At 41.9% G+C, this 71,782-nt stretch overlaps 3 protein-coding genes and 1 non-coding gene across 9 annotated transcripts; 2 read left to right on the top strand and 2 right to left on the bottom strand.

Moving 5' to 3' along the window:
• The first annotated feature begins 18,748 nt into the window (after positions 1–18,748).
• On the top strand, positions 18,749–29,897 carry LOC131222488 (uncharacterized). Of its 3 annotated transcripts, none has more exons than XM_058217569.1 (9): positions 18,749–19,301; positions 23,224–23,299; positions 23,370–24,506; positions 24,653–24,950; positions 26,275–26,484; positions 26,689–26,862; positions 27,810–28,007; positions 28,668–28,781; positions 29,529–29,897. In XM_058217569.1, the coding sequence occupies exons 3-9, from the start codon at positions 23,413–23,415 to the stop codon at positions 29,868–29,870; spliced, it is 2,430 nt and encodes an 809-aa protein (XP_058073552.1). In that variant the 5' UTR covers positions 18,749–19,301; positions 23,224–23,299; positions 23,370–23,412; the 3' UTR covers positions 29,871–29,897. The 3 variants fall into 3 exon arrangements, with proteins under 3 accessions (XP_058073552.1, XP_058073551.1, XP_058073550.1); XM_058217568.1 differs by having other exon boundaries at positions 23,387–24,506; XM_058217567.1 differs by having other exon boundaries at positions 23,392–24,506.
• Positions 29,898–32,743: 2,846 nt separating this feature from the next.
• LOC131222489 (large ribosomal subunit protein eL31) lies at positions 32,744–38,261 on the bottom strand. 2 transcript variants are annotated; one of them, XM_058217570.1, is made up of 3 exons: positions 38,101–38,261; positions 32,993–33,251; positions 32,744–32,956 (listed from the first exon to the last, which is right to left on the bottom strand). In XM_058217570.1, exons 1-3 carry the CDS (start codon positions 38,184–38,186, stop codon positions 32,936–32,938), a joined length of 366 nt encoding a protein of 121 aa, XP_058073553.1. In that variant the 5' UTR covers positions 38,187–38,261; the 3' UTR covers positions 32,744–32,935. The 2 variants fall into 2 exon arrangements, with proteins under 2 accessions (XP_058073553.1, XP_058073554.1); XM_058217571.1 differs by lacking the exon at positions 32,744–32,956 and having other exon boundaries at positions 32,963–33,251.
• Positions 38,262–41,339: 3,078 nt separating this feature from the next.
• Positions 41,340–53,373, bottom strand: LOC131222487 (uncharacterized). 3 transcript variants are annotated; one of them, XM_058217565.1, is made up of 12 exons: positions 52,690–53,373; positions 50,595–50,797; positions 50,278–50,475; positions 49,246–49,317; positions 48,053–48,148; positions 47,199–47,278; positions 47,022–47,097; positions 46,560–46,770; positions 45,507–45,703; positions 45,266–45,371; positions 44,035–44,124; positions 41,340–42,550 (listed from the first exon to the last, which is right to left on the bottom strand). In XM_058217565.1, the coding sequence occupies exons 1-12, from the start codon at positions 53,195–53,197 to the stop codon at positions 41,796–41,798; spliced, it is 2,592 nt and encodes an 863-aa protein (XP_058073548.1). In that variant the 5' UTR covers positions 53,198–53,373; the 3' UTR covers positions 41,340–41,795. The 3 variants fall into 3 exon arrangements, with proteins under 3 accessions (XP_058073548.1, XP_058073547.1, XP_058073549.1); XM_058217564.1 differs by having other exon boundaries at positions 52,666–53,372; XM_058217566.1 differs by lacking the exons at positions 47,022–47,097; positions 47,199–47,278 and having other exon boundaries at positions 52,666–53,373.
• Positions 53,374–66,723: 13,350 nt separating this feature from the next.
• On the top strand, positions 66,724–66,830 carry LOC131224626 (small nucleolar RNA R71). The gene has a single exon (XR_009161096.1). It is a non-coding gene; the product is annotated as a small nucleolar RNA R71 (small nucleolar RNA).
• Positions 66,831–71,782: the final 4,952 nt, after the last annotated feature.

The raw sequence follows: 71,782 nt of genomic DNA on the forward strand, positions 1-71,782 counted from the left end.
CTAGCGAATAATTCCTCGGATTTGACACATCCTTTGGTGACCCGAGGCATTAAGTCTGAGTCTGCGGACTTGTATGTTTTGTCCCCAACAGTAAGCCCCCTTACTCCGAGTGTTTTCATATGACACTGAGGAGTAGCGAGTGCTGAGTCGGTTCATAACTTAGTCCGAGACGAGAAGTAGTCGTTAAGTGCATTCATTGAGACCTTTGATGGGGGACGGTTCAGCTTCTGACATCGTATGCGCCGTCAGCCATCAAATCGCAGGTCCCGCCAATGAGGATTGGACACGTAGTAAAGCTATTATTGTTGCTAGTCGGCGTGCGCCACGTGTCGAGTGGGGGAACCGATGCAGGCGTCGAATCATTTCCCCATTAATGTCTCCGCCGTAGGGCGACCTTATAAAACGTCAGGGGTCCCGCACTTTGAACTTTTACTGCTCTTGTCATTCTCGCTCCGCGTTTTCTCTGGGATTTGCGTAGCCTTTCATCTCCTTCCTTTCTTCTCTCTTTACCGTCGGTGCTTCTTTCCGCCATTGTTCCTTTCTCTCCGGTGAGTTTCTCCTTCCTCTTTATTAGATAATAATAATGGCGGATAGGAGTTCTCAAAGCCCCTGTGGGGAGTTTCGAGACGAAGGCGGCGCAACGCTTGGAACGCTATGGAATCGCCTTCTTTACTAACGGAGATAGCAGTGGATGCCAACGCGCTTGTATGCCTGAGAGAGTCACCGACGATCAAGCGGAGCGCCCGTCGTTCCTTCCCGTGGCGGGTCATCCTTATTAACCCGCCCGGAAGGCCTAACTTACCAAGGGACATGGAGGAAGATGAAGAGGAAGAAGATGAAATTTTAATCGCGGAGGAACCCCGACCCAGTTCCTGGCGATGAATCGGCAGCAGCCGAGTCCGAAGGGGAAGAATCGGGGAAGATTTAAGCGGTCCGGTTCCTTCGGTCTTGACTGAAGCGGACTTGGACAGAATCCGAGTCGGGTATCATATCCCCGAGTCGGTCATCACGTATCTTCCTCGCCCGAATGACCTGCCGGATCACCCTCCCGCTGGGGCAGTCGCAATTTACCAAGTATCGATGCAGTGCGGCTTGCGTCTGCCCCTTCAGGCCATCGTCCGGGGAGTTTTATCTCGCATACAGATTGCCCCGGGGCAAATAGTCCCGAATGGGTGGAGGAACTTACTCGGATGTGCGGTGTTGTGGGCTGAGATGGAACAGCCACCGCTCACAGTCGACGAGTTTCTCCACCTGTACCAAGTGCGGGTAAATCCGAACTACCCGGGCTTCTACGTCGCTGCTTGGCGAGGCGGAGGCGGTTCCCTGATAACCGACCCTCCCACTTCCAACAAACATTGGAAAGAGCGTTGGTTCTGGGCATGTGGTCGATGGGAGACGGACGAGTCCGGGTCTTGCGAGGCTCGTGTCCCTCGGACATTTCAGAGAGCAGGTGACTTGGGTCTTCTCTCCCTCGCCCTTTTTCATTTTTTTTTTTTTTTGTCTGACGGACTTGTGTTTGGCAGATATTCCGAAGAAGCGGCCGAAGCTTGGCTCCAGTGCCTCGGCTCGGATTAAGGAGTTGAGGGCATTGAATCCGAGAGATAGGTCTTGGAAGGTGCTTCTACAACCGGAGCGCCTTCATCTTGCAGGTCTGGACTCGGAAGTTACAGGTAATTGAGAATGAGTTTTCTGGATCTTCCGAATTTCCCCCGACCTGATTCGCCATAACTTATTCTCTTTTTTTTTTTTTTTAAACAGATCTGCCCGAAGCTCGTCCCAACCTCAGGATTATCCTCGAACCGGAGATGACTGGAGCTCGTCCTGCCCTCAGGCCAGTCACGAAGTTGAAGGCTCCTCCGCGGTCAGTTCTTCTTTCGGAGCCTCGGCCGCCGAAGAGGCAAAGGGTGCTGCGGAAGGAGAAAGAGCCAGCGAGCTCTTCTGCCCCTTCCGTCGTGGTGATTCCCGACCCGGACGAGAGGGCGGAGGAGACGGCGATTGCTGCTTCGGACCCTCAGACGGCACCTGACTCGGCACGCGTTGAGACGGATATTCCAAGTCGGGAGGAGGAGGCCGGGGCCGCGTCCTCCAGGGGGGAAGGAGAGGCCAGGACCGCGCCCTCCCGAGGGGAGGAGACGAACCAGGAGGGGCCGTCGGTCCTGCAGCAAGTGGTGTCGGGGATGGTTCCTTGGGCCCTAGCCCACGGGTGTGAGAGAGAGTTCGTGAAACTCTACAACGCCCCGTCGTCGCAGACCGTCAGCCACGCTGCCCGGATGCTTTTTGTGCTCCTTGCTTAATCAAGGCCAGCAAGGAGCTATCCTCAACTCATCGGCTGCAGGCTCTTCTATCTGAGGCCGAAGGTCGTCGCGAAGAGGCCGAGATCCGAGTCGGCATCCTGACAGGCGAGGCGGCCCTTGCCCGGAAGGCTGCTGAAGACGCGAGGGCAGAGGCGGCTTCCTCCAGAAGAGCCCTGGACGAGGCGAAGGCTGAGGTCGCTCAAGCACTGGCCTTACTCTCCAAAGCTGAAGAAGAGAATCAGCGAGTTCTGGCAGCCCATGCTTCGTGCGCGGATGACTTAGCTCGGGCTAAGCTTGAGGCGGCGGAACACATTCAGCGGGCCGACGAGGCAGAGAAGTCCAGGGACCAAGCTGTCCAAGCTTTCCTTGAGTCGGCCGAGTTTGAGGACGAGAGGGATCGCCTGTTCCAGAGCGGATATCTGGAATGCGTCAAGGATATAAAGAAGTCTTTTCCTGACCTTGATCTTTCAGAAATCGAAGGCGGGGCAGCCTCAGAGTCCGAGAATCCGGACGCCGCCGCTGAAGACACAACTGCCGGGGACGGGGTCGACGCATGAAGACTTTGGTTTTTTATATGTATATATTTTTTTGCTCCGATGTATTCGGTTGCTTTTGTACTTACACATATTCGAATGAAAAAGAAAAGCATGTCTTTATTCATTTGACTCGGCTTTACTCTTCCTCAGGGTCTTTAAACATCAAATAGCAAGCTAAGGATAGTAGACCTTGAGGTGTTCAGCGTTCCATGGATGAGGCAATGACTGTCCGTTTAGGTCTTCTAGCCGATATGTTCCTGGTCTAATGGTGCCCGAGACGATATAGGGTCCTTTCCAATTAGGTCCAAGTGTACCCGACCCAAACTCCTTAGTGTTGGAAAACACTTTCCGAAGAACCATATCTCCCCTTCGGAATCTTCTAATCTTAACTCCGGTATTGTAGAACCGAGTCACTTGTCGTTGTCGAGCCTCCGTGCGCAGCCTCGCCATTTCGCTTTGTTCGTCCAATAAGGTCGAGTCCGAGTGCAAGGAGTTCTTCATTCTCTTCGCATTGAATAAGGTGATTCGAGCCGAAGGTAATCCGATTTTAACGGGAGTGACGCTTCCGAGCCGTAAGCGAGTGAAAACGGAGTTTCTCCCGTCGCCGGTCGGGTTGTAGTTCGGTAAGCCCAAAGAATTTTCGGGAGCTCTTCGCCCATGCTCCTTTGGCCCGCCAAGCTTGGTCCGAAGATGTTGCTTGATAATCTTGATACCTGCCTCGACTTGTCCGTTGGTTTGAGGGTGATGCGGTGATGAATAAATATTCCTGATCCCGAGGTTCTTGCACATCTCACGAAAGCTCCTATTATCAAATTGCCTTCCATTGTCTGTGACAATGGTACGGGGTACTCCGAATCGGCAGATAATATTTTTCCATACGAACTCGGTGATCTTCTGCTCGGTTATTTTGGCTAATGGTTCTGCCTCGGCCCACTTCGTAAAATAGTCCACTGCTACCACAGCAAACTTGGTCTGCCCTTTTCCCATAGGGAGCGGTCCTATGAGGTCGATGCCCCATTGTGCGAAAGGCCAGGGACCAGTCATCGGCGTCAGTGCCTCGGGTGCTTGCCTCGGAATTGCCGCAAACCGTTGGCATCTGTCGCATTTTTGAACGAGCTCACGAGCGTCGTGTTGGATAGTGGGCCAGTAGTATCCCTGTCGTAAGACCTTGTAGGCGAGGGATCGCCCTCCAGGAGTGGTTTCCGCAGATTCCTTCATGAATTTCCCGTAACACATAGTTTGCCTCGCTGGGTTTGAGGCACCGCAACAAACGGGGCGTAGTATCCTTTCTTATACAGGGTCCCGTTGAGTATGGTGTAACGTGAAGCTCTGATCTTAATTCGTCGGGCCTCTGTGCTATCCTCTGTCAACTTTCATTCGTCAATGAATTGGCGGATTTGATAAATCCAGGATTGTTACTATTCGATTGTATTGACGGCCTCGCTAATTGGCTCGTCTTATACTTGGTTTATCGACGTATTCGACAGGGACGGACATGGGTATATCGTCTTCTTCGGCCGAGGCGAGCTTTGCTAGCAAATCGGCTTTGCTGTTTTCCGTACGAGGTATCCGAGTTACACGGCAGAATTGAAATCTGTTGATAAGTTCTTTCGCTTTCTCCATGTATGCCCTTAACTGGTCTTTCCGTGTCTGGTATACACCGGTAACTTGATTAACAACCAACTGAGAGTCGCTGAAAACGCTTAGGTGCGTGACCTCCATGCTAGCGGCGAGTCGGAGGCCGAGTAGCAACGCTTCATATTCCGCCGTATTGTTCGACGCTTGAAATCCAAGTCGTAAGGCATACTGTATATAGGTGTGATCGGGGGTTTCCAGCACCACCCCAGCCCCACTGGCCTTCGAGTTGGAAGAACCGTCGACATACAGATTCCATGGAATAGGGCAAGGGGAAGCGGTTGAGGTGGGCACTGCATCGACCTCCGGCGTATCGTTCACTGAGAGTTCGGTTGAAGGTGTTCCTTCGGCGATAAAATCAGCTACGGCTTGCCCTTTGATTGCTGCCTTTGGTCGGTATTGAATATCAAACTCACTCAGCTCGATAGCCCATTTGGTGAGTCTGCCGGAAGCTTCTGGTTTTTGCAGTACCTGGCGAAGCGGAAGGTCGGTCATTACAATGATGGTGTGGGCATGGAAATACGGCCTAAGCCGCCGAGAGGAAGTTATTAAAGCCAAGGCCACTTTTTCCAAGCTTGGGTATCTCCTTTCTGCTAGCAGTAATGCTTTGCTGACATAGTAAACCGGCAGTTGCTTTCCTTCAGATTCTCGTATCAAAGCCGAGCTAACCGCTGCCTCGGATACAGCAACGACTCCCCTGGTTCGGGTTTTGATAAGAGAGGTGCAGTACCGAGATATGATTTTAATTGCTGGCATGCTGCTTCACACTCTTCCGTCCAACCCATCGCTTGTCTTCCTTTCAATTGTTTGAAGAAAGGGAGACATTTATCCGTAGCTCTGGACGATTGAGTGCTGCGACTCGTCCGGTCAATCTTTGGACGTCCTTAATGGTTTTGGGGGATTCCATATCAATCAGAGCCTTTATCTTCTCAGGGTTTGCCTCTATTCCTCGCTGACTGACTAAGAAACCGAGGAATTTTCTGGAGCCTACTCCAAAAGCACATTTACTTGGATTTAGCTTCATCCGGAACTTCCGCAGGATTAGAAACATTTCTTCCAAATCATTCACATGATCCGCCGCGTGTATGCTCTTGACAAGCATGTCGTCAATGTATACTTCCATGGTTCGGCCTATAAGTCGAGTAAAGATTTTGTTAACTAACCTTTGATAAGTTGCACCGGCATTCTTCAGACCAAATGGCATCACTCGATAACAATAAAGGCCTTTGTCGGTGACAAAGGTAGTTTTTGATTTATCTGTTTGATGCATTACAATTTGATTATATCCCGAATAAGCATCCATGAAGCTAAGGAGCTCATGTCCGATACTATCTACTAGCCGGTCTATCCTCGGAAGCGGAAAGCTATCTTTGGGGCGGGCTTTATTCAAGTAGGTATAATCAATACGACTCGCCACTTCCCGTTGGACTTCTTTACAAGCACGACATTCGCGACCCACTCGGATAGTGTATTTCTTCTATGAAACTAGCCTCGGAGTAGTTTGTTGACTTCTTTCTCGATGATGGCGTATCGTTCGGGCCGAGCGGTCGCCGCTTCGTCGGATCGGTCGATATGACGGATCGACGTTAAGTCGGTGAGTCACCACGGAGGGGTCGATCCCTTGCATATCTTCATGATTCCAAGCGAATACGTCGGCGTACTTTCGGAGCAGGGCGATCAGCTTTTCTCTCAAAGGGGACTGCAGGGATGAGCCAATTCGCACTGTCTTGGATCCATCTGTTACGACTAAGGCGATTGAGACAAGATCTTCGACCGGCTTGTCCTCGTTCATAATTCTCGCCCGAGGGTCCAACGATTCGATTGTTAATATGTTGGTCGGATTCTTGTCGGCGGCTCCTTTTACGGCTATCATGTAACATCGCCTCGCGTCTTGTTGGTCTCCTTTAACAATTCCGACTCCTGACTCGGTCAGGAATTTTATTGTAAGATGGTATGTGGATACCACGGCCTGGAGGAGACTCAATGTATGTCGGCCGAGTATCGCGTTGTATACAGAGGGTTGATCGACGACCAGTTAGTCAACCATCATCGTCGTCTGATGTGGGGCAGTGACAGCAGTGAGTGGTAATGATACAGTCCCCTCGGGCAATTCTTGTCCTCCGAAAAACCGATCAACGGGGTCCGAACTGGGCGTAGCATGGATCGTTCGATCCCCATTTTGTCGAACGCCTGAGTAAATAACACGTCTGCAGATGACCCCGTATCGACGAGTATCCGAAACACTTTTCGGTTAGCGATCGCCAAGGAGACGATCAGCGCATCATCGTGGGGGTGATGGATACCTCGGGCGTCTTCTACAGTGAACGATATGCAATACCTTTCTCTTTTCTTAACCTTTGATGGCCGATCTATAATCATGAGCTCTGAATGAAGCTGAATGAGTTTTCGTGCGTGATTCCTTCGCGCGTTGTTTGAGTCGCCCCCACATTGTGGACCGCCGATAATCGTCCGGATTTCTTCCATAGGTTGACTCTCGGTCGGGCGCGCCTCGGATGCCCCAGCTTTGACCATATGTTCTCTGAGTCGGCCGTCTTTTATGAGTCGGTCGATTTCTACTTTTAAGTGACGGCAATCACTTGTGTTATGCCCGTGATCGCGGTGATAATGGCAATTTATCCTTATCCCGCCGATTAGGATTACTCCTGAGCTTCTGGGCCAACTAACAAAGCCTTCGTTTTTATTTCCATCGCACCTCTTCCCGAGTCTTATTCAGGGAGTGTATATGGAAAATTTTCGATCCGGCCGTTTCCTGACTTTCGCTCGTCACGTGCTTGATCCTCTTTGCGTTTCCTTCCCCCGGTCGGCTTTCTTTTTGGCCGACTCTTTGGCCGAGGTTTTAGTTTCACGCAGATTCGTGCTTCCTCGGCGTTGGCATATTTATCGGACCGCGCCATAAACTCTCGAGTATCGGGCGGAGTTTTGTTTAGAGATGCCAGAATGGCTTATCCCTAACTCCTTGCATGAGTGCATTGAGGGCCGTTTCTTCCGAATGTTTCCGAACTTGAAGGGATTCGAAATTAAAACGCTCGATGTAATCTTTCAATAGCTCTCCCTGCTTCTGAACTAGGTTATTCAGATGTGCAGGGGGCTTTAATTTCTTCTTTCCGCCGATGAAGTTGGTGAGGAAGGCGTCGCTCAGCTCAACGAATGAACCGATGGACTTTGGCTTCAGCTGTTTGAACCACAGTCGAGCTACATCAGTCAATGTAAGAGAAAAGGCCCGACACATTACCGCATCCGAGGCATCATGGAGTTCCATATAGGTTCTGAAGCACTCAATATGCTCGGTCGGGTCAGTCTTTCTGGTGAAAGGAGCGATTTGAGGTAATCGAAACCTCTCGGGCAATCGGGCTTTCAATACCGAGTCCACAAAGGGGGATGCTTTCGCTTCGGACCCGGTTGAATATACGTTCCGGCCATGCTTTATGTCCGCCATCTCTTTTGCCATCTCTTCCCGCACTTCTTTTTTGAAATTTTGAATGTCGGCTTTCCATGTTTCGCTGCTTTCTGCCGTGCCTTCCATGGAAGGGCGATTGCGCCTTCTTCGCTCTATTTCGTGCCGAAGATCGGTCGGGGGCAGGGAAGCGTTGGCTGACTGCGCCGGAGATGGTTCTGATCCGCCTTGGGGTTGGTCGGCCGGAAGGACTGCGGCGCGGAAGGTTGAGGATCAACCGCCGCAGTCGGTACGTGCGCTGTCTCCCCTTGAGGATGCGGGAGTGGCTGCATTTGCTGCTGATACATTCGTTCCAGCATCTGCTTCATCGTATGCAGATCGGAACGGATTTCTTGAACCTCCTTGTCCAACCGACCATCGTCGCGACCCCGATGATTGTTGCTTGTTCCGGCCGCCCCTCGTCGGCGGTTGTTAGGTTCTGGGCTGGGGGAACGGCGATTGGGCCCGGTGGCCCTGTAATCGCGTTCTCATTCAAATCTTCTTCTGGGACCGTCCTTCTAGTCATCACCATTGGACTCAGTATAGAGGTACGGGATGGCTTTTTGCACGCTTCCCACAGACGGCGCCAAACTGTTGATGCAATTGTCTGGTTCGTCCTCCTGGACCCTTGTATGCCTGCACCGAAAGAAAACAAAGGAGACCCTGGCTCGAGCAGGGGACCCTCCGATGCCAAAGTCAGGCCTGGACTCGGGGTCTCAAAATATTGAAAGATTTTTAGGAGGAATTTTTTTCGTACCTCTCAATGTGAGGGCCCCCCCTTCTTTTATAGCTGCTGGGGCATTTAATCGTACGAGGATTCTCTTCCCGGTATTGTGCGCGGGATCTTCTCCTGGGATCACGGAAACAGGATCGTGTCCGTCTCGTGCCTTCATCTGATCCCGTGAGCTTCGGGATCGGGAATCTTATCTCAAGACATCCGGAGTGCGGCTTCATCTTGTGACGGTCGATCCGATAAAGAGGTCCGCCCGAAGCATGCCCGAGACACTGACGACTCGTCAGGGCCGACTCAACCTTTGCCTCGGTCTAGCGAATAATTCCTCGGATTTGACACATCCTTTGGTGACCCGAGGCATTAAGTCCGAGTCTGCGGACTTGTATGTTTTGTCCCCAACGAAATTATCCTATCAAGAGCTCTTTACATATTTTATTTCCACCCTAAAAAGCAAGACTTTGTTCTATATAAATGATTTGGATCGTTGAAAAATAATTTAAATTCCAAGACTAGAGCCCCAATGTTTTATATGACAACATATTGGAGCAAACCTAACATTCGTAGTTAGCTTTCGTATATCATTTCTAGCTGTACTAAATGGCAACATAGCGGATTAGCTACTGAACCCGACAGCAACAAGAGTTGCATCAAGACTATGATCTGTCGGCCCTACCATGGTATATGCATTGTATCAAACTGTTCATCCATTTGGAGAGATCATTTTAGGGCATGACTCAAAGAATGAGGAAGATGGGAAGCTCAAGTGGACCCCACCAGAGAAAACAGTGGGGATTGAGAGCCTATCATTAAAAACATTTTACAGGCCACATAAATTTTTGATCAAGCTGTCATTTGTGTCTTCCCTTCTTCCATGTCTGTGTTAACTTATGAACAGGTTGGATCTCAAATAAACATCATGGAGGGCCCTAGGAAGGTTTCAACGAAGGGTGTCACTGTCCCTACTGTTTTCTGTGGTGGGGTCCAGTTAACCTTTGGATCTGCCTCATTCTTTAGGTCAAGCCCTAAAATTATCTCTACAAATGGATGGATACAACACACATATCATGTTGGTGCCCACCGAACTTGGTAAGTAGCGAGTCTCTTACTGTATATATAGTTCAATAGCTAATCCGCGTCCCAATGGCAAGGAGGAGTGGTCCCGTGGATTTAAGGGGTTTTAAATTGCCGTTTGATAGTAGAAAAATTTCAAGCCGGGTCTAGCTTGTAAGCTTATACCGACAGGGCATGTAATCCCGCATTTGTGGAGAGATATTCTGGGTAGAATCCCGAGAAAATTGGGACCACTCCTTCCGTTTAATAGTAGCTATCCGAGCGGTCCCTATCTCTGCAATTAGGTTTCTTAGGAGAGCTTGGCGACATTTGCCATCCATCTTTCCCTCCGCATGATGCAAGAAAGACCTGGTGGGACCCAAAAACCTCAGCAGGCCTCACAAAGATTCCAATTGTACGTGTCTCATTCTCACTTTTACTGAGTTTGACTTAACTGCAAATCTATCTAATTTTTGGGCTCTATGTATTTCACATTATATGTTAGAATGAAAGTCACGTGGACATCGTCGTGGTGGGCCTGTGGCCCTTTTGTTACATGCAGCTCAGTATGAAATTAGCGTCAACAACTCACATCCACCCATGTTAGTTTTGCCACATTTAAGAAACGGTGGTTGCTGATGCACAAATCTGGGCTGCCCTCTTCCGACATCTGAGCACTTTTACATGAAAGAAACAAAGGAGACCCTCTCTAAGAATCTAGGTTTAGCAGTGTACAAGGGGTTTTGGGCAGGAGATTTTGCGTACCTGTCCTTATCAGTGATTCTTATATTTATAGTGTTTGTAGGGCCGCATGGCCCATGATTTCAGGCACTATCTTAGCCGTTAGGCGAGATGTGCGCTAGTGGTAAATGTTGGCGGTTACCTTGGAATCGTGCGTCGGGTGGTTACTTTTGTCATGCGTTATTGGGAGGGGGTCTTACGCCAAGCTAATCTGGTTGAGCTCCCTTGGTCGACCGAAGGCGATCTAAGCCGAGCTCTGTCAAGCGGCCAAGGACAACTCGGATCGAGCTTATCAGAGTCGGGCTCTATTGTTTGGTCAAAGATGACCCGAGCTGATCCAATCATGAATAAAAGAACTATGGCTCGGGCCTCATCTCTCGTCGGATCTAGTTGTTCTCGGTGGCCCCTTAGCCTTGTCAGGTCATCCAGTTTCTGGTGAGTACAAGCGAACAGGAACTTGGGACCACATCCTTTTAAGGGCTATGTTCGTGGGAGTAGGCTATGTTTCAGGGACAAACGTTCGTTGGGCTAAGCTGTCCTTGATGGTGGTCGGACCGAGTTATCCTTGAAGGTGGTCGAACTATATTTTCCCATAACAGTGGTGACTCATTCTGATTACATGTGGCACCGGTGTACTACCATCTAGACTATCCAAATTTGAATGGATCGTATGTTTAAAATCAAATTGCTTAGAAGAAAATATTGAGTGGTAAAATTTTGGAAAAGAAAATAAGACCAAGTTAAGCTATAATGAAAAGCAAATAAACTTATGGTCTATACTATTGACTTAGTGGTAGACTCACAAGAGTTTCAACACTAAAGTTATGGGTTTGAATACCCATTGTGGTGTGTGTGGGTGTGAAGATGTATATGCGTTTTATCAAACAGCATGTGACCATAGGAGAATCTGCACCTAGCCAAATGAGACCCAGATAACCTTGGTTCGAACTTTTGCTACTACCAAACATGCCTAAAAAGTAATTTGGAGTCGCAGTCATGTGCATTGGTGAGCCAAGTCCAGCTGCACATGCCCTGAGAAAGCATCGGCTTTTATTAAGGATCCGTCCGGAAATGATGAAACGAGTAACTTTTTTTTCCAACTTATGTAAGTCAATAAAGAAGCATTTTCATTGCAAGTTGCTTAAGATAAGCTATTTATTCCACATGTAGCTTTTCTTAGTTTCTACTTATTAAGAAGATAAGTATGCCCCATTGGCAAACAACATACTTAGCAACTTCTCCTATCTTTGGTCTCTCCTGATGCCTCACTCTAGCAACTTATGAAAATTAGAAAAGCTAAAGAAATTAATTGAAGTGATTAAGTATGTTTAATTAAAAAAGTTATAACTAATCATAAACCAAACTTACATATCTAAAATAAGTCACTTATCTACTATTGTAAGTAGAAAAAGTAGCTTATTTAGTGGTATACAAATGGGCCCTAAGTTACTTTTCTTGATTAAGTTAGTTTAGTTATTAAACTTAAATAAATAGTTTTTAATTAAAAAAATAACTTATTTATTTGAATCATTTTTTAATTGCTTTTCAACTTAACAAAGTAAATTGTTTCCTTTCTTTTTTACTTTTTAGCTAGTTTGGTTATTAAACTTAAATAAATAAGAATGTTGTTTACTAAACATATTTATATCCTTAATCAGGAGAAACTAATATAAGTTACTTATGGCATGAGTAACTTATATAAAGTAACTTATTATTCAAATGGCCCGAAATGTCTCCGGCACTCCATTTGTAGACCGGCATTATCGCAAAATGGTTAACCCTTTCACATTTAAGCCATTTTGGAGTGGTTGAGATCATTTTTATATCAAAAAGTAACTTCAGTGGCCCACCAACAGTGGGGCGCCGTACTCTATATGAATGGGGTCCAACTGATATTTATGACCTTACCAACAAGTTGGATGAAAACTAATCATCATGGTCAGCCCTAGAAAGATTTCAACGGTAGACATCATTCTTCCCATTATTTCCCGTCATATGGTTCACTTGAGCCTTGTTTATGCTTTTTTTTTTTTTTCTTTAACTCGTCATTTCCCTCCAATTAGCTGGCAAAATAAATAAACAAATAAATGGTGCTGGCAAAATAAATAAATGGTCTGACTGAAACACCTACATTATAGGTAATGGGAGGGCTGGCAGAGCTTTGAAACCAGCTAGCTGGCTAGTGTTGAGTTATCAGCCAAACTGCGTCGCAAAAGTACTCAAAGGGATTGCCGGTGAGGCTGTGACCCGGGGGACAGGGTTACACCTTTTCCCGGGGCTGTGTGGGGGCACGGAGAGATGTCCGTCGCCAAACCACTTCATCCGGATTTTAAAATGAGTCAGATTAAAAAACTCATGTGGGCCATACCACACGAAATAGTCAGAATTGAATGCCTAGGAGAGACAGAAGTATGTATCATGGTGATACTTGTTGCTACAGTTTATCTGAATGGTAAAAACCTTAATGAATGGTTTGGATGGCATATAAACATCATAGTCAGCTGTAGGAAGGTTTCAACTGTGGACGTTTCTGTTCCCACTATTTCCTTGGTGTGGCCCACCGGAATTCTGGATCTGTCTCATTTTTAGAATCCCGTCCTACTCTGGTATTTCAAAATAGATGGACAGAGTGGATTTATCACAGACATTTCTGTGGGGCCCACACATCCCGGGGCACAGTAATCCCTACGTGCCCCCGTCACCGGCAATCCGCTTCCTTTGGAATGAGAAAATTATACTGTAAACGCCACCTTTTATCCAGCGTCTTATATGAACAGTGCAAAACTTACCTTCCCAACTTAGCCCACAGAGCATTTGAGGACGAAAATACCCTGTCCGTATGTGCAATGCCGTCAAAAGCAGGGGTATTTTCGTCCTAAAATGCTCTGTCCGTACGTGCAAGGTCTAAGTTGGGAAGATAAGTTTTCAACTTTTCATAAAAGACGCCGGATAAAAGATAGCATTCACAGTGGTAATTTTCTCCTGTCGAATCATCCTGACGTGGCTTCAGTGGTTAATATTTACCTTTAAACACCTGTTTTATCACCTCATTTAAAAACGAAATGGGCGGGGATGAAAACACTCACCATTGAAACCTTCCTAAGCTCAACTGTAGTGTTTACTTGCCATCCCACCGGTTCATAAAGTTAAACCAATCTGAATGAAGGAAAAAAAAAAAAAAATTCTCAGCTTAGATCTTACATTCTCACGGCCCAGAAGTTTTTAATGGTGGAAGTTTAATCACCCCTGCTTGTTATATTATGATGTAGATATGCTTTATTTTTAGGATCATGCCCGAGCTGAAAAATTAACTGCGTTGATGTAAAACCTATACATCAAAGTGGGCCCACAGTCCCCCAAAGTACTGGGTTCATGATAAACGAGGTACAAACGGTACCGGTGCGTGGTGCTGGGATTCTGTGGGTCCACTTCAATGGTAATCCCATCTACCCCGTCCATTTGGCTCTACCCTCATGCTCACCCTAGAAATTAAAGAAATCATGACTATCCAAAATTTAGCTGGGACACACGGTGGAATAAAATGTAAAATCATACCTAAGACCTCCAAATTCACGTGTCCTGGGCCACTTGGCTTTTCAGAATGGTCTGATTTTCGGTTTATCCCTCGACGCTATATCCCAGTAGGTCGCACCTGATTAATGAATTAGATAGAATATACACAGGACGGTGGACCCCACAAACAGTGGGAAATGTTTATCGGTCCGGCCTTCCCTCCCAACCGTTCCTTATCGGAAGAAGATTTCGGGTGGACCCCACAGCAGCGCGTACCGTCACAAATTGCGGTGGGAGCTGCAGGATTGAGGCCAGAGCAGGCATTGAAAAGGGCGTATGGTAGCGACTTGCCTCGAGCTCGCTTTCTCATCAAGGACCCGCTTGCCTGCGTGGAGGCTTGGATGACCAACACGTGTCACCATAGGGACGAATGCAACCGTCCATATTTCGGGCCCATCATTCGTATTAGGTTGCTGAATCGCTGCTGCAGTACGGGCGAATTGCGAGAACTGTGATGTATCTGTTTATCCACGCCATCCATCATTTCTCTCCGAACATTATTTTTTTAAGTATGTGCACAAAAATAAGTAGATCCAACGCTCAAGTGGACCACACCAAATAATAAACTTAGGTTGTATTAAATGCACGAGGTGGCTATCTTTGGTACGGTACACTTGAGCGTTGGATCTGGCTCATTTTTGTATACATTGCTTAAATGATCTTAGATAACAGATGAACGGCATGGATAAACGGATACATCACGGTGGGCCCGCTTGAAGAACTGCCTGCTCGTGGCCAGAGACGGGCGCGTCAATAAAACACCTACATTATGGTGGGTCCACGGAGCACACGTGTCCATTGCTGAGGATCCTCTGCTTTAATGCCTTTCATACGTGCATCCATTGATTGTTAATAATAGGAGATTGTTTAAATAATTCTCTTCATTGATTTTTTAATTGATTTTGTAATCAACATTTTTGTATACTTACTACATTATACAATCTATAACGGTATATATATATATATGAAAAGCTCTCACCACTTAAATGTGTGGTGGTTTTCAAACATTCTCATGGTATCAAAGTCATACCTGGATTAGCATCCCGATCCCCAATGACCTTTGATTCCTCTCCCACCCTTTTTTCCTTCAACACTATGATCCACGTGGTTACCATCAAGCTCTCCTCCTCCAACTATCTCCTATGGAAGAGCCAACTTCTTCCACTTCTCAAGAGCCAAGGTTTGTTGGGTCATGTGGATGACACCCTTGTGCCGCCACCTCCACTCGACCCTCCTACCTCTCAAACGCCAAATGACAAACACCTGGCGTGGAAAGCAACCAACTAGCGCCTCCTTAGTCTTCTCCTCTCCTCCCTCACAGAGGAAGCAATGGTTGAAGCCGTCGGCCTTACACATCTCGCGAGGTTTGGACCGCCCTGGAGAACACCTTTAGCCACCACTCTAAGGCCCATGAAATTCGCCTCAAAGATGACCTCCAATTGATGAAGCGCGGCACCCATTCAGTCACTGCATACGCCCATGCCTTCAAAGCCTTATGCGATCAGCTTCACGCAATCGGTCGCCCCGTTGATGGAATTGACAAAGTTCATTAGTTTCTTCGTGGCCTAGGGCCCGATTTCTCCAGTTTCTCTACTGCCCAAATGGCACAAACACCCCTCCCTTGCTTCCCGGATATTGTGTCCAAAGCTGAGAGTTTTGAACTTTTTCAAAAATCTCTAGAGACTCCGGCGCCCTCAGATGCAATATTCACTGTTACCCGGACCTCTTCTCATCGCGGGGGTGGCTCCTCTCGCCACAGCCGTGGCCGCGCAAATGGCTCCAACGGCAAGTCTTTCAGTCACGAATAGGGCCGTGCCAACACCACCTACGGTCGCCATCCACCACACTACCAGATTTGCCGCTTGGAAGGTCACTATGCAGATCGGTGCAGACACCGATATGATCGGCATGAACCCTCGGCGCAACTTGCAGAAGCTTTCACCTCTTCGTGCTCTCTGTCTAGAAATGAAGTCACGGACTGTTTCTTAGACACAGGGGCTTCGACCCACATGACTCCAACCCACTCAACTTTGGACTACTCCACCACCTACATGGGTCCATCTTTGCAGCACTCGAATCCTAGCCCAGCTTCTCTTGAGCCCACCACTAAGCTGCCTACCACTGCTCCTACTGCTGCTATTCCGTTGGGTTCTCATCCTATGCTCACACGAGCCAAAGATGGTATTTTCAAACCTCGCCACCCGGCAAATCTTGCTCTCTTGGGGTCCTCTGGTCTTCTCTCTGCTCTCCTTGCATCCATTGAGCCAAAAGGTTTCAAATCTATTGCTAAGAATCCTGCTTTGCTAGCCGCCATGGATGAGGAAGTTCAAGCCCTGCAAAATAATCGTACCCGGATTTTGGTCCCTCGACCTGCCAACACCAACATTTTGGGTTCCAAATGGGTGTTTCGGACCAAATACTTGCCCGATGGATCTATCGAGCATCTCAAAGCCCGCCTTGTTATCAAGGGCTATACACAGGTATCTGGTCTTGACTACAGTGACACTTTTAGCCCTGTCATCAAGGCTACCACTGTCCGTGTTGTACTCTCTCTTGCTGTAACCAACAAATGGCCTCTCCACCAACTTGATGTCAAGAATGCGTTTCTCATTGGTCATCTTACTGAACATGCCTATATAGAACCTCCTGGGTACATTGACTCTCGCTTACCGAATCATGTTTGTCAGTTGAAGAAAGCTCTTTATGGCCTAAAACAAGCCCCTCATGCCTAGTTTTAGCGATTTAGCTCTTTCTTCATTCACCTTAGTTTTTATTGCAGTCGTGCAGACACATCACTCTGTCTTTCACAGGCGGTCAAACATTATTTATTTGCTTCTTTATGTTGACGACACCATTATTACAGGCAATAATTCTTTTCTTCTTGACAACTTTACTTGTAAGCTCAATTCTGAGTTCGCTACTAAGGATTTGGGTTCTCTCAGTTACTTTCTTGGTCTGGAAGCTACATCCACCACTGATAGTCTTTTTATCAGTCAGCTGAATATATGCGCGGGACATTCTTACGCGAACTCAGTTACTTGACAGCAAGCCTGTTCACACCCCCATGGTTGTTTCCCAGCACCTGTCTTCTGATGGTCCTTTGTTTTCGGATCATACTCTTTACCGATCTCTTGTTGGTGCTCTCCAGTATTTGACTATCACACGTCCTGATATTGTTCACGTTGTAAACTCCTACACTCTTCGACTGAAGACCACTTTCTTGCTGTCAAGCGCATTCTTAGCTATGTTAAGGGCACATTGCATTTTGGCCTCACTTTTCATCCATCTGCAACTCCTGGTGCTTCATCCATCGTGATGCGTGTCGACCATCAACACCGTGCATTTGATGGGTCCTCTCTAAATTATGGGATATCCTAAAAATCAGCCATATACCGAACTCAGGTGGGCCATACCATCTAAAATAATGTGAAGACACCGTTAAAACATATAAAAGCACTTGGTGGGGCCCACCTGAGTTTTTAATGCTGCTGAAACTTGGTCTGAACCCTCATCCAAGTGGGACACACATAATGGATGGGCTGGATTTTCAAACCACATCTCGGTGGGCCCAAAAAACTGATTATAAATGTTTTAATGGTGCACAGCCCCTCCCCACTTCTGTATGTGGTGTGGCCCACACAAGTCACGGATTGACTTGATTTTTGAGACCTAGGCCCATGATGGAATGGTGCATTTGACTGATGGGCTAGATGTTCGAAACGCATCACGGTGGGGCCCACACAGCTCGACCTCATGGGACGGACCCGTGAGGTCGAGCGCATGGTACCTTTTCCCTATATACATATATGTGTGTGAAAAGCTCTCACCACTCAAACCTGCGGTGGTTTTCAAACATTCCCATCCATGCTTTGATATGGACTTCGATTGCCTACCAGACGTGCCATGTACAATAGGCAAGAGTCAGTAGTTACAGTACCCACGGGCCAGGCGAGCACACGGGTCCGTGTTTTGGTTTTGTCATTTTGCTCGTCATCACAGCTGCCCACGTGTCAGAGGCGAGACCCGGTATATGTGCTCCAGCACATACACGGCGGGAGCGGATCAGTTGCGGCCCGGTTTCACCCAAGGCGGTGCAACCCTTACCGTGGGACCCACTTTGATGTATGTATTCCATATCCACACCATCCATCCGTTTTCCTATGTAATTTCAGGGCTAAAAATAATTTGGATCCAAATCTCAGGTGACTATGCCATAGAAAATAGTGTTTTTTTTTTTAATCATAGGAAGCTTCTTATGGGCCATAAAGTTATGATCAATTTTATATTTTCCCCCTTCATCTAGTGTTGTGACCTTATCAACAGGTTGGATGGAAAATAAATATTACCAAAAACACTACCACGGGCTTTTTAACAAGTTTTTAATGGTTAACGTTCAATCACCACTGTTTTCTATGGTATGGTCCACCTGAGATATGCATCTTCTTCATTTTTCCTATAATATATTAAATAATCTGGGAAAATGGATGTACGGAATAGATATAGGATACATACGTTAAGGTGGGCCCCACGGTAAGGGTCGCACCTAATCCGCTCCCATACGCGCCCACGTGAAAAAGAGTCATTCGCACTCGCAGAAATGAAACCGGGACCTCCGGTAATTTCTGGCACCGACAGCTTCTCCCGGTAAAGAGGCTGGCCGTACCTACAGCTGGGTTTTTAAAAGAAGTTCCCCCCAACACTCGACAGGCATATGTCACCAGAACCTCCACGGCTATCGCCCGTCGGTGAGAAAGAGCTCCACATCGGATATATATTCTCTAATGCTGTTGTCGGATTCCAGCCCATGCAGTCAAATGCAGTTAACAAGAAACTGATAATCCCGAGCTTGAACCTGCATATATAAATGGCGGAGAACCAGGCTGGCAGTATTCGAAGTTTCGGAGAACGAAAAAGCTGAAGAGAGAGAGGTGATTTCCAGCTCCTTTTTCCAGAGAGAGAGAGAGAGAGAGAGAGAGAGAGAGAGAGAGAGATGATTTCCAGCTCCTTTTTCAAGCTTTTTGTCATCGACCTTTTGTGATCTTCTGATCTGAAGCGGACGAGATGTCCCTTTTTTCACTCTATGAGCTTCTGATCTGATCTGAAGCTTTTCAAATCTTGATCCCCTGCGCTTTTGAAGAATTTCGCATTAACTAGTGTTTGCTACTGCTATGTAGTTCTGTTTTCTCGATGTGTCTGACGGAAGTCAAAACTCGTCGTTTTGCAGTTGTTTCGACCTAGATCGTGCCGTTTTTGAAGAATATTTGGCTTCTGATGCCCTTTCTGCGGTGAGTCGACGGATTATCTCTAAATTCTCCTAATTTAGCTCCATTTTACGGGTTTTAGCTTGCATTTCTTGCCGTTTATACGCAATTTCAAGGATCGTTGATGAAGTTTGAGCAGATTTGTTAAGATTGTAGTTATTTTACCTGCATTAATCGTTTTTACTCTGGTTCTGCCTATTTCTAGGAATTTGAGGAATTCAAGTTGAAATCAGCGTTTTCTTCTGAGATTAGTGCTCTGCTTCTCCTGAAGATCCAAGACTGTGATCATCACACTGTTTTCTTTATGATCTGATTTTCACCCCTTGGTTTTGGGAACAATTCCTATGCTCTCCAACTATCTTATTTAGGTCATGTAGTTTTAGATGCTGACATTATGCAAATCAGGATTGTAACTTTAGGAATGCAGCAAAGGAATTATTATCATCTGTGGACGTTGAGGATTTGCTTTTGCAGCATACGTATTAGCCCCTGATTACTTCTGTTTGCAGTCCAATTACTAACAGTTTGGATCCTAATCCATGTAAACATCTTTCTGTGATCTGTTTTTATCATCATCTGTTTCCTTTGTTAGTGAGACTGTGTTTAATGTACACAATAATCTCATTGGTCAGAGTTAGGATTGTTGGGGGACCACGGAAGCACACAGAGATGAATCAAGCAAAGTATTCCAATCGCACAACTAAGCCCAATCACAAGACTCCAAATTTAACGTGGAAAAACCCTTGCAGTAAAAAACCACGGCACAAAGTGACAGATATCACTATGAAAGTAGAAATTACAAGAGATAAAGAGAATACCTGATTCAAACAAGCCTCGAATCTCCCATTACAAGCTCTTGAAAACTCTAGGAACGAATTAGAAAGCTCTTAGATACACCCTATATTTATAGCCTCTAGGAGAATCACAATTGAAATCGGAAACAAATCCCACGGATACGCAACTCTGCGTAACTCTGCGCGGTCGTTCGATGGCATCAAACAGCCTTTGATGTCATTGAACGGACTTCGATTACATCAAAACATTCCAGTGACTAAACATGAAAATTCTAGATATTTATGATGGCTTTGAGCAGGGCTTTAATGTCATTGAACAACCTTCAATGGCATCAAATAGGATGCCCAAAGTGTACAGCAACCAACATGGGAAATTCTGGATTTTTGCGATGGCATCGAACTGTCATTGATAGGGTTGTACATGAGTCGAGCTAGATCGAAAAGCTCACTTGACTCGGCTTGAGTTAGCTTGGATTGACTCGGCTTGAAAGGCCAACTCGGGGCGAGTCAAGCTTGTTTTCTAAAGCTCGAGTTGAGTTCGAGCCGAGTTCGACCATGGTGCATTTCAACTCGACTCGACTCGAAGCTCGAGCTTGACTTGGCTAGAGTAATATATTTTAATATATATATATATATATATATATATAATGTGTTTAACTTTTTTAAAAAAAGAGTTAAAACTTAAAAGTTTTTACTAAAAGGGTTGGGGTTTGGGTCGGGGTGGGGGTTGGGTTGGGTCAGGGTGGGCACCGGGTTGAGTCGGGTGCGGGTTTGGGTTGAGCTAGGCACTGGGTTGGCATATGAACAAGCTCGACTCGACTCGAGATTGACTCGAAAGCTTTGGCAAAAAAGCCAAGCTTCAATGTTGAGCTTGGGGTCGAACTCGAGTATAGCACAGACTAGTCAAGCCGAGCTTGGCCCAGCTCGACTCGACTCGGCTCGATGTACAGCCCTAGTCATCGATAGACATGTTGAATTACAGATTTGAGACATCAATCAACAGGGATAACTGTTTAGTGCTTAGTTTTTGGATTTTGAAAAGTAGAGTTCGTATTGGATTAGGAAAATTTTGAGCGGAAGTGCACTGTGAAATGCTGGAGTTTAAATTGCCCATTGTGAATGGCGGTGTTCATCATTCTCATTGAAGCCCCCAAATGACACTCACATGCCTGATTGTTCCATTTTATCATTACAGAGATTAATCAATTAGTTCTTTTCTTTTCTTTTCTTCTTCTTCTTCTTCTTTTGTATATACAAGCGATGAATTTCTTGCAGGTCCTGAGCTGAAATACCCCAATTATTGTCATTAGATCATATTAGTTCCTTACCTAAAGATAAACATACTTCAGCTTCAGGTCAAATGCAAATCCTGATGAACAATAAATGTCATGTAAGAACATTTGCAATCTAAAATACTCTAGGTATGGAAATCTTGATTTCAACAAAATTATCATGGCTCTGCCCAAGTTATTCACCTCGCTATGCAAACCACTATCAATTTCATCCTCCCCCATCCACCAGACACCTCTCACTTCATGGACACTTCATTTCTGGATCCACCTCTGTCACTTGCACTTGTGGACTCATACGAATCACTTTTCTAATTTACTTGCTTTGATATGCTGATTAAATGTTTATTTATTTACACCTATTTTTTCATGTTCTTCTAGATAAGTCTCATGTGGTTATGTTTAACTATGAGCTTATACAGTGTGTTCTTGTCCAGTTAGATACTAGTAATAGTTTGGGTACTGAATATAACAAGATGCTGCTGTTTTAGCAAAGTTGTAACTAGTCATCATCTTGCAAAAGTCATTCTATCAATCTAATATCTCACCCCAGTACTTATGCTGCCACATTTTCATTCTCCCCTGGAAAGGCATTGGGGCATCTTGAATTGGATGCTTTCGCACTCAATTTCAGAAAATGCTAAACTCTTGTTTATCTGTGTTCTGATTACTCTCTTTCTAGGCAACGACATGCCACTTTGAAACTAGCATTCTTGAAGAAGTAACTCTACAGAGTGGGGTGCTTCAAGATGTCCACTCCTTCAGATAATACTAAGTGTCTGATCATAATGGTTTTGTTATTATTATTGGCTTCTAAATAAGGGTTCTACCATTTCAATTTTGGTTGTCCCTCAAGTCCAACTTGTTTATAATTCCCAGTAACTGCGAATATATACGTTCTTATGAAAGCATGTTTCGACAAAATCATTGGCAGCATCTCTTCCCTTTGTTTGAAGAACACAAGACTACAGTCTCAGTGTCTCCTACATTTATCATTTTTTATATAATGCTGTAGGTTCTCAGTATAGTTGCACATTGATCATCAGAAATTTGTTACAGACTATAGGTTTTTTTTTTTTTTCCGAAAAAGGTGCGGGACACCTTCTTAATTTTATAAATTTATAAAGAAATTACAGTGGGGTTACATACTCTAACTTACATAAAAGGAGCCTCTCCGTTTGACAATTACAATCAGGCAATATATAGCGGCTGTAACTGTTGTACCTTTCAAAAAAAAGGGGGGTGTAGCTGTTGCAAGCTCTCTGACTGGGACCATTCTGGATTTGGGTCTTGTACAGGCAACCTCTCTGTGCTATTTTAATTATTTTTTTCATTCCATTCATGTCTCAATTTCTCATCTCTAAGTTGTTAATATAATGTGATTCTCCTGATGGATCTTAACTAGAAAACATGCAACTATTTTCTTTTAAGCAAGTTGAACTTGTTTCAAGGCATTCTCACTCTCACATTATGAAAAATCATCCAAGTAGTATGCATTATGGTTCTATAAAATAACGGTGCTATAATCAGGCACTGTTTGTATAACAGTGTAAAACCAGGTCAGGGAAGTGCTTCTAGTAGATTTGTTAGGTCTACTGTAACCTCCCATGATCATTGATTGGAAAGGAGGCAATAGGTTGCAAAATTAAGAACATCTTCACCGTTGAGAAGTTCTTACAAATTAGTTTTCATTTCATGAACTCTATTTTGTGTTTCGATCTATGTCCATTTAGCTGTTTTGAATCATTATTTGAGAGTAATGCATGTTCAACTGGATTTATCATGAGTTATTTAGTCTATTCCACACAGTTTACTGTGTCAAATCATCTGGTGAGGATCTAATTTGTTGTTGTCCTATTGCAGGGTGCTTTGGGACATCTCGAAGCACAGGAAGTATTACAAAAATTTCATTGTGTAGAATACTGGTCAAAATATCGAGGTGCGAATGCTTGTCTCCTCACAATTGGTTGTTCCAAATTTAGCCATTCATCTCACTAACTCATCAATAGCTTCTGATCTTGATTAGTACAGTGGAGAAAGGGAAGTGATAATATGAGGGAAAAGGACAGCAAGACTGTAGTGCCAAACAGTAACCAAAAGAATGGTTCTAGCAAAGACAAGAGAAGAGAAAGAAAACCACATCCAGAGAAGGACCACAAAATCTTGAGCACCAAGGGAGTTAAATGTGAAACCTTGGGTACACGGCCACGGCCAGACTCCAGTACCATAATAAGTGATTTGAAAGCAGGCACAGATGCCCCTGAAGTTTATGAAAGCCTGGTCATACATTATATGGATGACCGCAAGTCTGAGGTCGCAATAACAGATGGAAAATCCTTTGAAATGGCTGTGAAAGAGAATGGGGACGAAAGAGAAGATCCCTCTAGTGATCAGGAAAAGGAAGTCAAACAGGGGAAGGAAGAAGAATCTGACTGTGAAACCATTGTAGATTCTGTATCATCTCAAGGGGATACAGAGACCAACAAAGATGACATAGTAGAACAGGCTTCCAGGGTTCCTAAAAACTTGCCAAAAAAACAGTCAGAAGCACTCCCTCGTGCAGCAAGAATAAACGGCGGTCAAAAAGAAGGAAATAAATTTCAATTGAAGACACCACAGAGCACTCCAAAGAAATCTCTAAAAACCAATAAAGGGATGTCAGAAGCTGCTGCTAAAAGCCTAGATAATAAATCCAAGAATATGAAAGTTCCTTCCAAGCCTTCATCAGAATCGTCTGAAGGAGGTGATGAAAAGCCAATTGAAGAGGTGAAGGAGATGGATCTCTCAGATGAAGCACCAAATGGTGCTCAGAGCATTGGAACAGACGATGAAACTGCTGATGCAGATGAGACTGGCATAGATGAAGAGAAGGTGAATGCAGACCAAAGGATCCAGGAAATGGAACTGAAAATTGAGAAGCTAGAAGAGGAGCTGAGAGAAATTGCTGCTCTTGAGATTTCACTCTATTCTGTGGTGCCAGAGCATGGAAGCTCGGCACATAAGGTTCACACACCTGCTCGGCGCCTTTCTAGGTTATACATTCATGCTTGCAAGCATTGGACTCAGGATAGGAGAGCCAGCATTGCTAGAAATACCGTCTCAGGGCTTGTATTGATTGCCAAGTCATGCGGCAGTGATGTGCAAAGGTATAGAAACTACTGCAACTTTTAAGTTTATGCATCTTGCAGTGTTGGCTTTTCTTTCTTCTTCTTCTTTTCGTTTTTTTTTTTTAATTTTTTTTTTTTTTTAAAATCATAGAGAGTAATAGCTTTTATTTCTTTTCCTATTTAAGGTTGACTTTCTGGTGGTCGAATACAGTTGTGCTGAGAACTATTATTTCTCAAGCATTTGGTAATTCTCATCACTCAAGTATGATTGGAAGGCTTTTTGAGTCTAATGGTGGGGGAAAGAGAAGTGACCTGAAGTCCCCTCCCGTGAAATGGAAAGGTAGTCCTGGCAGCAAGCAGGTGCAGAAGCTTGGTTTTATGCAATTGGTAGACGACTGGCAAGAGATGAGCACATTTACTGCTGCATTGGAAAAGATAGAATCTTGGATCTTTTCTCGGATTATTGAGTCGGTGTGGTGGCAGGTAACAATCACATTATAGACTTGATGTTGCGGTAACAATCACATGATAGACTTGATGTTGCATTGCGATTTAATATTGATACCTTCGACAAGGTATTTGTCTTACTGAAGAAATCGTCAACTCCACATAAATTTATTGCAATTCTGATTTACCACCAGATGCCTCATATGTTTTGTATTTCATACCATAGCAAAAATCCGTACAGGAAAAATGCTACGAGAATGTCCACATTTGATTTGGTTCCAATCACTAAAAAGACGGTCAAAATTTAATTCAAGGAAGCAGAAATGCCTAAAATCAGGTATTGGAAGTCGGTTTAATACAGTTTCAAACTGAAAAACAGTGTGAAAAAAAAAAAAAAGTGTGTGAGAGAGATTCATTACAAAACTAAAACAACATGTGCTTTGTTTATAAAGATGATTAAAATACAAGTATTTAATTTAAATGGTTAGAATTTGTATATGCATGTGTAATGATGTATAGTGGGTGAATGTAATTATTTGCCCTTCTTAGATGCTTCCTTACGTGTTTTTATATCACCCACTCTCAAAAAAAATTATTCAGGGATAAAATGTGTGTGCTACTCTCTCTCTCTCTCTCTAACTAGTAAATCCTAAATACAGATGAGTATGGAATGACACAAGAAATACAGGCTTCTCATTTCTAACGAAAGGCAAAAGAAAAAGGGGGAGAAAAAGAAATACAAGAGCTCATCTGCATAACCCTGCTTTTATGAAGATATTTACTATGGTTCAGTATGCTGTAGTAGATATTATGATAGTATTTACTACAGCCCAGTACCATAGATGGCTGTCAATGGATCAGGTCCCATCCTAATATTACTATACCCATATTTGAACTCAACTACAGGAATTATATTTAGGTCCTGTCAGGCTCTGATCCAAGCACTGCATATGGGGTACCAGATTTGAATCCAATCAGCTCTGGTATCCCCATGAGGTCCTGCTGGGTTCAGTTTCAAGCATGTTTTAGGATTCGGAATTCAGTTTGGATCTAGATTCTGGTCTAGGATCAGGTCTGGGTTAGATCAGAAATTACATTTTATAGCTTGTTATGAGAATGTAAAAATGGCCTTCTTATTCTTATATTTGAGTCATTTGCATATATGTGCTATCATGCCCAACGCACCTATATTTTGATGAATCAAGAAACAGCACAACAGAAATGGTTTTTTGTCTGAAATAGATATTATATGATTTTCTTTTCCATTGTAATTAAATTTTAATCATTATGATGGAGAGGCCAGGTGCCGATTTTCTCTTTCATTCGACTGACATTCCTTGATGTGCCTGTCTGCTTTCAGACCTTAACCCCACACATGCAATCTCCAGTTGATGGTTTGTACGAAGTAAAAAGCTTCAGGAAGCTGTCAGGACCAGCTTTGGGTGATCAGCAGCAAGGCAGCTTCTCTATCAACCTCTGGAAAAGTGCTTTTTTGGATGCCTTCCAAAGGCTCTGTCCTGTTCGAGCAGGAGGGAATGAGTGCGGTTGCTTACCTGTGTTGGCAAGAATGGTATAGAGTGATAAATGGCCCTTGCACCATTAAATCATTTTTCCATCTTTCTTTCTTTCTTTTTATTTCCTACATAAAGTCTATGCAAGTTGTGGTATGTTAATGGTCTTTCACATCTTCTTCAAAGCTTCCTCATACTTTGAGCATTGCACTTTCTTCTTAAAACTTATTTATTTCTATGCTCTTATTTATTTCTATGCTCAGGTAATGGAACAGTGTGTGGCCAGACTAGATGTTGCCATGTTTAATGCAATCCTGCGGGAATCAGACAACGAAATTCCAACCGATCCTGTATCAGATCCAATTGTTGATTCCAAAGTTTTACCTATTCCGGCTGGAGACTTGAGCTTTGGGTCTGGCGCACAGCTAAAAAATTCTGTATGTATAGTTTCTATTATCTTACATTCATTAAGGGTGTGTTTGGTAGCATCAAATTTCATGAAATTCTGCACCAAATTAGACTGATTAATCATGAAATATCATGATTTAATTACATGATATGTGGTGCAACCAAATGCACCTTAAGACAGTCTTTCCTGATATGTGGTGCAGTGTTTCTTGAGGCAGATTCTGTTTGATTTCATTCTTTGGCCCACACTTCATCTCACTGTGAATGGCTTGAAAAAGGTGGCATAATGCCCGATTTGTTAACAATTTTCCATGTGTGGATTGAAAATGAAATTGGAGCTTTCTGTAGACAATCAAGAAACAGGAAGCAATTGTGCCGATGGTCATTTTCAACCGACACATCCTTGATTAACCGTTTTACAATTCTGCAACAATCTTTCCATCCCCTAATGTCATTGTTATTGATCATAGTAATCAAACTATTAAATTCAAGCAGTGGACAAGGCCGGCTGGGCTACTAATTCTCTTTGTTTGAAGCAATACGATAAAACCGCTTGCATTACTAACCACCACTGACCAGATGGCTGTTGCATGTTGGGCCACTGACGCAGCAGGCAGTGACCCCAATATGGGACAATCATCAGATCAAAGATCAGATGGTCTTTAGTAATTGCTTGCACTGAAAATTTGGTGCAAAGTTATTATAATTTATACCAGATAAAAATTCTGGATAGGGGCCAGGGCACATCTGACACTGTCAGAGAAGGCAGGGCAGGAATAGTTATCCATTTTCCATCATTAAACCTCATGTTCTTGACATGACTATCCATTCTTGTTGTGCACCTTTACAAATGCTTGTGGTCTTGCATCAAGTGCTTGAGTGGGACCCTGGACTCGTTTGAGCATGCAGGCCCTTCAGTTTCCATATTAGATGAGTTTACGGATGCTAAATAGAGAGCATATTATTCCCATTACAGATTGGAAATTGGTCTAGGTGGCTGGTGGATATGTTCGGTATGGATGCAGACAATTTCATGAAAGAACAGAGCAGCCGTGAGGATGATGACAGAAGGGGCGGGGATGTCGAATCCAAATCTTTCCCCCTGATGAATTCCTTGAGTGATCTTCTGATGCTCCCAAAAGACATGCTCATTGACAGATCCATCAGAAAAGAGGTAAGATCCATGACTCTACATAAAAGTCTTCCAACAGTTCTCGTGTACATATTGGTTTTGCTAATGTTCCCACCTTCGACGGGATGTTTAGCAACGTCCTCTAACCTTTGAAGCGGCAGACGGGGTGACCTATCCTGAACCAATTCATTCAGTCATACAATTAGGAGCAAGCCATGGTGCAAGAATCACACCGATTGGATGATCCTAACCCTTTGAATGGGACCAATTTGGTACAACTCTCCATTGTTTACGAGCTGTAAATCACAGTCAGAATCATCAGATCAAAGTGTTACTTTAGAAGAATAAGAAATAAAAAGTGGCATTTATCTACTACTAGTTTCAAGATGATGATTGGACCTATTTTATTTCTCCAGTCAATCTCTGTCCATTTTCATGCTATTGATCAGAAGTTTAGGACACCTGATTGCCATGATTTTTGCACCATGGCTTGCTCCTGGCTGTATGAATGAATGAACCATTTTGATCGACAATCGGTCACCCCATGTGCCATTTAAAAGGTTTGGGAATGTTGCTAATGTTCACATGAAGAAGGCCACTTGTGTGTGTGTGCACACACAAACACACTCACATACATAATTTATTTGTATCCTTTCCTCATCAGATCTTTCATTTGATTTATTCTGTTTCCATCTTTTATAGGTATGCCCTTCACTCGGTCTTCTGTTAATAAAGCGGATCCTCTGCAATTTTACACCTGATGAGTTCTGTCCTGATCCCGTACCTGGTGCCGTCCTAGAAGCACTGAATTCCGAGGTAAGATTGACTGCATTTAAATTTCTTATGAATGGGTCCATGCTTTTCAAAAACCTGAAAGCTCCAGTAACATAGAAAAGAAATGCACATCTTGTCATCCGAAGTAATGTTTTGATGATTTATTCAAGTATTCAAAACTGCCAAAGCAGATTTGAATTAAATACTTAACATATTTTATGTTTTTGAGTTTATGCTTCTGCTCCTTAGATGGTCGGCTATCAGCATCTTATTGCAGCCCACCACCCATCACGAAGGACTGTTTGAGGATTAAGTCCCAGTCATGTGAGGTTGAGTCAATTTCTTCAGGAGGGAATTTGTGGAACCTTGCACCAAGTGTCTGCAGTATTCTCATGTCCAGAGTTTCCATGTATGACCCATGGTTCAGTGGTCCGGACTTTGATCCAATGCCCTTGACGTAAGGTCATAGCTGCCCATTCTTTGACCTAAATGTCAATGTCCAGATCATAATCCATGCAACCCATGTATACAAACTGGGCTCCCTCTACTTCAGTATTGAGTGGCCAGTTCTCCCCATCCTTCTTACGGAATGGAAGTGAAGTACAACAACTGACAAATAACTGATTTTAGTCTATTGACAGTTGATTTGAAGAGGACCCTCCATTTTCTGATGTGTCCATCAGCTTCCTAATACCTTATTTGGTCAGAGTTCCCTTGAAGAAGTATTTTAAAATGCTTGATCTTATAGATGCCTTCTTTTTTTTTTCTTTTTTTTTTTATAATACTCAGAGTTGGCTGGAACGGCGGAAATCTGAAGGGGACTCAATAAGCAGCTTCCCATGCAGCGCTGCACCCATTGTCTACAGCCCACCTTTGCTGGCCGATGTGGCAGAGAAGGTGGCAGATGCAGGAGGGCAGGCAGAACTTGGGAGAAATGCGTCATTGGTACAGAGGAGGGGGTATACCAGCGACGATGACTTGGATGAAGTGGAATCTCCTCTCACTTCCATCATTGATAAGTTGCCCCCGTCTCCTCCAATCCCCAACGGAAATGGAAAGCTGAAGGAAACGGTGCGATCTAATGGGGAAGGTGTGAGGTATCAACTCCTTCGTGAGGTTTGGTCCGTGTGATTTCATCTGGAGTCGTGTCGTTTTTTATTTTAATTTTAATTTTATTTTTATTTTTCATAGAGAAGATGAAAAAAGAATCAATAGCGATGTGCAGAGAAAAAAAGAGGTGATTTCATTGATTTTTCCTTTTATAAGTAAATAAATTGGAAGATAGTTCGCAATATATCTCCCTATGAATACTAAAAATTCTCAACACACGAGTGCCCAGTACGTGGACCACCTAGTCAATCAGAAATTCTACTTGTACAATCCATAGGTAGGCCTCACATATAGACGGTTCAAACGCATAGTTAGGGCATCCAATGGTTTCGTTGTAAATTGATTGAGACGTTAAATTTTCAGGACATAGCGCACGGGATGCGGATCCATGCGGAATTTTCGCAAATAGGCGGTTCAAACACATGGTGAGCTGTGGGGGCCACCCGTGATTGAATGTTGAGTTTGAACAATGCATCTGCTGCAACTCATGGGCACTGTACATCCCAAGAATCAACCCAGTCAAAAACTAAGGTGGGACTCACCACAGGAAGCAGTGTACGATCATGTCTGCACCCTATGTATTCATGTATTCAGCGCCATTCATCCCTTTCTCAAGCTTATTTTAGGGCATGAGATCCAAATCTCAAGTGGACCACACCACAAGAAACAGTGATGATTGACCTTGCCATTAAAAACTTCTTGGGGGCCACTGGAATATTGATTTTCCATCCAACCTGTTGTTGTTGTCAAGGTCATAAAGACCTGGATCAAGGGACCACAAATATCAGCTTGATCCAAAAATTTCGTAGCCTACAAGTTAGTTTTTAATGATCAATCACCACATTTTCCTGTGTAGTCAGCCTGAGATTTGGATCTGCTGCATTTTTTGGGCTCGTTTCCTAAAATGAGGAGGCAAAATGGGATAAAAGATAAATACATCACGGTGGGCTCCACAGGGATCCACCGAAGATGCATTGGGACATTAGGTGCGGCCCTGGCCTCACCCAAAGCGGTGCTGCACGCATCAGTGACCCAAATTTCATAATCCGGGTTTGAATGGCACTCCTATCAATGGGCATGACGCACCACAAACGTATGGTAGTTACCATGCGAACCCAAACGCATTTATTTTGATCATTTCTTCGTGCAATCGATCCAGACATGCATTGTTGTTGCAACTGGGTCATCTGGGCTTAGGCAGGGCCCAGATGAATCTGGGTCAAACACACGTACCATGTGTAGAACATCTGAGCTGTTCGAACTATTGGAAAAATTATGAATACCACTTTGGGTGAAACATCAGGACGAACCACTTGGTGGACTGATGAGTCCATTGACTTTAATTCGATGGTATGGGCTAACTGATGAATGGATCGGCCTGATTATTTTTATCTATATATTCTTTTCACCAAATGATCTTCATGTTTCGGCCCCCTTTTTGGGGTCTAACCGTCACGCATGGACAGCGAGACCAACCAGTTGCAGAGTGTTGCGCAAAAATGCCTCCCTGAGTAATTGTTTGACGAGTATGCCTGCCAACTCTCATGTTTGGATGGACCGAAGAGAAAATGATTATCTCTTCCATGATGAAATATTTCATCGTGGTTTCTGTAAGGCATGGAAATCTAATAAAAGCTTGTGGGTGACACCTGTGAGGGCGCTCTGAGATTTCTGCTTTTTATCCTAAGTAAAACCCCGAAAATGGAATACATTATGGGAATGTCTCAATAGTGGTCAAGGAAATGTTCGAAATCGTCATTTTAATTATTACAAATTTTATTTTTTCCTTTGCCCTTCATCCATATGGGCCATAAGATTTATCCAATGTCTGAAGTTGGGTCACACGAAATACAGATGGCCCATATCACAATACCCATTGCTCAAACGTAGGGGCGTACATAGAGCCGAACTGAGTCGAGCTGGCCTCAGCTTGGCCACTAGCTGACCTTAGCTCGAACTCAGCTCAGCTCGGTCCTCGAGAATGACTGGCCAGCTCAGCTCGGCTCAGTCAGCAGCTCAGGCCAGTTCGGCTGAGTTTTTCTGGGCAGCATTTCCACAAACACCTAGACTACACCTTCAAAATCCCATTGTTTGTAAAATGGCAGCAAAGGTTGTTCAGGTATTTTATCAAATACCTTCCAAGCAACATAAAAATTCAAAAAAAAAAGAAAAATTCAAAAAAAAAAAAAGAGGATCTGTTTCATATACATACCTTCCTTGCCACCAGCCACACTTCATTGAGTCATTTCATCAAACACTTGGTGAGCAACATCGATATCAAAGTAACTGAGTAACTGAACTGGTTCAATTCGAGCTGAGTTCGATCCGAGTCGAGTCAAGCTGGGTTCATGTACACCCCTACTCGAACGTGATCGTACAAAACAACCTCTCAAAATATTTGAGGTTTTGATTTTGACAGTGAATCGATTAGAGGATTGTTATCTACAACTAGACAGGTGGAGCATGAATCGGATATGGATGGCCCCATGGTCCAGAATCATATTGTCAAGAGTATCCTCTCACCATAGGTTCAACTGTAAAGATGGGATTCAACTAGATGGAGGTCTGGATACCCTCGCACCTGCCAAGTGTTTAGATATTGTGCCACGCAACAAATCAGAATCATCTCTTTCTTGAATACCACGATAACGAGTTTCAGCTAGTGCGCATACCACCATAACAAGTTTCAGCTAGGTCATGGCTCTAACACAGACTATAAATGATCATCGAGTTAGCCAATTGTCAAAACTGGCCCCATGAAGCAAATACGTGGTGCCATGGTCCATATAACTGTACATATTTGCTAAGAGTATAATAGGGATGGCACATCACATAACATAATATATTATGTTATGCGCATCACAGCTAGCATCACATCTCTCCAGAACTCTTCATTCAAGATTAAAAGCTTACGTGCCATTTAAATATTTAGATGCAATGTGTAAAGCTAAAAATTCTGACCAAACATAACTTTCAAAGGGCAATCTCAAAATCCGGAATACATCCAAAATGCACTGATTAAAAAAAAAAACAAATCAAAACATAAATCTCAAAAAAGTACCTCTTAAAACTGAAGTTTACTGAGTCTAATCTCCTTCTTCGATGACCTTGGTTCACTAAGTCTAATCTCCTTCTTCGATGACCTTGGTTCCCAATCCCTTGAGCCCTTCGGGTGGGACCTCTGCTACAGTGACCAACGAATAAAGCTCCTCCTTAGCATCTTCCTCTTCATTCCTCTTGCGAGCAACGCGCACGCGGACACGTCTAGGCACACCCCGGATACCCCTGCTCCATATGTGCTTGTTTAGCTTCACGTCGACCCTAACATCGGTTGTCCCCATCGCCTTTTGTGCAAATTTCCGTATCTCTTTTATGGCTTTGGGAGCCATCTTCTTGAAGGTGCTGCCCAAATTACAAGGCATTCCATTATTTTAGTTATTGCTAGAATCATACCAACTTACTTGCAACAACAGAGAAGTTATTGCTAGAATCATGCGAACTTTCAACAACGGAGAAGATACAATGGTGTAAAAATAGGAACTTAGGCTGCATTGGCTTGGGAGGCCAGAAAAATAATTCACGATTTTGAGATTCTACCCTGCAGTAAAATTACCAAAAATTTATTGAGTATAACTGAATGGATTGAAAGAGCTCTTTACCATCTACTACCCCCCCCCAAAAAAAAAGCCCAATTTTGTGATTAAATTAGGAGTGGTCATTCCTAAGTCACATTATTACTATTATTTCTCTGCTCCTGATAAGGCTCAAATGCAGACTTAACAAAATGCAATGAAGAAAAAGGGAGAAAAATGATGATCCAAGTAGAAAATTGGATCTTGAGCTGTGTAGATTGTCCATATCGGAAGTTAAATGAAAAGAAAAAATATTAGAGTAAACTTTCAACTGTGTCCATTTAAGGCTGTAGCTGGAGTACAGGACATGATACAATTTCTACCTCCACCTGGACACAAGTCATGCTTCAGTAGACACTACTCACCCTCCAAAAGTTTCCAACATATTAATAAAAACAAAATGAGATTGTTCCTACTAAAAAAATTGATAAAAACAAATACAGAAAGGAAAAAGAACATGAACACAGGCAGAGAGATGAATAACAGTTTCTAAGCAAAACCACAATTCCATGAAATCAACCAAGTATAAACAACTGGTAAAGAAAAGAAGAGCGTGATCAATTGATGGGTAGAGCTGCCTTGTGTTTACACCATGTGTTCTTCCTATAGGGGCCACCCATTGGGTGTGGATTATGTATTCAGGTCCAGTCCAACCCTGTCCAGGAGACTGAAAGTCCAGGGATGAGCTCCAGCCCCTGACTTCAGGAATTGGGCTCAGCCTCAACTGGGCCAGAGCCATAAGCCAAATGCCCATCCCACCAATGCTCAAATGACCTTGGATGGAGCAGGACTGGCTTACTTGTCAACATGAAAATCAATCCAGCCAAACTAGGGGTCTAACCCACAAGCCTAGAAGCTGAGCAGAAACCATATCCCCAATCACAATGGGGCCAAGGCAGGTCCAAGCCAACTCAACCAAGTTGCAATCATGCGTGACAATCAGAAAGTAAGGGATGTTTGGATGGAGGCAAACTAAAATGTGGATCTACAGAAGTAACCCCACATCTTCAGGAAATGGAAAACCGTGGATTCTGTTCCTTTTATTCAGTTGTTTGTTTTTTTATTCCAATTTAAATGGATTCCACATACGGAATGCTCACTTCATGTGCCTTCTCTGCTTTGAAAAATCAATTTAACAATTTGTTTTGAAATAAAGATGGCAAGGCAAATCAGTTTCAATGCTACCAGTTTTTCTCTCAAATGGAGGAAAGTAGGTTTTCTACAAAAACTGGTATCATGTTCACAAACATGACTTGGCATTATTTGCAATGAAAGAGATACTGGGTAGATTAACAAAGCAAGGAATAAAGGTGACAGAAAGCATCAACAAACATGATGACATGGAAGCAAAAAGATCACACCACAACATCAAGGATCCAAGATCATGAACTACAGTCAAGGCAATGATCGCCAACCCCAAAAATGAATTAAGGGAAAAGGCTTCACACACAAAATAGACCAGAAGAAACACCATGCAACTCAGAAGGTCATTCCAACGACAGCCAATCTATTCAAATACATCCATAATAAATGTTAAAAATATCAGGAAAGTTTCACATAAAATTCACTAGGAAATAAATTAAAATGATTGTATCACAATATGGCAATGTATCAGGAAGTATCATTTCTAAATTAAAAGGTTCATATCATTGATAGATCTGATACCGGTGCATAATTATCAGATTGGAACACCGATACATTTATTCCATGAATAATTTCAATGAATTGCAATATAAAAAAACCATTGACATGAATGTGGGGAAGTATGATATCAGGAATCAATCGTGTTCATGGTTTGAAGTATTGGCAAAATTTGATACATATCGACATATACATAACAGTCCAAGGCAATCTGGTACACCACACCAATCATATATACAGAGGCCACTCACCCTATGACTGGCCAGAATTGGTCCGACTCATTCAATTTCATATGAGACTGAACAAGTCTGCCACAAGGCAACTTGGTCCATCCCATGATGTGTGAGGTTCACCATGATGTGGGGCCATCCTGTCCATCAGATGTGCCTCCATTTTAGGCCCTGAGCTCAAAATTCAGGCCAAATAGAAATCAGGCTGGCCACAATGCATGGAACAATGAGAGAGGCCCTTTTTACGTTCTCCTACTAAGTTTTGGATCAACCTTTTTTTTTTGCTTGTCTTGTCATTATGGTTTCGCATAACCATCCAAATTGTGGGGCACATTGCGGACAGAGCATACCTATGAAACCACATTGTCATTGTGGTTCAGCACAATTGGTGCATGTTTGGATGTCTCACGCACATCAAGCCGAGCGCACAAACATCTCAAGAATATGGTAATTTACCATACCATAGTCTAGCGTAGTGTAAATGATCCCTCATGAACTGAACTCCCATGATAGTTTTGCACCATTTAAAAAATGGTGGTGACCAATCTTTCTGGTTGGCACCATGTACAGCTTTCTAGACCATCCAAATAGTGGGGCCCATTGAAAATGGTGCATAAGTATAAGACCGCACTGATCAAGCAATCCTAACCATCTAATTGATGGCTACCAAAATGGTAGTTGAAAGTAAAACAGTGAGTTGTTCAATCTCTCAGGGCAGAATCAGCTGGTTAATATAGTCATGTAACTTTTGGGTTATACTCTATCCAAGATCGGGCTAGAGGTTTACGCTATCTTAGTGTAAACTGATACAGGTCATAATGGCCACTGCAACAGCCGTTATGATCTCTTAAAAAACAAAAGAAAATAAAAAATAAAAACTGAATTGGCCCCATTACAGGTCATTATTTCCATCACAGCTTTTACAACCCTGCATGGCATAACAGTTGCCACCGTTACCATTATGTAATGGATGTTGCAGCACACCATGCTGTCATAGTGTAAATTTCTGGTTATGCAGAATCAAAGATTGGGCTAGAATCTTAGAGATTTGGCAGTCTGTAGTGCTATAAAAAACCATTCTGTGTATATCTGAAGATTCACCGCCATTTTCTAAATGGTATATATCTATCACAAAAGTCTTGCCCATCACACATTTAATTCAATGACAATTGGAAATTAGGCCCTCATTTTTTCATCAAATTGTACAATTCATGAGAAGGGATAACTAATCCAGAACGTTGTTGTGATTTGTCCCACTGGATGGACCATTCTTACAAATTATTTTAGATCGGGAGGCCCAATAATGATTAATGAATTATTATGGGGTGAATGATAGATCCATTGCGTGGAACATGTCAGAAAAATATTTTGGGACCACCGAACCATGTCTCCACTTGTCAAATTGAAATGCCTGCGTATTGATCATTTTTCTGAAGCAATATCACCAATAAGGTTGAAGCATAACGGTTTCAGTGGTGACCAAATACGGTACACCAAAACAGAAACCCTTAATCATGATATGCAGTGATACTACCTGTTAAAATGATATTTTGAACATTGCACACAATGAACAAATGCTACATGACATCCAAATCTCCAACCTAGATCAAGCGATCAACACAGCTGAAATCTCTAGGAATTGTAAATCATGGTCCATTTATCATGACAAAAATAAGATGGATCTACACATCTCAAACCAATGTGAATCTAGGTGGATCACAAGTGCCAGCAACTTTCAACGGTATACACAGGTTTTTTAATAATTATGAGTGGGCCCATGGCCAGCAACCCAAACTACTGATCTGAGTCCCAATCTTGATGGAGAATGACACAAAAACAAAACGACCAATGTTTGGACCTCTTTCATTTAAATGTGGACCGTTTGCGCATTTATCTTCTAAACCATCTATATATAGTCCAAATATGAAAAGCTTAACATGGTCTTCTCAAAGAGATTATTGAAACGTGAGTCCATGCATGGTGGGAGAGCAGACGAATGGTCCGGATTACCACAAAATGGGCTTATCTGTCAGAATTGAAAATCCATGTGTGATATGAAAAGATGCAGGATATGCATCATAATCTCATATTACACAATAATAAAATCAGACAGATAACATCAAACTACATAAGCTAAGAGGAAGAATTAGATATATTGACCGTCTTGGAAGTTCTCATAGAGACCTTTTCCACACGGATATGTCACCTCTGTTGGATATCGAATCCGTACAAAATACGGGCAACACCATGATGAATCTGATATGAAAATCGGGCCCATCCATGCATTGAGTGGACCACACCAGTAAACTTAGTCATACGACTGGCTGTCCATCGATTTTGATGCTTTGTCCACTTGAATGAGTGGATGGGCCTGACTTTCATTTCAGGTGAAAGTCGTGGTGTGGCCCACCCTTTGAACGGATTGGATATTCAACATATGTGGCATATTGGCGGGAAAAATCAGCTGCATCAGGAGTTCCGATACAGCCACTATCTTAAATTTCTCTATCCAACAGAAGAAACTCAGCAAATACGCCAGAATAAGAGCTATATATCACGAAAAATCGACAAACATTGCAAAGAGAAGAAGATCCAATTGAATAACTACGGATGAAATCGATCTCTGAAATTTGCATTTCCATAAGCCGAATGATATACAGATCAAGACATTTCAGAGCAGAAAAATGACCAAAAATGACGAAAAGGGGGGGAAATTTGAAGAACAGGATGGAGCTGAAGATAGTTTACCATCCATGGAGACGCCTGTGGAGATTGATAGTGTATTCTCTTGTCACTACCTCCTCCTTTCTCCCTTTGGCCGTCTTCTCCACCATCTTAGCAGCTATTCCCTCTCCCGCTCTCTCAAAACCCTAGTTCCCGAAGTTACGGCTGCGAGAGAAACCCTAATGCTGAAGTGAGGAGAATAAATAATAATGAGTTCAGAAAATTACCCCTGGTTTTTAAGACAACTACGGAAAACACTACCGAGCGTCGATTATCGTTTAAGGGTGTTTTGGTCATTTGCTTAACAGTCGCGGGGCGGAAATGCGATGGGAGTTGGGACATCCGGATCCTCCACCAACACGTGCCAGCGTGTGCGAGATCTGGGCCATTCATCTGATGACCTAACAGCGAACTTGTGGGAAACGGATTTGCACTCCCCCTGCCACCAGCCAATGGCTGATGGTCGGTGCTCTTTGGGCCCCATCAAGATGTACTTGTTTCATCCATGCCGCCCATCTATTTTTCCAGATCATCTTATGGTATTAGACCAAAAATGAGATATATCCCATCTCAAGTGGACTACATTACAGGAAACAGTGTTGAATGAGCGTTGACCATTAAAAACCTTTTGGGGGCCATAAGAGTTTTGGATCAAGCTGATCTTTGTTTTTTCCCTTCATCTGAGCCTGTATGACCTAATCAACAGATTGGATGAGGATTTTAATGGTAGATATCCAATCACTATTGTTTTCCTGTGGTGTGGTCCACCTGAGATTATATTCCTCTCGTTTTTTGGTATAAATTCCTAAAATTATCTTTAAAAATGGATGAACAGAATGGATGAAACACATACATCATGGTGGGGCCCACAGAGCACCGACCATCAGCCACGGGGCTGGTGGCAGAGGGAGTAGCCAATCCGTTTCCGAACTTGTGCGTACAGTGACCCAGAGTTCGCCTGGCCGGGCCAATAGGCGTGCTACGCGTGGCCGAAAAGGTCCGTTAAAAGAAATTGCCAGATGGCCCACATTGGCGTGTGGCCCACAATGGCCGGAATGATTAATCAACCTCGCATGGCCCACTCTAGCACGTACTCGATGGGGAGTAAAACAGCCCTCCAGAAGAACTTGGATTGCCTGTACCTAGGTTCACAGGAAGTTCATGTAGTCGGAAGCTATGTGGGCCCACAGAGATGCCTGTAACATCCACTCCCTCCAGCAGTTTTGCAAGACCACGATAGGACTGGAATCTAAAATCAGTTAGGTCCAAAACTCATGTGGGACACACCACACGAAAAAGAGTCGATTGAACGTGGACCCACATAATGGATGGTGGACATTGAATGTGGGACCACATAATGGAAAGAAGACATTAAAGATGGCCCACATGATGAATGGCTCGTATTGAAGATTGGGCCCCACATAAAGGACAGTCTACAGCAAAGGTGAAACCTACATGATGGATGATGGTGGACATCAATGGTGGGTTCCACATGATGGACTATCCACATTAAGTGGACACCACGTGATAGATGGTCCACAACAAATGGGGGAACCGTATGATGGACGGTGGACATCAAAGGTGGGCCCCTCATTATGAACGACTCATATTGAACATCGGCCCACATCAAGGTGGGGCCCATGTAATGAGCGATTCACATCAAATGTGGGACCCACATGATAAATATAAAGCATCAAAGTGTGGCCCGACCTGACAGAACATGCACATGAAGTGGGTCCCATTTGATGGGTAGTCCACATCAAAGGTGGGACCCACATAATGGTGGGGTCATTGAAGGTGGGCAAACATGATCGTCAATTGACATCAAAGGTGGGCTCACATGACGAGCAACCCATATTGAAGGTAGGGTCCTGCAAATGAATAGTCCAGGTCAAGGTGGCCTCACATAATGGACGGAATGGGCTTCACATGATGGATGACTGACATCAAAGTGTGGCCCTTATAATGGACAGTCCACGTTAAGTGGGCCCTACTTAATGAACAGTCTACATCCAAGGTCTTGCATGATGGATGACACATATCCAAAGTGGACCACATGATGGATAATTCATATAGAAGGTGCGCCCTGCATGATGAATGGTGGTTATTAAAAATGGGCCGCACATGATAAACAATCTACTTCGAAGATAAGGCCCACACTATGGACACATCAAGTGTGGACTCTACATGATGAGCAGTGGACATTGAGGGGCTATGGACATTCAACAGGTGGTGTAAGAGTGGGCCACCTGCTGAATGGATCACGTGGATATTCAGCAGGTGGTGCGTTCGAAAAGGATTTTACCATCTGATTTTAGAAGCCATCTGAAACTTCACACAGTTTTTTGGCATGTATATTTGTTTCATGAACTGTGGCCCTCTGGCAAGTGGATCAAGCCCGATTATTAAGCAAGAACATCTATATTGTAGTATGACACAAATAAATGACTACATCTCATGCCATTTTATTCAACTGGCATATGCATAGTGTATAGATGAGCATCCTGTGGAGTAAGGGGTTGTCTAAATGACCGTAAAATCCTAGTTGTAAAGGGTTATTTGAATGCCCCTAAAACCTTTTAGTTGTAAAGAGATCGTAGATAAAAGGTTTATAAATGTTATTTGGATAGAAAATTTTGAGTGTAACGTGATTATAAACATTTTACAAGTACGTACTTCAATTTTTTTCGCTGTCAAGGTGTAAAGCGACTTTACAAGTAAACTCCCGTTTTTAACTAGCAAAACCTCCCATGTTTGTTGAGCTCAATTTAGCACATTCACAAAGTAACCCCCATTGTTTCACATTACAGGTTAAAAGAGATTTACATCAGCAAAGACATTACATTACACCTAGAGCAGCATGGTTGATACACAATAACTGTTTTTGAGGTCCACTATGATATGTATGGTACATCAGATCCATCCATCATGTGTCCTTCGGTGCTCTCTTATGGCAGGAAAAAAAAAGGGAAAGAAGTAAAGAAAAGAGAAACATTAGGTTAGCCACATGATAGGGAGCAATTAAAACATGACACCCACTACTAAAACCTTCCACATCTTGTGGACCCACTGTAATGGGTGGAAGACATCCAATCTATATATTAAGGTGCATCCGTTGATGCTCCCTTAGGGCCCTACAAAAATCAAGCCCTTGTACAATTTGAAAATTTTGGGGGTGAATATTTTGAGGGAATTCACCACTCCAAGCTTTGTACAATGTGAACCACCACTTTCTGCATGGTAAAAGCTCAAAGTTAGCCAAATGAATAAAATTATGTACACCTGTAAACAGTATTACGACTTAAAAAGCCAAACATGACAAAATGTAACAGATCATAGGTGTTAGTATTTACAGACATCCAAACACCTTTACAAGGAAAGTTGCCACAGACAACCTAAATTTTGACCCATCATACCCACCCTTGGAAATGATATATGGTATAGCTTACGCGATTACCCATGAATGATGGAACGATCATCACTGGATCATGACAAGACGGTCATAAGAAGGTGGCCCACACGTTCTAACAAGTTACGGGTCCCATTAGACAAAAGCAAACCTGAAAGGTGAAACAACTTCTTTGCTAGGGAAAGTTGCTACATATAATCTCACCTTCTGAGCCAAAGCCTTCACTATCAGCAAGCAACCAATCATTTCAAAGAAAAGAAACTGTAGGTAACCAAATCCCCTGCATGGCATGGACCACCCTTACCAACATTCAATCTCCCACATTAAAATACACAGTATAAGATTCATCTCTCAAGCTCAGCAATGGCATCAGCAAGAAATTCCGTGTTGCTCCCTTCGTCACGAAACTGAGAGGATGGTATCTGCTCATCCCGTTGCTCAATGTAAAGCTCGCAGCCCGACGGAATTCCAAGTCCGAATACTCCTCCCCAGGCCAGCAACTCAGCTGTACACTCCCTCCACCACACACAAAGCACCCACGTTGGGTTTCTGATTCCAAAGAAATCGTGTTTGCCTTCCTATCCAATCCGGCAACCACCCGGAATACAGGCAACACTTCACCACTGCCGGAGTCTGACCCGCTTCCGGAGGGAGTAACAGCAAGGCTGTTATTTGGACCATTTGGCGCCACCACCATTCCTGGAAGGTCAAACGGTTCTAGCATGACAGATTTTCCAATGACACCCGTGCCTGACAAGAACTGGGAGGTGCTCGGGTCTTTAGAGATGAGCCTGAAGGTGGCGTGGATGGCAGCATCTGTGCCGGATTCAGGCAGTTTCTCCATTGTAATGGAAGACATCAAATTGGTGAAGACTAGAGTCGTGTTGCCAGATTCTTGAGTGAGAGAAATCAGCTGAGAACTGTGACAGGCTGGGACAGCCGTGATCCAGTCTGAGAGAGATCTACCTGTCCCTTGTTTTATGTCCCAGTCGCCATTACTTAGACCAGCAAGAAGGTACGGACCAAAAAGAATTGCCTGAATAGAAGCATACTCCAGTCGGTCATCTGTGGATTTGAATGAGATTGTTAGGTTCTTCTTATAATGAGAGGTATCTAATTTATTATTATTATTATTGGAACTAACTCAGGCTCCGTTTGGTAGATGCCTAAAATTTAGTTGATCTCATTTTAGTTAACAGAAATTATGTATTACAGATCTTGATTTCTAATACATAATGAGTTCATGCTAACAGTAATTATGCAGTACGGATCAAGATCTCTAATATATTATTTACTGTTAACTAGAATGAGATGAACTCATTTTTAGGCATCTACCAAAGAAGGCCTTGATCTGTATAAGACGTGAAGTGAACAAGGATGTGCATTTTTCTACCTATTTCAAGAGTAAAAACAACTTTTCCAAAACTAGTCCCATGGATTCCATTCTAGAGGTCTTGGTTGATATGGCAAGCGAAAATTCAAATAAAGCACTCACAAAAGTCAGCTTGTACTTCGTGAGTGTGAGTGAGAATTTGACTACATTGTTTAGATAATAAATGCATTTTGAAATCCTTTGTTTCCTTTGATATCCAAACATGATAAAACATCCCATCATAAGAAGATCATCCGTTTTCTATTCTTTTCTTTAGCCATCATCCAACAGGCCCCCACAAAAAAAATGCCATGACTATCCAAGAGAGTTGGATCCTGAATCCAACTCTCTCCATGCATGAAAACACAGCAAATGTGCAAGATCTGGGCCATTCAATAGGTGGGACCAACCATGTATGTGCCATGGCCTTAAAATCAGGCCGGTTGGTCACTGATGGGCTCTATGTGAATGAAACCAGTGGACGGCTATGAAAAACTGGCCAACCCTCTGCATTTGATGTGCATGTGTGGCCCACTTAATGAACCGACCAGGCTGATTTACAGGCCACGACATATAAATGGTGAGAGTCTACCTGATGGATGGCCTCAGTCTTGCACTTATGTGGAGCATTCACCCGTATCTGTAGAGTAGGGCTGTCAATGGGCTGGGCCTGGGCCAATATAAGTAAGATTTTGAATAGGACCGCTTGGAATAGTTCAAAATCTAGGCCATAGCCAACCCAAACCCCGATCCATTGACAGCCCTAGCCAAGGTTTAAAGTATCATCTGAAACCAGAATGTATCGCCCGATATGTACAAGTACTTTCCATGAGAGATATGGCTGTATCAGCCCATATTGGTCTGAAACAATCCAATATAAGGCGATACGGGCCATATCGGTTGTCAAGGATATGATACCAGATACATCAATTTTAAACCTTGGCTCTAGCAGAGAGTAAGATTTGAGATCCAACTCTCTCGAATGGGCGTATAAGGCCTCTTCTATAAATGTCCATGACAGAAGATACGGTGCGGATATTTGCATCCAAAATTTGGAGAAATCCAAGTCACCTATGTCATGTTGAAGCTTCTAAAGTAAACTGAATTACTTCGACCAAATCACAGTCTATTGACACGCATTTTAAAATTGATTATCAAGAGACTTTTGCAAAATAACCTTTTATGGCTTCAGTCCTAAGAGCTATCGGCAACTGAAGGCTCACTCTGTCACTCCGATCCCACTTCTTCGTGATTGAAAAGAAATTACCTGCTTGTAGAAACAACAGATCATCAGAGAACTTACGAGATTTGCTACATGCCAACAGTTATCATTCCCAACTTTACCCATATTCCATCCACCCTTTCACGTACCCATCTCGGATACTCCACTTTTATGAAGGCTTTGGGTATCAAAGGAGGTGAACAGTCATTTCATTTAGATGATGATATGTGTATGATAGGACTGATCACCTATAACCAGTTTGAAGAAAGCTACGATTCAAAGAAGAAAACTAGATGCAGATGACAAAATCAATGTCCCAGATCTGCAGCAGGAAAATTTACTCTGTACACAAGTAACATCCACACCCAGGAAAACATGCACACAATGGGGAAAAAATCTCCCTTAAAATCTCTACCGAAATGAGCCCTCCCACACATTTTTTTGGAAAAAAACAAAAGATCTGGCAGCTTAAGGAAAAACAAAAACAAAAAACATATCTGCAGCTTAGTTTTTAGTCAAGAGTTAATCAATAGTCCCCATATGTAAGTGGTGTACAAAAGTTTCCTTTACAATTCAAACTATTTCCTAATTAATCGTAAATCTGGACTTACCCAAAACAGATCAAAGACAACTAAGAGGGCTGATAGCTCTAAAAATAAGAAACAAACACAGAAAGGACTCTTGAATCTGCTAAATGTCCAAACTAGTTTTTGCGTATGCTGTATATAGCTGTGCATGCAGCCATATGGTTGTGTTAGAGCTGTACACAGTACACACCAACCATGGGTGAATCTTAGGCAATTTTCCACCATGCACCACACAGGCTGGATGTCTGCATGCAAGTTTAATTCTGACATGCATGACCACAGGTGAAAAGATGGGACCCACTTTGTATCACATCACACATGGTGGCTAGTTTTGACTGCATCACAGTTGCATGTGAGCATCACATGCAACCTCGCTCAGATATCAACATGGCACATGAGTAGGGTATAGGAACTGTGGATAAGGTGGACCCCAAGAGAATCACATAGTAAAAAATCAGACCAGTCCGCTCATTATATGGTAAACATCTGTACACCAAGTCAAACGATCGGTTTTTAAACCATGCATTGTTTTCGTGCAATGCAGAAACCTAATGAGTGGCCAAAAAAAAAAAACCGAAAACAAATACTCGTAAGTTCACCTGGAAATGGTAGAGTCATGCTTTTGTCATTTAGTGTGGCTTTTGCACCATTCGAATACGTCCAGGAAGGTATCCGTATGTATAAGGTTGATAGTTGACTCACACCCTGAGTTACAAGAAAAATGATTTGTCAAATGCCATATCATAATGCAAAAAAGACACTAAAGGCACTGGTAATGAATGTAAAGGAATGACTTCCTCGGAAGCTCTTCACAAAATGAAACTTGTTATGAAATAGTACCTCCTCTACAGAAAATGAAAATGACACTCGAAGATTAGGATCTGACGAAGTGACAGGCTTCACTTTCTGATTTAGGGTAATCCGCCCATACTTCCAATTAACTGAGCTTGAGACAAACTGGATGATGTAAAGACCTGGAATATCACCCCGCTCCTCAAAGTATATAGAATCACCTAGCTTTGAAAATGATTCGATTCCTAAAACAACGAAAGATTGTGAATTTTGGGTTTTCAGATAATGCCTTGAAATAACATAAAAGTAGCAGCCAAAGTCTATGCAACCAGCATATGAAGATTAAGGTATGGAAACAACACTCCTAATGGAGAATGTTCAAGAAAATGAAATCTAGTGTTATAGCAAAGAAGAAGAATTGAACTCCAATGAAAGAGATGATGTTCATGTAACCATATCATAGAACGGTCCTCCCAATAATTGCTAATGATCAACAAAATCCTTACTTGCAGCAGAGAAATAAACAGAATAGTGACAAACAGCCTAGTTCTCGGACTTGGGTCAGGCCTTGATGGATATTTTGCAAAACCTAGGCTACTTCCTGACCCGTTTATTAATTGCGCTTCAAAAATCCAGGCCCATACCCAACCCACGGGCTTTTATTACAGCCCTGACTCAACCCAATATCAGGCCAGGACCAAAAAACTGATGGACCAGCCCAGCCTGTTGCCACCCCTGCTGTTATGCTTAGTTCACAATCAACGATCAACCAATTCCATAGTTCCATGAATGACTGAAGTGCTAGGCACACCCATGCCAGATGATAGTAACAAGAAAAGCAGAATAAAATTTTCAAACCAAAACCAGTATGATGTTGATTAATATCTAATTTCGGCTATGGCATGGTAGCACCACTGATTCTGTAGCATATCAAGCTTCTAGCATGAGCATACCTTATGGAAACGCTCACAAATATGAAGAACATATTCCATATGGTGTGATAAAAAAGTATGGGTTACAAACATAGAAGACTTAAGTGTAAAAGAAAAGGAAATAAAAAACCAAATACAGAAGTTCAAGAAGAAGGGTTAGAAGCACAACCTGTCCCATAACAACACCAAAATGAATTGAACTTTGTCCCCCAACCATGATAGCTATGTGCCTTAGATTTTCCACGTCCCTGAGGAAGCATATAAATCATTACTCCAGGCTCTGTTCCTCTTTGGATTCCTAAGACACCATTTGTCAGGGCTCGCTCATAATAATCTGCATATGCAATGTCCTTTGTCCATCTGAATAAATGTCGTGCAACCTACATAAATAGAGTTTATGTACTTATATGAAAAAGGAAGATTTCTTTTTTCCTTTGTCAGCAAGAAAGGAAGAATTAGAGTGGTATGACTTGGAAAAAATCACAGTACAAATCTCAGGAATAGAAGGAAGAAGAAAACGAATGCAGTTGAAAAATAAATATCAATCTTTCTTTGTCAATAAAGAATATAAATCCATTATTGATGAGACAAACAATCAAATTGTATCATTACGAAAGCAAGGATGTCGCACTTTGAGCATGTTGTAAGTAGTGCAGGATTCTTGATTCTCCGTCCGCAGAGTGTCTGCTAAGCGTTTTGGATCAGACCTGCAAGTAGATCATTGTAAAAGAGCTCCCCAAAGCATTTTAAAACATAATTGAGAATTCCATTGAAAGATAGAAAACAGAAGACTTTCTATTGCTGTTACCAGAATTCACTGACAGATGTTCCACCCGTTGCATAGCTGTGAGAAGAATTGACAATATCCATAAAGAATGTTCCTATCGCCTGCCACACAGAAGGAATTCACCTTTCAATCGTCTAGATGAATGTTCCTATGTAATGCCACTTTCAGAAAATATGCTTTCTATGGGTAAATACTCTCTAGGATATAATAAATAGCCTAGGTAAGTTATTCCTTTACAAACTAGTCCTATAACTAAAATAAAATCCTTCCTTAAAAATTGAAGTTTTGAGTAAATTGATTCTGTTAGGAAACTTTGAGAAATTCCTATGAGGGAGAACTGTGAAATCTATTGTTTCAAAGCACAAAATCCAACAGTGAATTTGTTTGCCGCATCTTGATCTAGCAGGAATTAATGGAAAAAAGGGGGAGAACTTTGTCTAGCAACAAATAAAATAGTTTAAAAAGTTTTCATGCAACCATCACCATTCCAAATGAATCTAGAAACATCATAAAAGATGTAGCTCAATGGAAAAAAAAAATGCATTCCAAGGAAATATAAGGACTAAAAAGAGGATAAAAACAACTGTAGACACAAGCAGACTCACTCAAGAGAGATCAGTGTTACTTAACATCATTATAAATCAATGAGAAAACAGATAAATAAAAAAAAAGATAATATCAGAAACCTGACCTATTTCTTCTTTGCACATGCAAGTATAGGTTACCAGTTTATTCATATAACTTAGGTGCATTATGGTTTTTGGGTAGAAATCCAGCAAACATAAAGAGTGGCTTTCTAGTTCCAAACCAAGTACGATACCAACTATCTTTCAAAAAGGGGAAAAAATAGAAGCCTGGTATGTGCTAAAGTTCACCTTATAGAGTGGATCACCAGTAACCTCATATCTCATCTGTGCTCCAATAACAACAGGGATATGTGTATTCGCATGGAAACCAGAAAGGCTATCAGCCTGCAAACAATGGAAAGCAAGGAGTTTCATGATGATTGTAAAGATAATCTAAAGAAATATTTATGATATGTCATTCTTTCCACCGTAAGGAAAAAAGAAAAACCATTCACAACTCAAGATTCTTCCTACAGAGAATTAGAGATTATTATCTTCTGTATTCCCCAGTTGAGGATCATTCGGTATGCAGGATACCAGGCATGAGGCATGTAACACCATAAAATGTACACAGTACTGGAAATGTAACCCAGATCTATTGAACTAGCAAGGGGAAGCAAAAGTTCACAAGAGAATCATCTAGCTGCATCCTGGGCCTGCAACAATAGTTTTACGGCTTTGACCCTGCATAATCTAACTCTTGACTCGGTGCCTATTGTTTCTTCTTCTTCTTCTTTTTTATTCTTCTTTGGATCGATTGGTGTTGATAGTTGCAACAATTATTCTAAAATTCAATGGACTCTTACATATAGAATATATTACAACCTTGAGCAGAAAACACAATTGAATAAACAAACATGTTTTCTGATATTTGACCTAAGAACTGAGTTACTGAGCTCACTTTAAACCATATTTTAACAGGTATTTTATTTAAATAATTAAAAAAAAAAATCGGCTCAACTCTGCCTAGTCAGGCTATCTCAATCAGATATCACCAGGACTCGAGAAAAACTCAATTTTATCACAAGACTCTGGACATGGTGAAGACTGGAAAAGACTGGACTCAACTCGAGAAGACTTGGAAAAGAACTCGGAAAAACTTGATGAAACTTGACAAAATGACTCAGCTTTCCAGGACCACAATGCTTATATATCATTACGTTTTAAATATAAAATATTCTGAAAAACACTGAAAATACTCAGCCAGTTACTCAATTTGACTCAACAGATCTTTGAGTCGAGTTTCAAGCTTTTAAACTTTATTTTAAACCCAAAAGGGAAACCATATGAAAGCTATTAACCAAATTATGTTGTTTAATTTGTTGAAGAACATGCACGCACATGCGCATGCACGAAACACGCATGCATGCACACACACTAAAGCCAATTTCAAGATGCCCAAAAGCAACATGTGGTGAATGGAGAGAATGAATTATTTTCACCTGTACAGCAAGCAAACCTAGAAAGCATGGCTTGTCAAAAAGGTGGGCCAGAACCAAATGCTTCTGATCACCCTGCAAACAATTGCAAATCTAATTTAGAATCATAACTTGAACTCTCTGATGGCTTTTCAGAACCTCAAGTGATGGAAAAGAGACATATACACTGCAGTGTGGCATCGAGTTACGAGATATATGTTGCATGTGAAGGAAATAAAAAAAGGAACCAAAAGGTTTTTTTTTTAAGGATGTGTTGATACTAGAAAGGTCATGAATTCATAATCATAGCTCGCAACCAAACATCAAAACCCATGCTTGGCAAGAATCAGGGGATGCAACTTCACATTACTCAATAGGATTATTGGATTCATTCATTGAACTTTGACTTGCCTAAGTTTGTAACAGCTTTCTATGAAAACAAAAACACACAACCATCATATTCTTTATATAGGATATAATCATGTATATGATTTCCTGAAATTCAATAACATTTAGACATCATCATCGTCATCATCTAAGCCTTATCCCAATTAATTAGGGTCGGATACATGAATCCTATTATGCCATTTCACTCTATCAAGGGCCATACCTTCAGTTAGACCATAGGCCATAAAGTCTGTCAATTTGCTTAGACTCATGATGAAAATTATGGCATAAGCCAACTCCGCTGCCAACCTGATGCAATCCTCCTAATCTGGGCTGGGAAATGGCAATAAGAGAACAAAACTCCCACAGGTGCAATATAATAAACTATTACATAGGTTGATTACAATCAAGTGCTATCTAATAGCCTATCACATAGGTTTATTACAATCAACGAGTTCAATAAGCATTTAAACATGTTCTTGATAAATAGATCAACCAACAATATTTGTCAAATAACTAGATTAAGCTTCAGCATTTCAGATTTTGACCCATTAGATAGCCATTAAAATGCAAATGAAGGAGAAAGTAGAACCGGAACTGTTTTGTTGCCAATGCTTTGGAGTAAGTAATAAGGAAAAATTAAAATCCCAAATGGTTTGATATGTTTACCGTAATGCTATACAGCTTATAAAGAACATCATTCATGCCACCTGTCTCTTCATTAAGTGATAACCAGTGCCTTTCCAGACTATATTTTGATATGACATTTTGCACGCGGTTGCTGAAATAGTCAGCCATCCAGACCACCATTTCTAAAGCTTTATCGTTCCCAGCCAACAAATATTGTTCCAAAAGGCCTGCCATGATCTGTCAGACATAGCATCATCAATATCAAATATGATATGCAATAGTAAAGCGATGAATTTATATATGATTTGTCCAGCCTATGAAAACGAGTCCACCTAATGAGTTCACTGAAGGTCTACCTTGTGAATAGTGTAATACGGTGCCCAAACAGGTTCAATAGCTTCAAAACGATCAAATAGCTCAGAAGGGAAAGCTGAAAGATACCCAGTGCCCATCTTTTTCTGACAGGCATCAAGTGCAGAAACCAATGCAGACATTTTATCACAAAGAGTACCATTATGAGTACTGGCCCACATTTGAGCTGATGCACTCATGTAATGTCCTGCAGGAAGCCAACAGACAATGAAATCATCAAAGCTTTGAAAACTAGAAAGAAAAAAAAAGGCTGGATATTCAAAAATGTATGTGCAGAATCAAAACTAGAAATTCAATTCAGTTCATCAAAAACATACAACATGCTCCAATTTAAATTACAAAAAGATAACAAACTATGCTCTGAAATTCTTCGACTGTGAAAGACATTTGAGTAATCTAAATCCCACACAGATTTAGGGGTGGCAATAGGTCAGGTTGGCCAGCAGGTCAGCAGGCCAGCAGGCCTGACCTGCTTTTGATCAATACAAGGATTGTGCAATCACACATCTTCAAGGGAAGTCTTCAATTCCTATTTTTGAGTAGTAGGTGGACTGAACAATCCCTGAAGACCCCAAACAAGGGATTGGTAGCAAATGCTCGGATTGGCCAATCCAGAATTGACCAATGCAAGGATCCAAACTCGCCCTTATTGTCTATGGTAGATTAAAAGAACATACTCATAGCAATGTTACTTAATTTGATAAAATGGCTAAACTGGTTGGTTTCCATTGCCTTATCACAATCATGGTATGCAAACAAAATGAATTGTCTATAAAGCAAGATTGGGTTATGGATTTTTGCATAAAAGCACTCATCCAAACAGCCAGCAAATTAATACCTTACCTACATAAATACCGCCATCGCTCAAAAAGTGAGAGAATCAACTCAACAAGACCAGTTCCGCTAATGTGAATTTATGTTAAATTTTAGGCAAAAACTTTAATAGCAGCATGTGATGGTTCATAGACACAAACTCATAAAAAATGTGTATATGGCGTACATGTAACTCAATTAAACTGTCCAAGTTGCGGGGCTCACTTTAGATGAAATAATGGTTGCGCACATGTGTTTCCCATAGGTCCAGCTCCATAAGTCGTGGGGCCCACCCCTTGGTGGGATGAAAAGAAAGAAAAGGGATTTTTGCCCTAGGAGTCTTGCAAGAGATGTATTGAGAGAAAAAAGGGGGAAAAGGGAGAAAGAAGAAGAGAAGAAGATGATAAGGTTCCTTGGTGTGAAGATTAGTGCTCTAGACGAGATTCTTGAAGGTTTTTCTGGCTCTTTCCACGAATTTGATCCCATAGCAGCCTGGTGTCTCTTTAAGGTTGTTTTTCTTCATTTGGCAAGAGTTTCTTGTGACAATAAAGTTGGATTTCTTGAAGTATCAAATAGGTGATTTTTTTATTTTTTTTCTTGTAATCTCTCAATTGTACTCTCTTATTTCATAGTAGATTTCTCACGGATTTGACCCTTGGTTTTTCCCTTCACCTTGAAGGGTTTTTCCACAAAAATCTTGCATTGTGGTTTAATTGTGTTGTTTGGGCTTTTTCTATTTTGTGGATTTGTTTTGGATTTGTAATGCATATGTGTGGATTTCATATTTCCGTTTGATTCACACAGAGACAGAAAGTGTGTCAATTCCCTGCAATAATGTCGTAAATAGGTAAAATGGGCATCTACTGGACGATTGAAATGGAAAACAATCGATGATCCTAAATCAAGAAAAAAAAAATGTCCATAGATGTATCACTCATCAATCTGATGATGGTGTGACATATCCACGATGGGTTCACAATTTGGACAGATTGATTTTAGTTACATATATACGGTATGTAGAATTTCTAGATGCATATCCAAAGCATAAAACACTGCCAGAGTATTAAACAGCTCCCCTAAATCCACACACCCCACAAACAAATCAAGATCTGTGCAAATGTTATAAAACCAAACCAAACAGTGTAAACTGAGAAGAACACAATATTCACAAAAACAAACACGAGATTCCATATATAGAAACTGTAATTGTGTAACGAAGAACAATTAAAGAAAACGACTTACCTACAAAATGGCCCCTGAGCTCACCCGTGGGTTTCTCCCACCCTCCATACGGCGTCCCGATCGCCTGAAGGCCCGCGGTCTTTCTAAAGCTCCAAACCAGGCTATCCACATCCAACATAAGCAAGTACTCCAAATTCGTCTGCTGGGCCTGGCCATGCATTGAATCCGAATCCAACCGCACATCATGAAGCGAAACTCCCTTAAGGAAATTTTCCTTGCCTCGTCCTGTCACCAACCCGTCCGGATTCTCCGTGCTCCAATCAAGCATCTGCCTATCGAATTCATCCGCTTCCTCTCTCAAGACCTTCCGGGGAATCGAACGTGACAACGTGGAGAATTCATCGATCAAGATCGAACGGTCGTAAGAAATCAGCGTCCCGTCTTTCTGCAAACCATTCACGGACGACAAGAGCTCGTAGCGGAGAGTGTGAGAAGAACGCTCGGTCGGAGTGTTCGTGCACTCCTTTCCAAGAACACGGCCCGAAAACGCTGACACGAAGAGAAGAATGTCGAAGAATATCAAGAAATCCATTTCCCTGGAAACTGGAAATTGAAAAAAACCTAAATCCTACATGAATTGAAATTGGAATTCAGAAATAGAGAAATATTCCTTGAAATTCAAGCAGAGGAGAGAGGAGATGAAATCCCAGATTTCAAGCAGAAGAGGATTAGACACTAGTCCATACAATAGTAGAACAAAGAGATATTTGAGGGAGAGTGAGTCGGAGGTAAAAATCTTGCATTGCAAGGCTCTGTTGGAGCCACTTCTCTCCTCGTCTGTAAACGAATGGTGGCTGGGTTACTCCATTCGACTCATTAGGAAATCTCAGCCGTCCATCTCCAAAACCCAACTGATCCGATCTTCAAGTGAGCCACACTTAAGCCAAACTTGGGCCGTTGATAATTTTCTCATACATGCACACGTGTGGCTTTCATGATATACCGTCCTAATCATCGGGATATGGAATAAACACGGTGGGGGCCGGTGATGATCGGCTCAGATATTATACAAGTGTAATTCTATTTTTTCAAAGCTTGTAGTACAAGTGTAGTTCATTGCTACGTGTGAAACTAGCGAGCTCACAAGTTACGTTGCAAGGCAGCGAGCGGGGAGAGCATTTTGCTAATAGTTCACCACCATTTCAAAAGGAAAAGCGCTTGCGTGCCTGGCGGAGGTTCCTATCGGGGTTACTTTCTCGGGGCCAGCGAAGTGGGTGGGATCCCTGACCGTGGGGCCCACCGTGATGTACGTGACTTATATCCACGCCGTCCATCTGTTTTGAAACTACATTTTAAGATACGATCCGGAAAATGAAGTAGATCCAAATCTCAGGTGGACTATAATACAGGAAACAGTGGTAATCGACCGTTAAAAACTTTCTGTGGGTCAAAAAAGTTTCGGGTCCTGGATATTTGTGTAGTCTCTTCATCCAGGTCTTTGGGACCGTATCAACGGGTTGGATGGAAAATAAAAATTCCGGTGGCCTCCATGAAGTTTTCAATGATGAGGATCCAATCACTACTGTTTCCTGTGGTATGGCCCACCTAAGATTTGGATCTGCTTCATTTTAGGATCATGCCCTCAAATGAGCTTGCAAAATGGATGGACGGTGTGGATGTAAGGCACATAGATCACAGCAGGCCCCACAGTTAGGGATCCACCAACCTTGGTGGATGACAGGATCCACCCAAACCGCGCCCTACTTCTCTAACTTCGGGGAAAGGAATGCATGAAATCCACCCCGTCCATCAGGTGATGCACCCATTTTCTACCCTTGATATCAAATATCGGAAGCGATTGTCACCTCGGTGATGTGTTGACGTCACCATGTTCTGTCAGCTCCACCATGATGTATATGTTATATCCAAACCGTCCATTCATTGTACGAGATCATTTTATGGAATCAAACCAAAAATGAGGCAAATCCAAAGCTCAAATGGACCACACCTTATAATGCAGCGGTAACAAGCCACTGCTGAAACCTTCCTAGGCCCACCATGATGTTTATTTTCCATCCAAACTGTTCATAAGGTATCACAGACCTGGATAAAGAGAAAAAGCAAATATCAGGTTGATCCAAAACTTCCATGACTCTCGTGAAGCTTTCAATGGTTGACGTTAAATTCCCACTACTTTCTTTGGTGTGGTCTTCTTTAGCTTTGGATCTGTCTCATTCTCGGGATTAAGCCCTAAAACAATCTTAACAAATGGAAAGATGGTTTGGATATAATACATACATCATAGTGGGGCCCACATAACTTGGTGACGTCAACACACTACGAAGTCGGTAGTGCGGGGCACACGGCAGATTCACCACTCAGATGGGCCATCGTAATACAAATATTAAAAACCTTTTAATTAATTTATGTTATCGCAGGTTATGGCCTACCTGTTCTGGATGTCGGTGTATGTACGAGGTACCAGTGCACCGAGCTTCGGTGGATCCCTGACTGTGGGGCCTACCGGTTGGATATGTCTTATATCCACGCTGTCCATCCGTTTTTACATATCATTTTAGGGTAATAACCCAAAAATGAACCAGAGATGAATCTCAAGTTGACCACACCACAGGAAACAATGGAGATTGAACGACACCATTACAAAAATTTCGGGGACACCTGGTTGTTTATTTTCCATCCAACCTGTTGATAAGGTGAAAAGGGCCTGGATGAAATGACCACAGAAATATCAGCTTGATCTGAAACTTTTGTGGCCTACTAGAAGTTTTTAATGGTCAATCACCAATGTTTCCTGTGGTGTGGTCCACCTGAGATTTACATCGTTAGATATTTGTGATAATATTATAAAATGATCCAGATAATCATATGGACGGAGTGGATGTAAGATACATACATCAAAGTAGGCCTCACGTTCAGTGATCCACCGAACCGTGACAGTACTAGCTCGAGGTACGCTAGCGTGGCTCTTTGGAACCTCATCAACGGGTGCCATGGCGTGAACGTATTGGACATCCACTGTGATGTGTAGCCCCACCCACCGTGACGTGTGCTGGACATCATGCATGGTGGGTCCCATTTAGGTCATGGAATATTCCAAGAATAAGCTATATCCGGAACTTCAATGGGCTATCTAGTTTGAAACCATGTGAAATCACTTGGTGGGCCCCCTAAGTTTTGGAAATGACGTGAAATTTGGTGTAATCCTCCGTCCAATTGAACCCACGCAAGGATTGGGTTGGATGTCTGAACCACATATCAATGGGTCCTGAAAATAATCAGGAGGGTTTCAATGGGTGGGCATTCAATCTCAGCTATTGTTCATGGTGTGGTCCACCTAAGTAGTGGATAGTCCTAAACTTTAGGCCATGGCCCACCATGGAAAGGTGGATCTAATTAATAGTGTGGATGTGTAACATACATCAGGGTGAGGTCACGTAGCTTGAACTTATCGGAAGCTCCCATGAGGTCTATCTCATTCATTTTTTTCCCAAAGTTGAACAGAGGGTTTATGATAGCAACAACTGACGTTACCATTGAATTTGGACGACTTTTAACCATTCATTTGAAGCCACCTATTGGGGTAGATGGTATTGATTTATCAGTGTGACTTTTCAAATTATGCTCTATTTAATGCGGGCCTTATTAGGTTGTTCTCAATAAAATCCAGCATAACGAGACTGACGTTGTAGAATAAGCGGAGTGACATATATGATATATATTTTTAGTACACGTTAAAGATAGGAAAGGTATGTTATATCTTTGGAGAGCTCTGGTGTTTATGCAATTTCTTGATGAGTAATGATAGCTACGTTAGCATTGGTCTACATTTTTGGCATTTGATAAAGGCAAATCACGATTTGAGAAAAGGTAACCACTCCTTTACAACTGGTTACACACTACAACACTACGTGGGCAGGCAGTTATCCCTGCGGTTGATCTAAAGAGGCTATAAATACCGAAGGCAAATTCAAAGAGAGGCATCAACAATCAAACTAAAATATTCAATCAACTATCAACTAGTTCAACATTTTTTATCTATCATAGCTTACCCTATCATCTCACTACTCATTAGTTGTGAGGTGTTTAGTTCCTAAGAATAGTTCAGTTTGTTCATATACCCATGCCGGATCAGCTTTAGCTGCAACCTATAGTTGTAATTTTCTTTGATCTACACTTGCGTGCCGGATATGAGGAAGATCTTAGTTTTAAGGATTGTTTGCCTACACTCATGCATTGGTCCGGTCATAGTTGTAATTCTCAGTATTGCCTTTACCTCATTCATTAGCACAATGCTCCACGTAGCACCTTGCTACTTGCAACCAAGTCGGTGATTCCGTTGTAGTGTTAAGCCTTGCTCATTTTAGTATTCATCTTCTATCTATCTCAATTTGACTGTATAATCGCTGCATCTCCTTGATTTTTAAGGTAAAAAGAACTTTTTGAAGGAATAGCCCCAACCTCTACAATATATCTTGTGTGACAGTTGGCTGAATAGATGGACTGTCGAACAACGACCAAGCACCGCTCTATCTCAACGCTAAGGGTCAATGGTCACGGTTTGAATCGAACCTGATCAGTTCTGACACGCCAACAAACATTACACACACCCCGCGTAACCGAATTCGAGACCAATAGAGGTCATGCTCGGAAAAAACAATGTTACGTTACTCTCTCTCTCTCTCTCTCTCTCTCTCTTAACATTGTTTTCCTCAACATAGTTTCTGCATTAGTTAATCTTATTGTATGTCAACGTGTTTATTATTATTCATTCTGGTTTTTTAGGAATAGCCTCTGAGTCATTAAGCACCTTAAATAATGGACACCTCAACCGAGTGCCGAGGGAGAATTGTAGTCCATGGATATTAATGCCTTGGCCATGACTATAAAAATATTAGGACTTACCTTTTGTTCTTCCTAGATGGTCACCTCGAATGAGGGGCTGACTTGGTACCATGATGGATGGTATACACCATTAGGTGCAACTTTATGTCAAGGAGCCTTCGCCCTACCTCACACAAATGTGTGTGCGAGTGCACCATGAAGGATTGGACATGTTGAATTTTTTGTCATGCACATTGACAAAATTACTTGCAAGTTTTTAAATTTGAAGGCTCATCATGTCCAAGTTAGAATAATACTTGCAGATTTGCAACTAGCTTTGTCCATATCTTTAGACATGAGGATATGTGGGTCGAAATGGCTTAATAGTAAATGTTGTGGTTTACTTTACAAGGTCACCGCATGGTGCTAAAAGTGAGTAATATCGCATATCTATATTAAGTTCATCAAGCACCGTCTGATCCAACATGAGATCCACCTGGTTCACTTTGGAACGCATTTAAGTGGGTTAATCTTAAGGTTTGAATTGTTATCAGATATTTTAAAGGTTGACTAGTAATCTTGTATTTTTCAATTGTTTATTCAAGAAGTTTCAACTTTTAAACTTTAAGTTTTAACCGTTGATTTGTTTTAAATCAAGTCCAATGAATATTCAATAGCTAAGATTTATAAACCACTTATTGGGATGGCACACGATTCATCAAGTTTGAATACCACATATAGTATAGGGAAAATAGACAGCTGGAGTGCATGGGTTACAAAGGTACACAAGCTTCTTTTATAATAGGGTACATAAAAATACCTTAAAAATAAGGACTTTAATATATAGAGAGAGAGTTGAGTGCCTGCATGGAGAAAGAAAGAGAGATAATGCAAGAGAGAAGAGTGGGTGTCCCACCCTTTTGACTCTACACGTCCACACACGGTGAGTTTAAGAAGAGTGGGTCTGGTACTCATTTAACAGCTCTGGTCAATCCTCTGCCCTCTATTAGAGTACTTGACGTTGCTTCTTTTTCTCTTAAACTCACCGTAGATTAATGAGAGATTTCCTATGTTGAGAGACGTTAAACAGCAGAAATATGCGAACTGGTCGGGTCTCATGTATGATCGGTATGATCATACGATGATTTACTTGGTTTTAAAACATGACTTAATTCATGAATGGAGATTTTAGTGTTAAAATTTAATATAAAACATGTAAAGGATTTTTTTTTTTAACTTTAATTTCACTGCATTTATTACCCTTATAAACCTAACAGTGGCATTAGAGCCTCCTGCCTCATGATCAATGGCTGATTTCCTCTTGAAAACTTAGATTATGCCAGTTTGCTATATATTTGTGCCAACTGGCCAAGTCGAAGTACCCTTTGTAAAGTTTCATGGTATGAAATCTTGGTCTAAATAGTAGTAGTTTGGGAGAGCTATGGTTTCCAATTTGCCCTAACACTATCAATTAAAATTAAGAGTGAGATTAATTTATGGACACCAACTGTTTTGAGCAATTCTAAATAGATTGTTTTATAGAGGTGATAGCTATGGGCAATTCTCCAATTATACTTTTAGATTTGAAGATTTCAAGGGGTGCCGCATGGCGCAATGTTCAGATTCTATACCCATGACATGTGTGTAAAAGTGTGCATGGGTGCTCACGTAAGAAAGTGTGCAGGTTGATGGGGTTTTCCTCCTCAGTTCAGAGGAGAGATATACAGCTGGTTGAAAATCGAAATGTTTCACCGCACTGCTCGACCAGTTGAGTAGACTGCTCAACCAGTCGAGGGAGCAGCTCGACCAATCGAGGGTCACTCAACTCAAAGTCCAGCGAGCTTAGTTTTCTAGCCTCGACCAATCAAGAGCCTAGCTCGACCAGTCGAGTGAACAGTGCTCGACCAGTCGAAGGTTGCGCAGATTTGTGCGAATTTTATGCAGACTGCGTGAATTAGAGGCGGTTTCGCATCGGTGCGAAAAGGAAGTTGCTTAAACTATAAATAAGGGTCCCTATGGCTTTTCTAGGGTATTGAGAAAGCTCTCTAAAGCTATTGTGTTAAGGGTTTTCACGACCAAGGTGAGAGAGAGAGAGAGAGAAAGGGAGAGAGGAAGCTTGTGAAAGGGAGATTTCAGAATTGACGTCTCAGCGCTTTTACGTCCTCGTAATTAGTGAGATCTCTTCGTTTTTCATTATTCTCTTATTGTTTATTCACTCCTGCGTGAGTGAAAAAGGTTTGATCCAAGCGGTGTGTGCTTGTGATCGGTTGTAACCTTTTACTTCATAGTGAATTGTTGCTCTAGACGAGGTCCGATGGTTTTTACCTCTTTGAGGATTTTCTACGTAAAAATCTCTTGTGTCGTGTGCTTTGTACTTTGATTTATTTCATTGCTTTATTATCCCATAATTCTGGTATTTTTTAGGAGGCTAGATCCTAAAGTGGTAGCAAAAGCATTCAGGTTGGTTGAACGGAGTGGGATTAGTTCTGAATTATGGAAGGTGGCTCATCAAGGATGATCAGTCTCAATGGTTCTAATTGGACCATATGGAAGGCTAAGATGAAAGACTTGCTTTATTGCAAGGACTTGTATGCTCCAATCTTAGGCATATCAGCAAAAACAGAGGATATGATAGATGATGATTGGAAGAAATTGGACCGAAAGGCGGTGGATTTTATTAGACAACGGTTGGATGATTCCATATTTCACCATGTGTCTACGGAGGCCTCAACCGCTAGCTTATGGTTGAAATTACAAGGGCTGTATGAGAGGAAGACAGCCGGCAATAAGATTTTTCTGATAAGACGACTTGTGAATCTCAAATTTAAATATGGTGGTTCTATGGTTGAGCACATGAATGAAGTCAACAATATATTGAACCAGCTCTCTGGTATGAAGATGGTCCTGGACGATGAATTACAGGCTTTGTTATTGCTTAACGCATTGCCTGATAGTTGGGAGACATTAATGGTGTATTTGAGTAACTCCGCGTCAGACAGAAAGGTGTCCATGGAACAGGTAACTAGTTGTCTTTTCAATGAGGAGACAATGAGGAAGTCTCAGGGGCCTACTCAGCAAGATGCCCTTGCGACACAAGAATAGGGGAGAGGAAAGAACAGAAAGGGCGGGAAGGCCCGAGATAAATCAAGAGACAAGTCGAGTACCAGAAAGGATGTTGAATGCTGGAATTGTGACAAGAATGACTACTACAAGCATGAATATCATAATAAGAAGAACGACAAGAAAAGAAAATGAAAGGAGAAGGAAGATGAATCAGACTCCACTGCGGTCGCTTCAGATGACGATGTTGTAGTTATTCTTTCAGTAGATCACGTTGTTTGTCTCACGGTGATGTTTTATTTAAACCAACACGATTTAAATGATATTTAAACTCGCAAGTATACGAATCAGATGCAGATACGGTACGTATTACGAGATCGTTCCCACGAGGACTGGTCGTCACAATTCAAATCTATGACTCTCCTTAACTAATCCAACAGATAATGGAATGAACTACTAAGCACAATTTTAGGGGAAAAAAAAACATTAAGAACAGGGAAGAAAATTTAATCAGAAAGAGAGCACTAGGACTTTCGAATCCACCCCTAATTATCCTAACCCTTGTTTTGTCTATTGATTCACCTTGATCTAGATTGATACCACTTAAATAGAGAAAGCACAATCTGTATCCTTAATCGGGCATACAGACTGTCTAATTCCTTTAAGCAATGCCATGAATGACATATCCCATATCCTTGGTCGGGCATAAGGGATATACAATTCATTAAAGCATCCTGTTTCTTCCTCTATAGGAAACCTGTTCTTGATCAGACACAAGCACCTATAATAAGCATCCAAACAACATCCATATATATACTTTGGTCAAGTTCATAGATGGAGAAGTATAGAATTTAAACCCATCCACATTCTAACTACGTAGTTCTAGGCAAATTCCTATTTAACTAGAAACATTTTTTTTCTATATGTACGCATGTATAATCTCACAGCACGCAACAAATGGCTAGGACAAGGCTATGGAGATGATGATTGTATCTTCTGAGTTTTGACAATAACATATAACTCATACAGAGATGTTCGCATTTGGATTCTCAAGGTTTATAGTGTTTAACACTGAGTCTCCATGTCAGCTACCTACAAGTAGAACATTCAGTAACTACCTGGATGCAAGTTTGTACATGAATTGAGATTCAGGTCGTTAAGCTCTGGACAATTCAGATAAAGGGCCTGCAATGCACAAATCAATAGTGCCAATCCCTGAAAGAAATCAATGCTGAATGGAAAACAAACTACATCAAGAATTTACTCTCTCTCTCTCTCTCTCTCTCTCTCTCTCTCTCTCTATATATATATATATATATATATATATATATATATATATATATATATAAAAGAAAGAAAGAAAAGAAAGAAAGAAAAAAGAAAAGAAAAAAGAGAGAGAGAGAGCAGTGGCAGAATACATTAGTAGCAAATATGCCAAGAAACTTTGTTCCTGATTGAATCAGGTAAAAGTTGAATAGGGGCTGCTATTTCAGCTTTACACAGGTTTTTATGATCGAGATCAAACAAAATAGTAGATTAGTTTTGCCACCTCTCAGTCAACAACAAACTAGGAATCAAAAAGGGAGTTGATCAGGTGTATCCAGAGACACGGCAGTCATCATACCTCATGGCCATGTTCATGGGCAAGTGCTGAATTCTCTGCTTCTGACAGGTTTTGATTTTCAGCCCCAGCTATTTCTGATTTAAGCTGAAGCATGGATACCACGGTTTCTTTTACAGGTTTTAATGATCTAGGAACAGTTCCTCCTGCATTGAAGGCCTGTTCAGGGCCCAGTGAGTTCAAAAATCCTTCCACTTTTAATTAATGCTAATACAATTGTGTTTCTCAAGGAATCAAAATGACTGAAAATAATCATAATGCAGCATCTAGGTTGCGTTTTTATGCACTATTGAAATGAATTGCAATTGTTTGTTCAAGAGGGAGGAAATGATCACATTGCAGTTGCATTCCTTCCATGTCTAACTTGAATTGTGATTTGGTTATTTCAACTTTATTGGGTTTCGATTCAATTAGATTGTGCATCCAAACGTGTCCTTATTATTCTTATGAACACCTGAAAATTAAGCCCGCCTTATGAACCACGTGCTGCCATATGTTTCTCAGTTTGTCTTCAGTTAGAGGTTTCTGAAGAAATTCTGCCACACCCAACTGAAAATAATAATAATAATAATAATAATAATAATAATAATAATGGAAGCAATACCAAGCAAAGTATACAAAACATAAGACAAGGAATGAAATGATGAAAGACAATTAAAAGTTAAAACATCAAAAATAACTTCTATATCTGCATCTTTATAGAATAAGAGATGTTGGATTATTATATCTACAGCGAGGAACCGAATGGCTACAGTAAAAAGAAATTATCATTATCAGTAATTTGGAGTGTCTATGAGAAGTGCCCGCACTCACTGATGGTGGGTAAGTCCCTAGCCATCTCGAGAAACCTGAAACACCCTTGGCTGTTTCCTGTACTAACCTGCAACCATAAATTTCATTGAAGAAAAATATCCACATAAGAGTATAATAACCGAGGTATTCGATAACGGAAATGGCCAGCCATATGACCATTAATCCATTATAATATGGGCTGTAATGGCCATTATGGCCCTATAACAGTCGATTTTTTTAAGAGAAAAAAATGTATCAGCCCACATCAGCCAGTTATGGTCCCGTATCGTTCCGTTACGGATTTGCATCAGCCCATTACAGGCCCCATAATAGCCATATTTCCCTGATCGGGTGTAACAGCCTGGTATCATGTAATAGGTCCCACTGTTACCAATACATAAATGCTAGTTACAGCTGTTACGTAACAGTTTTTTAATACCTTAACAATAGCACAAAATATATCTAAAATCAAGACATTATAGCCCTCAATTTCTAGTTTAGAAATGCACTACCTCTACTATAGCAACGCGGAAGCTATCGCCTTTGTTTGAAATAGCTTCCAATGCTTCAATCTCATTACAAAGCATAGGTGGGCCATACCACGTGAATTTAGAGGTTTTGAGTTATAAATTTTATAAGGAAGCTGAACTGAATGCTGAATCAACCTGATTTTTGGATTGAGGCTAAACAAGGGCGTTCCCGCCAGGTACTCCACACTACCGCCATAGAATCAAATTGACGACTAAACAGGACCCTATAGAATCGAATTGACGGTGGTACGAATAATCTTTTCACGAAATTAATTTGAGTTAAAAGTCACACAGTTCTAAAATCTATCATCCTTGCCGCGCACAACTCATATCGCATTTTTCTTTTGTTTCTTGCAGCAACTGCACGCACGCGTAAATACATGCATGAAACAATTTCAAGCATTTTTCAGATCAATCACATCAACAAAGCAGAGAGATTCAATAAAAAAAACCCTAAAAATTACAAACCTACAACTCTTATGATCAATCAAGAAATTAATCAGAAGATTAACTGACAAAATCAGATTCCAGGTTAGAAATTCCACACAACTCCGCAAAGATTGCTAGAAAACGATAAAAAAAAAAACACCAAATCGGAAAGGAAAGATGGCAAAAACACGTAAATAGCATGAAGAATGAGATTCAAGAGATGGAGACAAGATCTTACCGAGCAAAAACGAAAAATCTCTTCTTCTTTTTCTCTCGCAAAGAGAGCGAGGGAGAGGGAGGGAGATTGCCCTAATTCATTTGAAGGGATTATTTACAATGAGAGAGGGGGAAGCGAGACGGAGAGAGATGCCTGACGGCCAAACCCACTGACGCGGTTTAACTACCGACGGCTTCAACAACAAGTTTAAAGTGACGTCACCAAGTTCTGTGGGCCCTAACATGGTGTGTTAGTTGTATCCACACCGTCCATCTATTTGGTGAGATGATTTTAGGACATGAGTCAAATAATGAGCCAGATCGAAAGCTCACGCGGATCACACCACAGAAATAGTGGGGACAGTGACGCCCACCGTTAAAAACTCCTTGGGGCCAATTATAGACTTTTGGCCTCAGTTACTCATCAATTGAGGCAAAATGGCAGACATTTGGCCTTAGTTGCTCACAACCGAGGCAAAAGGGCAACTTTTGGCCTCAGTTTATCACCAATCGAGGCAAAATGACAGACTTTTGGCCTTAGTTGCTCACCAACCGAGGCAAAATGGCAAACTTTTGGCCTCAGTTTCTCACCAACCGAGGCAAAAGGGCAAACTTTTAGTCTCAGTTGCTCACCAACCGAGGCAAAAGGCCAGACTTTTAGCCTCAGTTCTCAACAATCGAGGCAAAAGGGCAGACTTTAGCCTCAATTGCTCACCAACCGAGGCAAAAGGGTAGACTTTTGGCCTTAGTTTCTCACCAACCGAGGCGAGAGGGCAGACTTTTAGCCTTGGTTCTCAACAACTGAGGCAAAATGGCAGACTTTTGGCCTCAGTTCTCAACAACCGAGACAAAAGGGAAAATTTTTGGCCTCAATTGCCCACCAACCGAGGCAAAAGGATAGACTTTTGGCCTCAATTTTTCACCAACCGAGGCAAAAAAGGGCAAACTTTTAGCCTCAGTTGCTCACCAACCGAGGCAAAAAAGGGCAAACTTTTAGCCTCAGTTGCTCACCAACCGAGGCAAAAGGGCAGACTTTTGGCCTCAGTTCTTAACAACCGAGGTGAAAGGGTAGACTTTTAGTCTCAGTTGCTCAGCAACTGAGGCAAAAGGGTAGACTTTTAGCCTCGATTTCTCACCAACCGAGGCAAAAAATGAATTTTTAACCTCAGTTCCTTTACAACTAAGACTAAAAACCACATTTAGCCTCCTTTTTTTGAACCGAGGCTAAAAATTTGAGGCTAAAGGCCTACTTTCTTGTAGTGTAGACCACTTATTGGGATGGCACGCGATTCATCAAGTTTGAATACCAAATATAGTAGAGGGAAAATAGGCAGCTGGAGTGCATGGGTTACAAAGGTACACAAGCTTCTTTCATAATAGGGTACATAAAAATACTATAAGAATAAGGACTTTAATATATAGAGAGAGAGTTGAGTGCCTGCATGGAGAAAGAAAGAGAGATAATGCAAGAGAGAAGAGTGGGTGTCCCACCCTTTTGACTCTACACGTCCACACATGGTGAGTTTAAGAAGAGTGGGTCTGGTACTCATTTAACAGCTCTGGTCAATCCTCTGTCCTCTATTAGAGTACTTGACGTAGCTTCTTTTTCTCTTAAACTCACCGTAGATTAATGAGAGATTTCCTGTGTTGAGAGACGCTAAACAGCAGAAATATGCGAACTGGTCGGGTCTCATGTATGGTCGGTATGATCATACGATGATTTACTTGGTTTTAAAACATGACTTAATTCATGAATGGAGATTTTAGTGTTAAAATTTAATATAAAACATGTAAAGGATTTTTTTAACTTTAATTTCACTACATTTATTACCCTTATAAACCTAACAGTGGCATTAGAGCCTCCTGCTACATGATCAATGGCTGATTTCCTCTTGAAAACTTAGATTATGCCAGTTTGCTATATATTTGTGCCAACTGGCCAAGTCGAAGTACCCTTTTTGGAATTGGAGAGAACTCTGCATGAAAAGATGGAGTGTATCCTCAAGAGATGGTTTCCTTGATTGTGTAGGCAGTTGTTGATATTGTGGAAACTGTTGAGGTTGTTGACTACCAACTTGGAGGTGCGGTTGCATGGGAGGATTTCCAGATGGTCCTCCTTGTTGTGGTCCTTTTGCCCAAGAGAAATTTGGATGTCTAGCCCACCCTGGGTTGTATGTGTTCGAGTAAGGATCATTCCCAGATTTTTGAAAAGTGTTCATAGCATGAACTTGTTCAGAGAGAAGTTCTGGGAATGCTGCACCAGATGGACAAGACTGCATAGGATGGGCAGGACTAGAACATGTGGCATATGCCTCGACTTGAGTTGTTTGTGGTGGTCCATTATTTAATACCAGAGCATCAACTTTCTTTGTCAGGTTATCAAGCTTGGCGCTCAGCTCTGGCATGACTCCTATCTCATATATACCACCTCTCTTTTGTGGTTGGGGACTTTTGTCACCTCTATTTGAATAATCCCATTGCTGAAAATTTTCGCACAAGGTTTCAAAGAAGTTCCACGCTTCGACATCACTTTTGGTCATGAATGACCCTCCACTGGTGGCATCAACCATGCGACGGTTCTGTGGTGTCAGACCGTCATAGAAGTATTGAACTTGTTGCCACTTCTCAAAACCATGGTGAGGACATTTAAGAAGCAAGTCCTTCCATCTTTCCCAACATTCATGAAAGTGCTCGCCCTCTTTTTGTGTGAAGTTAGTAATTTCTCTACGGAGGGCATTGGTTTTGTGAACGGGGAAGAACTTGTTTAAGAACTTCTTAGACAGTTAGTCCCATGTAGTGATAGATCCAACTTCTAGAGAATTCAACCATGCTTTCGCCTTATCCTTCAAAGAAAAAGGAAACAGGCGTAGGCGGATCGAATCGTCTGAGAAGTTTTGGAACTTAAAGGTGGAGCAAATGTTTAAGAATTCTTTCACATGATGATATGGGTCCTCCTTGTCCAATCCATAAAAGGATGGCAACAATTGTATGACTCCAGGTTTAAGTTCAAAGTGTGCTGCCGTAGTGGTTGGCAACACTATGCATGAAGGCGCATTAAATTGGACAGGAGCTGAATAATCTTTGAGAGCTTTAACTTCAGTTTCATTCGCCATTTCAACAGGATTATTTCTCAATCTTTCACGAATTGTTCTTTCAATCTCAGGATCAAACGGTGCTAGTTCTATGTTCAGAGATCTACGTCCTAGCATAAACTATGTTATCAATATAAGAAAGAAAACTAAACTAAGATGCAACCTAAGATGAATAAAACTAAATGAAAAAGTTATGAATTCCTAAAAACAAGAGAAAGCTATGTAAACGAGAATTGGAAAGAAGCACCCGAGAAAAGGAGATGATGAATATCTGAAGATTTGAGAGCTCCTCCTTTTGAAGACAATGTTATTTAGCAGCTTCCTTCCTTAATTCCTGTAAACAAAAAGAAAACAAAAATAAATTAAATTTACTAAAATAATGCTAGAAAAAAAAAAATCCTAAGGAAAGGTTAATTTCTAAAAAATAGGAAATTAGAAAATCTTAGAAATAAAAACTAAGTTAGTTTCTAAAAAGGGAAAAATTTCTAAAACTAGAAAATAGAAAGTTACTTGAAAGAAGAATCAGAATCTAGAATTAGAAAATAGAAAATTTCTAAAAATAAAATAAAATAGCCTAGAAATAGAAACTTTCTAAAAAATAAAATAAAACCTTAATTCTAAAAATAGAAATTAGAAAAAAAAATAGAAAATTTGGAAAGAGATTACCAAATTAGCAGTTTATGTCAGGTCCCTACAAAACAAGAAATAGGTTAGTTTCTAAAAAAAAAAAAAAATTAACCTAAAGGTAGTAAAAAAACCTAAGACTATGAATTATGATAAGAGAGAATCTTAAATCCAATAATCTCCCGCCAAAAACTTGATGTTTTATTTAAACCAACACGATTTAAATGATATTTAAACTCGCAAGTATACGAATCAAATACAGATACGGTACGTATTACGAGATCGTTCCCACGAGGACTGGTCGTCACAATTCAAATCTATGACTCTCCTTAACTAATCCAACAGATAATGGAATGAACTACTAAGCACAATTTTAGGGGAGAAAAAAAAAATTAAGAACAGGGAAGAAAATTCAATCAGAAAGAGAGCACTAGGACTTTCGAATCCACCCCTAATTATCCTAACCCTTGTTTTGTCTATTGATTCACCTTGATCTAGATTGATACCACTTAAATAGAGAAAGCACAATCTGTGTCCTTAATCGGGCATACAGACTGTCTAATTCCTTTAAGCAATGCCATGAATGACATATCCCATATCCTTGGTCGGGCATAAGGGATATACAATTCATTAAAGCATCCTATTTCTTCCTCTATAGGAAACCTGTTCTTGATCAGACACAAGCACCTATAATAAGCATCCAAACAACATCCATATATATACTTTGGTCAAGTTCATAGATGGAGAAGTATAGAATTTAAACCCATAAAGCCCACTTAAAGAAAGAAACAAATTAATTGAAATTCAAAGTAAATCAACCAACACAAGAGCTAATCAAATTAGGGGCTTCATCTCAGCCCTAGCTGAGAGATTAGTGACCCATAAAATCCATAAAAAATATTAAATAAAATTCATAAGAAAATGTCAAACCAAACAATCTCTCTCTCTCTTCTTTCTTCTCTTTCTTCTTTTTCTTCTCTCCCTTGCTCCAGATCCTACCTAATCTCTCAGCGGTGCGGTGCGCAGCTGGTGAAAACGTGCAGTGTGCACACTCCTCATACACAGGGCCCACCGTGATGTTTACGAGAAATCTACACCATCCATCCTCTTTATCATGGTAATTTAGCCGTCAATACCAAGGTTGTGGCAGTTCCAAATATCAAGTGGGCCCCAAATTGGAGATTAATAGGTTGATCTGTCCGTTGGACCACTTCCCAAGATCTTCAATGGCTGAAATTTAATATGTACGGTTAATTTACGGCCCTCATCTCATGTATGAAGTTTCGAACTGATCGGATAGCGGGAACCATGTGATCTTGCATTCTGGACCCTTTTTGGGCCCCTTTGGCTTGCTTTCCTCAGATCCCAGGCGTGTAAAATCTTCATTATTGGTTCTCTGGAGTCCATCCCGTGCTCTGGAGACTTTGGATCATGAAATCCATGCCTTTAACATTAATTTTCAATTAACGCTCCTGACTTCATCCTGTAACAAAAATATAATTAAAATACTCCATCAAGCATTATCATATACGTAAAATTCGGTAATGATTAGGGTCTAATATGCAATATTCGACCCTGATCACACGGCTACGAGTTAGGACACCTATTAGGTGATAGACTCGGGAGTCTCGTTTCATGCAACTCTACGCAGGGACTTCTTCATAAGCTATAAGTCAGGTGACTTTGGGACCGTGAATATGAGAAATTCTAGCATATCGAAAATCTACGAGTCGGTGATATTTGTGTGAAGACTAATGTGGGCTGCACATTGGTTCTCAGGGATGTGAGGCATATCCCAAACCTTCGCCTTAACTTAATTTCGACAAGAAGGTTGGATGATAATGACTATGAAAGCCGATTTGTTGGTGGGCGCTGGAAGCTCATTAAGGATTCCTTGATCGTAGCCAGAGGGAAGAAGTGTTGCACCCTTTACAAGGCAAGTGTCAGTGTGTGTAAGGGTGGGTTGAACGCAGCGAAAGATTCAGCTATTAACATGCGACACAGGCGTTTAGGCCATATGAGTGAAAAATGACTTCAGCTACTAGCAAAGAAGCGGCTCCTTCCAGACGTGACAGGTATACCTCTCAAAACCTGTATTGATTGTTTTCTCAGGAAACAACATAGAGTTTTATTTGTTAAATCTGTTTCTCATGTTAATAAAGTGCATGCATTAGATTTAAGTTATTCTGATGTTTGTGATCCTATGAGGACAAAAACCATGGGTGGGGTATTGTATTTTGTCACTTTTATAGATGATGCATCTAGGAGGGTTTGAGTTTATACTTTGAAATCCAAGGACAAGGTCTTTGGTGTGTTTAAATTGTTTCATGCTATGGTCAAGAGGGAGACAGGTAAATCTTTGAAGTGCATCCACACTGACAATAGTGGTGAATACATCGATGACTTCATGAGTATTGTAAGTCTCTGGGTATATGGCATGAACAGACAGTTCCCAAGACCTCCCAGCATAATGGTGTTCCTGAGCAAATGAATCGCACCATTGTATAGAGAATCAGATGCATGTTATCCCATGCAAAGTTACCCAAGGTGTTATGGAGAGAAGCAATGCACACGGCAGTGTATTTGATAAACAAGTCTCCATCAGCCCCGTTGAATGGAGAATTAATAGAAAAGGTATGGACTGAACAAGATCCATCGTACAGTCATCTCAGGGTGTTTGGATACATGGCATCCATTCACATACCAAAAGATAAGAGGTCCAAGCTAGATATGATGATCAGGGAATGTGTGTTCTTGGCATACGGTGATGAAAAGTTCAGCTATAGATTGTAGGATCCGACTGAGAAGAAGCTCATTAGGAGCAGAGATGTGATTTTCTTAGAAGACCAATGTATTACAGACATCTATAAGCTAGAAAAGATATAGCCTAGTTCATAAGAGCTACAGGATATGGATTCGATTATTCCTCCCGTGGTGCCTGATGACGGGAGAGTACAATAAGGTGCAGAGGACGAGAGAGTTCCTACAGAAGATGGACCGGGGGAGCAGCCCCCACCTGATCCACCTGTTGAGCTACAGGTGAAGAGGTCATCTAGGGATAGTCATCCAAGAGGTACTCGCTGCATGAGTACATTATGCTCACTGATGGGGGAGAGCTAGAAGATTATTCTGAGGCCCTAGCCGACAAGCATAAGGGTTAGTGGTTGAAAGCTATGCAAGAGGAGATGAAATCCTTGCATAAGAACCATACTTAGGATATGGTGAAATTACATAAAGACAAGAAAGCTCTGAGTAACAAGTGGGTGTTCAGAAAAAAAATTGAGTAGAAGAATTCACAAACAAGGTATAAGGTAAGACTTGTGGTGAAAGGATTTGGTGAGAGGAAAGGTATAGACTTCGAAGAGATATTCTCACCAGTAGTGAAGTTGACATTCATACCGGTGTTGCTTGGGTTGGCGGCTAGCATGGATCTGGAGATAGAGCAGTTAGATGTTAAAACTGCCTTTCTCCATGGTGACTTGGAAGAAGAGATCTGCATGCATCAACCAGAAGGGTTCGAAGTCAAAGGCAAAGAGCATATGGTATGTAGGTTGATGAAGAGCTTGTATGGGCTTAAACAAGCTCCAAGGCAATGGTACAAAAAGTTCGACTCGTCCATGTTAAAGCATGGATTTGACAGAACAGAGTTAGACCACTGTGTGTTCACGGGCAAGTTCTCAGATGGTGATTTTTTAATTCTGCTGTTATACGTTGATGACATGCTCATCATGAGAAAAAACATCAAGAAGATTGACAAGCTGAAACAGGAGTTGAGCAAGTCATTCGCGATGAAAGACTTGGGCATAGCTAAGCAGATCTTAGGAATGGAGATAACTGGTGACAGAAGCAGTAGGAAGCTTTGGCTGTCACAAGACTGGATTATTGAAAAAGTCCTGGAGCGGTTCAATATAAATGTAGCGAAGCCGGTCGGTACTCCACTGGATAGTCACTTCAGATTGAGCGACAAGCAG

The sequence above is a fragment of the Magnolia sinica genome, chromosome 13, assembly GCF_029962835.1.
Source record: "Magnolia sinica isolate HGM2019 chromosome 13, MsV1, whole genome shotgun sequence".
NCBI classification, from domain to species: domain Eukaryota; kingdom Viridiplantae; phylum Streptophyta; class Magnoliopsida; order Magnoliales; family Magnoliaceae; genus Magnolia; species Magnolia sinica.

What these genes read in the sequence shown, in the direction of transcription:
- LOC131222488 (XM_058217569.1), top strand. Translation starts at nt 23,413, where the DNA reads ATGAGGGAAAAGGACAGCAAGACTGTAGTGCCAAACAGTAACCAAAAG. An exon ending in TTGAGTCGGTGTGGTGGCAG is followed by an intron (nt 24,951 to 26,274) that starts GTAACAATCACA and finishes GTCTGCTTTCAG; the next exon opens with ACCTTAACCCCACACATGCA. An exon ending in TAGAAGCACTGAATTCCGAG is followed by an intron (nt 28,782 to 29,528) that starts GTAAGATTGACT and finishes TATAATACTCAG; the next exon opens with AGTTGGCTGGAACGGCGGAA.
- LOC131222489 (XM_058217570.1), bottom strand. Translation starts at nt 38,186, where the DNA reads ATGGTGGAGAAGACGGCCAAAGGGAGAAAGGAGGAGGTAGTGACAAGA. An exon ending in CACAGGCGTCTCCATGGATG is followed by an intron (nt 33,252 to 38,100) that starts GTAAACTATCTT and finishes TAATTTGGGCAG; the next exon opens with CACCTTCAAGAAGATGGCTC. An exon ending in TCAAGGGATTGGGAACCAAG is followed by an intron (nt 32,957 to 32,992) that starts GTCATCGAAGAA and finishes TAGTGAACCAAG; the next exon opens with GTCATCGAAGAAGGAGATTA.
- LOC131222487 (XM_058217564.1), bottom strand. Translation starts at nt 53,197, where the DNA reads ATGGATTTCTTGATATTCTTCGACATTCTTCTCTTCGTGTCAGCGTTT. An exon ending in ACATCTGTCAGTGAATTCTG is followed by an intron (nt 47,098 to 47,198) that starts GTAACAGCAATA and finishes ATCTACTTGCAG; the next exon opens with GTCTGATCCAAAACGCTTAG. An exon ending in CATGACTCTACCATTTCCAG is followed by an intron (nt 44,125 to 45,265) that starts GTGAACTTACGA and finishes TTCTACAAGCAG; the next exon opens with GTAATTTCTTTTCAATCACG.